Source organism: Apium graveolens, chromosome 7, assembly GCF_009905375.1.
Source record: "Apium graveolens cultivar Ventura chromosome 7, ASM990537v1, whole genome shotgun sequence".
Taxonomy (NCBI): Eukaryota; Viridiplantae; Streptophyta; class Magnoliopsida; order Apiales; family Apiaceae; genus Apium; species Apium graveolens.
In genome coordinates this window covers 171755832-171827920 of record NC_133653.1, presented here as the reverse complement: position 1 = coordinate 171827920, position 72089 = coordinate 171755832, and the positions used below count along the sequence as shown (strand labels likewise).

At 35.9% G+C, this 72089-nt stretch overlaps 1 protein-coding gene and 2 non-coding genes across 3 annotated transcripts; 2 read left to right on the top strand and 1 right to left on the bottom strand.

Annotated features, from left to right (window-relative positions):
* The first annotated feature begins 4507 nt into the window (after positions 1-4507).
* LOC141675406 (small nucleolar RNA R71) lies at positions 4508-4614 on the top strand. The gene has a single exon (XR_012556062.1). It is a non-coding gene; the product is annotated as a small nucleolar RNA R71 (small nucleolar RNA).
* Positions 4615-36807: 32193 nt separating this feature from the next.
* Positions 36808-36879, bottom strand: TRNAD-GUC (transfer RNA aspartic acid (anticodon GUC)). The gene has a single exon. It is a non-coding gene; the product is annotated as a tRNA-Asp (tRNA).
* Positions 36880-37229: 350 nt separating this feature from the next.
* LOC141674183 (uncharacterized) lies at positions 37230-37592 on the top strand. Its single transcript, XM_074480905.1, has one exon. It carries the CDS (start codon positions 37230-37232, stop codon positions 37590-37592), a length of 363 nt encoding a protein of 120 aa, XP_074337006.1.
* Positions 37593-72089: the final 34497 nt, after the last annotated feature.

Sequence of the window (72089 nt, the reverse complement as noted above, 5' to 3'; positions counted from 1 at the left end):
TGGCACAAATAACTTAGGATGTAGCTTCCTATCGTGCCACCTCTTCACCTTTTCCTTATACATTTTGTTATTCTCGTACGCTTGAAGTCGAAATTCATCAAGTTCATTAAGCTTAAGCATTCTTTTCTTACCAGCTGCATCTAAATCCAGGTTCAATTTCTTCAATGCCCAGTAGGCCTTATGCTCAAGCTCCGCCGGTAGATGACATCCCTTACCGTACACCAACTGAAACGGTGACATCCCAAGTGGAGTTTTGTATGCTATTCTGTAAGCCCAAACAGCTTCATCGAGCTTTAAAGACCAATCCTTCCTTGACGGACAAACAACCTTCTCTAGAATACGCTTTATCTCTCTGTTAGACACTTCCGCTTGACCATTTGTTTGCGTATGATAGGCAGTAGCTACTCGATGATTCACATTATAACGCTGCATCATAGAAGTGAACTTACGGTTGCAAAAATGCGATCCTTCATCACTTATGATTACCCGAGGTGTTCCAAACCTTGTGAAAATTTGCTTATGAAGAAAATTTAGCACTGCCTTTGCATCATTTGTCGGTAAAGCTTTAACTTCGACCCATTTTGAGACATAATCGACTGCCAGCAAGATGTACTGATTATTGTAAGACGCGATAAAAGGCCCCATGAAATCGATTCCCCACACATCAAAGACCTCGACTTCAAGCATCACATTTAATGGCATCTCATCCTTCCTTGACAAATTTCCCACTCTTTGGCAACGATCACACCTTAAAACAAACTGATGAGCATCCTTGAACAAAGTAGGCCAGAAAAAACCTGCTTGCAGAATACGAGCTACCGTCTTCTCACCTCCATAGTGTCCACCATAAACCGTGGAATGGCAGTCTCGTAATATCCCCTCCGTCTCACAGAACGGGATACATCTCCTGATGATCTGGTCAGCTCCCTGTCTAAACAAATATGGTTCATCCCACATATACCATTTCACCTCATGCAGAAACTTCTTCTTTTGGGCGGATGTTAAATTAGGAGGCATTATGTTGCTGACGAGATAGTTTACAATATCTGTGAACCACGGTTCTTCCTCCTGAATTGCAAACAACTGCTCATCCGGAAAAGATTCATTGATTAACATCCTATCTTGTGAAGTAGAATCGGGATTCTCCAACCTAGAGAGATGGTCAGCTACTTGATTCTCAGTACCTTTTCTATCTTTGATCTCTAACTCAAATTCCTGAAGTAAAAGCACCCAACGAATGAGTCTCGGCTTCGAATCCTTCTTGGAAACTAGATAGCGAATAGCTGCATGATCAGTGAATACTGTTACTTTCGTACCAAGTAGATACGATCGAAATTTCTCAAAACCAAAGACTATAGCCAAAAGCTCCTTCTCAGTAGTGGTGTATTTCAATTGGGCACCATTTAAAGTCTTACTCGCATAGTAGACCACATGGAAGAGATTTTTCTTGCGCTGTCCCAGAACTGCACCTACCGCATAATCACTCGCATCACACATCATCTCAAACGGTTCTGTCCAATCTGGTGCTGTAATAACTGGTGCAGTGATCAAACTCTTCTTGAGAGTCTCGAATACTGCCAAACATTCATCATCAAATTTGAACGACACATCTTTCTCAAGCAAATTGCACAACGGCTTAGATATCTTTGAAAAGTCCTTGATGAATCGCCGATAAAAACCCGCATGACCAAGAAAACTACGGATTCCTTTCACAGAATTAGGTGAGGGAAGATTTTCAATGACTCCCACCTTGGCCTTGTCCACCTCCAGACCCTTGCTAGAGACCTTATGCCCAAGGATAATGCCTTCACGCACCATAAAATGACATTTCTCCCAATTAAGCACCAAATTAGTTTCCACACATCTTTTGAGTACGGCGCGCAGATTATTCAAACATTCATCATATGAGTGTCCAAAGACGGAGAAATCATCCATGAACACTTCGACGTTATTTCCAATCATGTCAGAGAATATAGCCATCATACATCTCTGAAAGGTGGCCGGTACGCCACATAACCCAAACGAAACTCTGCGAAAAGCAAATGTGCCAAATGGACAAGTGAAGGTAGTCTTTTTCTGATCCTCTGGTGCAATACAAATCTGATTATACCCGGAATAACCATCCAGAAGATAAAAATACTCATGTCCCGCCAATCTGTCAAGCATCTGATCAATAAATGGAAGGGGGAAGTGATCCTTCCTTGTGGCTTTGTTCAATTTTCTATAATCCATGCATACTCTCCATCCTGTAACTGTTCGAGTAGGGATGAGCTCATTCTTTTCATTTGCGACCACAGTGATACCTCCCTTCTTAGGTACACATTGTACGGGGCTCACCCACGAGCTATCAGAAATAGGATAAATGATGCCTGCATCTAGCCATTTCAGAATTTCTTTCTTCACCACCTCCTTCATGATGGGATTCAGTCTTCGCTGCTGTTCCACAGTTGGCTTACTACCTTCCTCTAGCAGAATTTTATGCATACAATATGAAGGACTTATTCCCTTGATGTCTGCTATGGTCCATCCTATAGCCGATTTGAATTCTCTCAAAATCCTTCAGAGCTTGTCTTCCTCACTACCTGAAAGGTCAGATGAAATAATAACAGATAACGTAGATGAATCACCTAAAAAAACATACCTCAAGTGTTCAGGTAATGGCTTGAGCTCCAAGGTAGGTGCTTCCTCTATTGATGGTTTGAGCTTCCCTTCAGCGTTCTTGAGGTCAGAAGTACCAAGAGATTCAAATGGTATGTCCAGCTTTCGCTTCCAGGGAGAAGCGTTCAGATATTGTAATTGCTCGTTGCTATCTTCATCATCGCTGTCAAAATCCCCCACTAAGGCCTTTTCCAATGCATCAGACATTAGCATGTGATCGAGTTCCGAAGTAACCGCAAAATCAATCACATCCACTTTTAAGCACTCCTCATCTTCTGTAGGGAATTTCATTGCCTTGAATACGTTGAAGGTCACATCCTGATCTTGGACCCGCATAGTAAGTTCCCCTTTTTGCACATCTATCAAGGTACGGCCAGTAGCTAAGAAAGGCCTCCCCAAGATTATGGGAATCTTCTTATCTTCCTCAAAATCCAGAATAACAAAATCTGCTGGAAAGAAGAGCTTATCCACCTTGACGAGCACATCCTTAACTATGCCCCTTGGGTAAGTAATAGAACGGTCAGCCAATTGTAGCGACATGTATGTGGGTTTTGGATCAGGCAGATCCAGCTTTTTAAAGATCGACAATGGCATCAGATTAATGCTTGCTCCCAAATCACAAAGGCACTTGTCAAAAGTTAGATTGCCAATGGTGCAAGGAATGGTGAAGCTTCCTGGATCTTTCAGTTTTGGTGGTAACTTTTGCTGCAGAACAGCGCTGCATTCTTCCGTGAGAGCAACGGTTTCAAGGTCATCCAGTTTCACCTTCCTTGAAAGAATAGTCTTCATAAACTTCGCATAACTAGGCATTTGTTCAAGAGCTTCAGCGAAAGGTATATTGATGTGAAGTTTCTTGAACACCTCCAGAAACTTCCCGAACTGTCTATCCAGCTTTTGTTGCTGCAATCTCTTAGGAAAAGGTGGTGGAGGATAGAGCTGTTTCTCCCCTGTATTAGCCTCAGGCAGAGTGTGTTCAACAGTAGTCTTCCTTGGTTCCGCCGCTTTCTCCTTTTGCTTAGATTCTTCATCTCTAACTTCAGCTTCGACTTCCTTTGCCTTTTCAGCATCAGCCACTTTTCCAGACCTTAAGGTAATAGCCTTGACTTGCTCTTTAGCTTCCTTCCTGCCTGGTACTTCCGTGTCACTGGGAAGAGTGCCAGGTTGACGATTGAGCACTGCATTGGCTAATTGACCGATTTGATTTTCCAAGGTCTTGATAGAAACCGCCTGACTCTTGCACAACAGCTTAAGTTCCTCAAAATCAGCACTAGTAGGTGCAGCTGCACTTCCCTGTTGAGGATATGATTGCCTTGTAGCATACTGCTGTGGTTGCTGGAATCCAGGTGGGTTAAACTGTTTACTCACTCCTTGCTGATATGGTGGCTGAATAGCATTCTGATTATTCCCCCAGCTGAAATTTGGATGAAATCTGTTGTTAGGATGATAGGTCGCTGGCACAGGCTGCTGTTGTCGCTGATAATTATTCACATACTGAACAGATTCGTTGACAAGAGAACACTGATCCGTAGCATGAGAACCTGCACAAAGCTCACAAACCATAGCTATTTGATTAACTCCATACGTAGCCAGAGAATCAACCTTCATTGATAGCGCTTGGAGCTGGGCTGCAATAGCGGTGGCTGCATCAACTTCCAGAATACCTGCTACCTTGCCTGACGTCATCCTCTGAGTTGGGTTTTGATGCTCATTTGCAGCCATCTTCTCGATAAGATTATACGCCTCAGTATAGCTTTTAGCCCATAAGGCTCCTCCAGCTGCTGCATCGAGCATGGGCCGAGATTGGGCCCCCAAACCATTATAGAAACCAGTGATCACCATCCAATCCGGCATTCCATGATGTGGACATTTTCTCAACATTTCCTTGTAGCGTTCCCAAGCCTCGCACATAGATTCTGTAGGTTGCTGCGAAAACTGAGTAAGAGCACTCCTCATAGCAGCAGTCTTTGCCATTGGATAAAACTTCACCAGAAACTTTTGCGCAAGATCTTGCCACGTAGTGATGGACCCAGCTGGTTCAGAATGTAACCAGTCTTTAGCCTCGTCCCTTAGTGAGAATGGGAAAAGCCTCAACTTGATAGCCTCATCAGTCACGCCATTATACTTTAAAGTGCTGCAGATCTCGACAAAATTCCTTATGTGCATGTTAGGGTCTTCAGTTGCCGCTCCTCCAAAAGAAACAGAATTATGCACCATCTGAATAGTGCCCGACTTGATTTCAAAGGTGTTAGCTTGAATAGCCGGATGAAGGATGCTTGACTGAATGTCATCAATTTTTGGCCGAAAAAAATCCATAAGAGCTGGATCAGCTTGAACAATACGATCTCCCATGTTTACTGGTTCTTTCTGCTCAGTTCCTGAATCCGAATCCTCAAAATCTAACTTCTCCGGAATATCAAGAACTTCGTCTGTCTCCTCAGCTGTATCTAAAGTCCTCTTGCGAGCACGAGAACGAGTTTGCATAAACGCTTGCTAAAGTACCTGAAACACAACCGAAAAGAGTACGTAACTACTACGTCCTAATCACTGAGTCCTAATGACCAACGATGGTAAGTACATAAACTAAACAAATACGCCGAGTCCCCGGCAGCGGCGCCAAAAACTTGTTAGGGCGAAAACACGCACTAATATTCACGCAAGTATACGCGTTCGCAAGTAATATAGAATACTTTTTAGTTCGTTCCCTCAGAGACTCAGACTAAATTATTGTCTAATTAAACTCACTCACCAATGTATGATTACTTCTCAATGTTAAGATAATAACACTTAAAATTGTTGATTAAATATTAACTATAATTAACTACTTAATTAACCACTTAACCAACACTTCAATTTATCAATAATAAAACACTCATGAGATCACAACTTCATTATTACTTCCTTCTATAGCCATTTTTATTACCTTTAGCATGTGACAGTGATGATATTAATCGAATAACACGAAACTGATAAAAGCCAACTTTCATTGTACTAATACCATTCTACCAAGCATCCACAATTAAGATAGAAGTCGAATAGTCATCAATTATGTTGAGTTCCTATATGTCTACAGAAATTGACAACACAACGATTTAAGCACAAGTTATTCCTTTTGATTATATAGGGCAAATAAAACTGTTAGAATTACCCCCTAATCATGCACAACGTACATGAACCTATGCTAGCATGGCAAGTTCTAAATCTCAAGATCCACCGTCGCTTCACAAGAGATTAACACCCTATCTTATATGTTCACGACGCACATAAGATGAATACGCACAACCAATACTAGATATCATACAATCATCACACACTAAAGTATTAAACAATTAACTAAAGAATTCCATAATAAATCCGTTGCAACCCCATGATCACGATTAGCCCATAATAAAACTCATCGCCATCATGGGTTTATATGAAATCATGATAAACAAACACAAGAAAATAATAACTAAACTAATTATATTAAAACAGAGTACGTCACAAGAGTAAATAAGTCAAAGCAAGAAAACTAGCATCCAATGTTACAACGAAACAAGAATCACAAGAATATATGCTCCCTCTTCGTTGCGGTGTGCTAAATCGGTCTTCTTCCTTATCTCCTTCGCTTCTTGCGTAAAACACAATCTAAAACATAATCCCCTTCATACTCTCTGTGAAAACGTCTCAAATCTACCTATATAATAGTCCCATAAAACTCAGATTACATAGAAGTTGGAAGCCAAACAGAAGTAGAAGTCTAAAATAATTTATCTTTTTCCCCGACCCTGCGCGGCCGCTCAGCATAGCTGCGCGGGCGCGCAGGTTGCTGCGCGGCCGCTCAGCATTGCTGCGCGGGCGCGCAGGCCTCTACTGGAAAAAATCCAGGTTTGCTCCGTTTCTTCGCCGTAATCTGCCCATTCCTTTCCTCTCGCAATGGTGAACACATGCCAAGGCTTATTCTTGATGATTCCTCCCCCGAAATGCAACTAATACCCTGAAATGCATAAACACTAGAAAAATGCATCAAATACACAAAATACTTGATTTCAAGACACCAATTTAAGCCATTTTAAGACGTTCTAAGTGGTATAAAATGCCACTTATCAAAAGGCGTCGCGATCTTCGAGAAATCCTGAAAAATCATTGATAATATCCCGCTAATCCCAAGAAACTTCTTACTTCTGTCTTTGTTTTTGGCCTTTCCCAATTCGTAATAGCTTCAATCTTTGCTGGGTCCACTTTGATTCCCTCGTTACTGACTATGTATCCTAAGAACTGAACTTTCTGTAGCCAAAATTCACACTTTGAGAATTTAGCATACAACTTTTCCTTCCTTAAAATTTGCAAAGATATCCTTAAATGCTCTTCATGGTCTTCCGCTGACTTTGAGTAAATCAAAATATCATATATAAACACAATGACAAACTTGTCCAAATATTCCTTGAAAATTGTGTTCATCAAGTCGATAAACACTGCTGGGGCATTGGTTAATCCAAAATACATCACTAAAAATTCATAATGACCATACCTTGTTTTGAAAGCTTTCTTCGATATATATCTTCAGGTTTAATTTTTAGTTGGTGATATCCGGATGTCAGATCAATCATAGAGAAGTACTTGGCTCCCTTCAACTGGTCAAACAGATCATCGATTCGAGGTAATGGATATTTATTCTTGATTGTAACCTTATTGAGCTCTCGATGGTCGATGCATAATCTCATGCTTTCGTCCTTCTTCTTAACAAATAATACCGGTGCACCCCCACGAGGACACACTGGGTCTAATCAATCCTTTATCTAACAACTCTTGCAACTGCTTCGCTAACTCCTTCATTTCAACGGACGCCATTCTGTACAGGGCCTTGGATACTGGTTCCGTTGCAGGTGCTAAGTCAATTGTAAACTCAATTTCCCTATCTGGAGGAAGTCCTGGTAACTCATCTGGGAACACGTCTAGAAATTCGTTCACTACTGGAATATCTTCAAGTTTTGCTGGCTCCTGATTTCTATCTATTACATAAGCAATAAAATGCTCACATACTTGTCGTAGTAACTTCTTAGCTTGAATCATCGTTAAGAACTTCTTTGTTTGCCTCTGACCTTTAAACGTCACTACTTTCTCGTCCGGCGTCTTCGAATTCACCCTCTTATTACGACAGTTTATCTGAGCATCATGCTTAGATAGCCAGTCCATTCCTAGAATAATGTTAACCTCTCCTAACTTAAATGGTATCAAATCCATATAAAATTTATTGCCAGAAATCTTAATCTCACAGTTCATACAGACTTGATTAACAGATACACGTTCTTGATTTGCTAATTCCAGAGTCATAATTTCATTTAACCATTCAACTGGAAAATTTAACTTATTAACAAAATCTTGAGAAATAAACGATCGAGTTGCTCTTGAATCTACTAGCACTTTGGAACATAAAGAATTCACAATAAGCATACCTGCCACAACATCAGTGTCCTGAATAGCGTCCTTCACAGACATGTCAAAAACTCTAGCTCTTAGAGGCTCATTCACTACTGGAGTAGATCCTATGATTCTCAATGCATTACTAACTGGTGCTGATGTCTTGCAATCTCTCTCTATGTGTCCTGGCTTTCCACACTTAAAGCATTTAAATCCAATTGTTGGAACTTTGCCTGCTAGATTCTAGGTAGGCTGGTCTTATTTACTGGCTCTCTGGCTGGCTGATTATGTCATTCCCTTTAATAGTGCCCTTTTTGGTTACACCTAAAACAAACCACATTCAACTTATTAAAAACTCCTACATGTTTCTTTCCGCATACCTGGCAATCTCGTAAAGCTAGCCTCTGCTGATTTGGCTGATTCTGTAATGACTCGTATATTCTTATATTTACTTAAAGTGTAATTAGGGAATTATCAAATGAATAATATATGTGTATAGCTTCTGTCAGCTATGTGTTGTTTCATTTTTATCTATGTGTGTGATTTATGGTATATAGGGTGGTTCGTGTAGTTAATTATTGAGTATATTGAATTGCTTTTACTTTTAAAAGGGGATTTAATGCAAATTTATTTGCATAAATACTCGGATTGTCTCTAAAATTGTTTTTATGGTTTTATAATTACTATATTGATTTTTGGGTTTTTATAAAATTTAGAAAGTAATATTTTATCAATTATTTAGCCCTATATGATTTCCTGATTACATTAAATTATAAAATCTGCATTTAATTCCAAAATTTTTCAAAAATTATGAAATTCATATTTATTTAAGTTGGGAATATTATGAGAATTTTAGCATTATTTTGGGAATTTTTGGGATTAATTTTATCCGCGCGTTGATTCGCTTATTTGAGAAAAACGGGTATAAATTGCATTTCAGAAATTGTTTTAAAATCTCGGAATTTATGTTTTTATAAACTTCGGGATATTTGTAACATTTTAAGACTATTTTCGTGATTTTATGAATTTGTTTTAAGTACAGCTCGGTTCGTTAATTATGAAATGCGGGTACGAGTTGTATTTCAAAAATGCTTTAAAAATTATGAAAATTTTATTTTATTAACTTCGGGATTTATAGAAATTTTTAAAAATTATTTTAGTAATTTTCGTGTTATTTTTCACCCACGCAATTATTCGTTAAAACGTAATTTGTGGGTCAGAGATAGGTTGTAGGCGTTTCATTTTATCCTTTTGGGACAAGTATCTGCATTTTGTATACCCATGGATTCTTGGCAGGCTGTAAATTGCTGCCAGATGAGAAGGGTTATATTCTTAGTAATAATAAAAAAAGAGGAGCACTTTGTCTCTCTCTTTATTCACTTCACCCCCTCGGTTTTTCTCTCTGTTCGCCGGTTCCGCGCCTGTCCCGGTAAGGTACCGTCGGAAAGAATCTCTCTGGTGGGTTCTGATTGTCTGGTTTCATTTTGTTTGATTGCTTATATACATATATGCATATGTATTTGTGTATACTGCAGTTGAGTGACGATATTGTGTGGTGCTGCCTTGATTTCCCGATTCTGTGTTCCTTGTTGCCATGCCTTGCTGCTGTTCTGTTATTCTCCGGTCGCCGCCGGATTCTTTTCCGGCGAGGTGGCCTGTGGCCGTATTACGGCTGTGGTTACTGTTATTTGGTTTTGCTATTTTCCGAATACCTATTTTGGTGATTTTTGATTTAACTTGATAATATAATTATGATGTTTGCTTCTGTGATTTCTCGAATTGTAATTTCTAAATTTTCCGAATAATTTCTAAAAATGTTAATCGGCGAAGTTCGCGACGGAAACCCGAAGTAACGGGTACCCACGAGTTTTGTCGCCGTCGGCGATGAGCCTCGGCGAGCCGATGGTGGACTATGATGACGTGGTTCTGAGTCCTAATGTAAATAAATAATAATAAATAAATTAGCTATAAAATTAATTTCAAAGCGAAAAGTAGAATATTATTATTATAATCATACCGGTGTTTAGATTGTTAATTGGACTGATTGTGGATTATTGATGTTGTGAATTTGGTTGTTGTGACGTCGAATTGCTTCGACGGGTTAGCCGTTAAATAAAGGAAGTGCTGCCCAATTTTTCAGAAAATTAATTCAAATATACGGGAGCGTATCTGATAATTGTTGGGACGTCAATCGAATATATGTATATATATATATATAAATATTTTATATGAAACTTGATTGTATGTTGTGGTGAACTATTTTGCTAAAACTAATAACCCTAATTTTGTAAAATGACGAGTATATGTATTTTTCCGAAAATGATCACCGAACTGATTTCTGAGAACGTGAACCCTAATTGTTGTGTGTGTTATTATAAAATGAATAATTATGAGTCCGGTTATGATATCGTCGGGTAGAATTAGTATTGAGGATATGTCAAGCATAACTGGTCGTCTAACGTAGAGTATTTTGATCCTGTAGGTTATAGTCGGGAAACTAAAAGTGGACATTGGACTAAATATAACCTAGTGGACAGTTGATGATCTCAGTAAAGGTTTTAACCGAAGAACCTGAGTGTTGAAGTCGAATCCAAGGTGATCTAGTGGTTAGACGTTAAAGCCTGAGTATCCGAGTCAGCTCAGTGTCAATCAGAAATAGTTGTAAAGCTCTGCAAGGCAAGTACCCCTGACCATTCTTTTATGGTTTAGTACGTATGAATAGATAAATGTTTTACTTTCGTAATGGAACAGAAATGTTTTAAGTTGCGTATCCCCTGTAGTTATAAATCACTGTTTTCAAATTGTTTTGGGGAAAAGTAACTTCGCAAGGTACATATCTCGAATGAAATGATTTGCGAACTGGATTATATATGTGTGTTAGTTATATAAATGATTTTGAAAATGAGGTAGGTACAAGTATTTTGAAAACTGGATAAAAACAATCAGATATGGGATACATTGGGGCCAGAGTAGGCCTATTGAGGTGGCATAAGAGGCTAATTCGGTTGCGCACAATATATAACCGATTAGTCCAGCAGGTCAGAGACCTAGCTAGTCTCTGAGTTCCGGAACAGGTATATAGGATGGCAGTGAGAGCCGTCCAGTGTTGATAGCCTGATCAGCTGTCTTCACATATTCGTAAGTATCTGATTTGGCTTTGCGATTCTCATAACGGAACAAGTGAGTTATATAGTGGATTTGGAAATGAAAATGGCATGCTAGAATTAAACTCTGGTATTTGTACACAGCACACTACTACGTTTGTTTTGTTGAAAGCATGCTAGTTTTGAGTATCCAGTTTATGAATGTTTTACAAGCGAGCTATAATCTCTGTTCCTATCACTATTTTATCATAAATTGCTTTACTTGTTATTCATATAGTGGTACTGCTGAGCAAATGATTGCTCACCCTTGCAGAATGTTTTATACATGTATTGCAGATGCCTAGGAGATTCTCCCGCGGTAGTCAGGGAAGAGTTCCAGTTCCCTTCGTGTCAGACTCCTCTGAGATGGTTGTGTTGGACCAAGGGTGGTCTGTTAAGTTGCTGTGTTAAATTAGCTGTGTCAGGATAATTGTTATAAGTTGGTTTGTGTTAGTTGTAACCTAAATCATAATTAAACCTGGCAAAGATCTTGGTAAAGGGGTCGTAGTTATATCCTATTATTGAATTGTCTATCTTATGGTTGTTGTTGATGACGTCAACTCCTGACCCCAGGGTTGAGGCCGTCACAGTTGGTATCAGAGCTACAGGTTTGAATCCCTGATTTAGGTTGAGAGTAGAGTCAAAAGAGTGCGGAAAGGTTTATATATAGATGTAAGTCAGCAACTCAATCAGAGGAGCGAGTCTAAGAGTTCAGTCAAGGATTTCTAAGGTGTAACCCTGACGTTTATTGAGGATTGACTGAAACTGCCCTAACCTAGAGTACGTTTCCTTCGCATATGAATTAATAGTAATGTTCGATAAAGATTTCTAGTTTTTCCCTCGAGAAATTGAGTCTGATTGCGAGGATTCAGCATTGAGCGGGCCCTTGTTGTGTCAGTTGAAGAGACACCAACGTTATTCCTCAATAACGCATTTCCTATGTCAAGGAGTGTTGTTGGATCAAGTGTGCGACGTTGGTAAGTTTAGATGGAATGAAAAAAGTCATCGGCTGCTATGACCACCCATTTTTATAATGAATGCGAATCAGAACAGGAGGTGGTATCTTTGAATTCTTATACCTCTTTCTTGAAATGTATTTTGTTTCCAGAGTCATTGTTTCTTATTCCATAAGTTGCTTATCCTTCCTGTGAGAAAGTTGTGAACCCGAAGTAAGCTACTTAGGGTTCTGTTGATCTCATTACAAATCAGATTCACCCCTTCCTATTTGTAAATTTTCTTTTAAACATTGTTTCTTTTCTCGGAAATTATATCAGCTGATTGGGGCAAATAATGCATATGAGTTGACCATTTGTCTGTGTGGCAAAAGGGTCTGGTGGGATGCCACCGAAGTATGTGTTGGGAGCTATGCGGTACTAAGACTGGCCATCTTATGTACTTGTATGGTTGCTCTCAGTCATACCTATGTTTTCTTCTCTTGTCCTCCCTGTATTATTGATTCTTTGATTCTGAGATTTCATTTGAAGTCCTGAGGCAATGAATTATCAGTAACTTTTGTAGTTGGACAGTCCTAGTATTGTAAGTAAGTGAAAGTTGATTGTCAAGAGAAATGGAAGTCTTATAGCAGGTGGTTATTCAGTAACTAGGGGAGCAGCAAGGGTTCAGAATCTAATAATAGGTTTATAGCCTCGGGAAAGGTAACTCAGTGATTGTTGAATCACTTGTGGGTGATAAAAAAAATCATCCTTAGAGGAATGGTTGGTTAAAATTTGGACTATGGTTCCTGGAAGAGTCTAGTGTTCCTTAAAATTGACTTGATTTATTAGTTTGTACCATGAAGGTGGGTGATATAGCCAGCCAAGTCGTGTGGTATAATAAAGTTGATGTGGTAATTGAGTAATGGCTGGAAGTTAGTCGGTTGTTGTTATATTGAGGAATCATGCGGCAGTGCTTAGTTTCCTTGTATTTTTCCTGAACTGTTATTGATTCTGCTACTGTCATTATTTCTATGATTGCTAGTCTATTAATCTAGATTTCTTTTGCAAATGGGCCCTGATATTAAGGACATGAGTATTTTATTGGGCAGCGTTTTCCTGATACAGGTGCACCGTTTAAACGGTGACATTTTGTTAAACATTTTATTATGTTTTGAATAAACCCATTTATATATCTCAGGAAGATGCCACCTAAGAAAGCTACCCAGTCTAAAGAAAATAGTAGTACTTTTGCGGAGGGTCCAACTATAAATGAAATTCTAGATTTGTTGCGCCAGCAGTAGCAACAACAGTTACAGTTAATCCAACAGGTTCAGCAGCAGCAACTACTGTTGCAGCAGCAACAGCAAGGAGTGAACCAAAGTGTTAGTTTTAAATCCTTCAGAGTGTTAAACCTTCTGAGTTTAAAGGTGAACCTAATCCAGTAGCTGTTGGAGTATGGTTAAAAGAAATGGAGGAAGTTTTCAACCTCGTGCATGTAAGTGATAATCTTAAGACCGATTATGTAAGTTATTTTTTGAAAAATGAAGTGAATTATTAGTAGGAATCAACCAGAGCGTTAGAAGGAGAAGGCCCTGTTTCATGGGCTAGGTTTACTGAGTTGTTTTTGGAAAGGTACTTCCCAGATTGTGTGCGGATTCAAATGGAAATCAAGTTTCTAGAACTGAAATAAGGTGAAAAAAGTGTGTTGGAGTATGAGGCCAAATTTACAAAATTGGCCCGATTAGTTCCTGAGTATGTAAGTGCAGAGATACAGAAAGTAAGGAGGTTCCAACAAGGGTTAAAGCCTGAAATTCATAGATGAGTTGTGATATTGCAACTCAATACATACTCCTCTATGGTTCAGGCCGCCTTGGTAATGGAAAGTGACCAGAAGTTGACTGTTAATGACGAAAGTGATAAGAAAAGGAAGTCGGAAGGTGTTGAGGATAGAGCAGACCAAGGAGAATCCATTCAAGGATTTGAGAATTGGTTTGGCCGGAACAGGAGTAAGAGATTCCGGAGATAGAGTTTATTTCAGGCTAGATCTAGTGCTACTTCAGTTGCTTCCACTCCAGCCCAGTTAGTCAAGTGAGCAGTATATTGCAAGTCCTGTGACAGAAGACGCAGTGGTGCGTGCAAAAAGAATGTGCAATGTTTCAAGTATGGATATAAGGGTCATTATGCATCGAAATATAATTCAGAAAATCCAGGAGTTATGTATCACAATTATGGAAAGAGTGGGCATATTGCAAGGAATTGTAGAACGGGTATTCAAGATACTACATCCCAAGGGCCAACATCCAGCTCAGCTAGAGATAGAACTTTCAAAAGAACCAAGAAATCAAGCGTTTAGAAGTTGGATGTAGTTGTAGTTGATCTGACACCCTCCGAGGTAGAGGGGTTTGATGTGATTTTAGGATCGAGTTGGTTGCCTGTATTATGACAAGGAGTGGTTTTAGAAGAAGCGAAGTGTAAAGTGTACCGAAGCCAATAGTAAGATAAGTTTCTGGATGCAAAAGCAGTATAAGGAATTCTTCCAATCATGCGAAAAAAAGAAATAATAAGCTAAGGATATAAGGTAGATTGACCATCTGTAAAGATACGAAGAAGAGAATACTTAAGCTGGAGGAATTTTGGGTAATAAATAAATGCCCTGGAGTCTCTAGAGGTCAGTGGAATGAAATAATTAGTGCGATAATTGTGAAAGTGATTGGAAGGGAAGTGAGTATACTAGATAGAGACCCCTGAGATGCACTAGTGATGTTATTAAAGAAAGAGGAATGAAAAGATTTTGTACTGATTATCGGGAGTTTAACAAGATGACGACTAAGAATAAGTAACTCTTAGTAAGAATTGATTACTTATGTTACTTAATTCAAGGAGTGTGTTATTCCTCGGGGATTGACTTAAGATCCAGTCTGAGGACATATCAAAGATTGCGATTAGAATGAGTTGTGAGCATTGCAAGTTCTGGTGATAAAATGTGAAGTAACAAGTGCATCGTTTGTTTTTAAGGAATCAAGGAACATGGTATATAAGGAGTACTTGGAAAAGCAAGTTGTATTTATTGATAACATCCTCAGCTATCTAAGGATTAAGAAAGTCTGTGTAGAACACCCCGGGATTTCCTTACAAAGATTAGAAGGGAATCAATTATACGCTACGTTTTAAAGTATGAATTTTGGTTGAAAATAACAAAAGATTTTGAGTATTTCACTAACAACCATCTAAGCAAAGCCCATGTAGTTGTTTATGTCTCGTGCAGAGAAAAAAATGATTAAATGTGGTTAAGATTGCTAAGGAATTAGTAAAGGAATTGGAAACTGTGGGAGTTAAAGTTGAGTATCTAAAGGTGATAAGAAGTGAGTATATGAGATTATTTTCCAGCCTTAACTGATGAAAACGAGTAGGAGGTGTTCGAATGTTTGGAAACTAAGTTAAAAATGAGCCCCGCCTATCATCCGTAGACGAAGGGTCAAAGTGAAAAGATGACTCAGAAAATACAAGATATGTTGCGAGTATATATTCTGGATCTAAAAAGGAAACTGAGGTAATCATTTACCATTGATTGAGCTTTTCTATATTTATAATTATCATGCTAGTAGGGGAATGTTACCTTGCTAAGACTTGTATGAACATAAGTGTGGATCCCTGCACTAGTGAGAGAAATTGGGAGTAAAGATGTTGTTAGGTTTTGCGTTAATTCAGCATACCGAGTACGTAGTGATGTTGACTTGGAAAGAGTTAAAGCAGCTCGTGATAGACAAAGAAAGAAAACAGACTTGCATTAAAAGAGTATGGATATAGAATTAGGATCATTGGTGTTGACAAAAGTTTCACCTTAAAAGAGATTTTCTAGAATTGAATAGAAGGGATAAGTTGAGTCCTCAATATAGTGAATCATTCGAGGTATTGATAAATATAGGTAAAGTTGCCCATGAGTTGACGTGGCTGCCGCAGTTGCAGTATATATATATATATATAATGTGTTCTACGTGTCAATATTAAGGCGACAAGTATCTGATTCAAACCAAGTCGTTGATTGAAAGCCAATGGGCTCTTATCCAAATTTATTCTGCGTGGAATGATCGATCCTAATCCTGGATCGTTAAGAACGAGTCCTTAAGAAAGAGTTTATATCCATATCGAATATTCTTTGAATAACTCCTCAAGTCAAAGGGTCTACTTGGAAGTTAGAGTCAGATATGCTTGACAAATATCCTCACTTGTTTAATTAGATCAGATTCTGGGGACATAATCTTTTTAAGGGGGAAGAATGTAACGACTCGTATATTCTTATATTTACTTAAAGTGTAATTAGGGAATTATTAAATGAATAATATATGTGTATAGCTTCTGTCAGCTATGTGTTGTTTCATTTTTATCTATGTGTGTGATTTATGGTATACAGGGTGGTTCGTGTAGTTAATTATTGAGTATATTGAATTGCTTTTACTTTCAAAAGGGGATTTATTGCAAATTTATTTGCATAAATACTTAGATTTCTCTAAAATTGTTTTTATGGTTTTATAATTACTATATTGATTTTTGGATTTTTATAAAATTTAGAAATCAATATTTCATCAATTATTTAGCCCTATATGATTTTCTGATTACATTAAATTGTAAAATCTGCATTTAATTCCAAAATTCTTCAAAAATTATGAAATTCATATTTATTTAAGTTGGGAATATTATGAGAATTTTAGCATTATTTTGGGAATTTTTGGGATTAATTTTACCCGCGCGTTGATTCGTTTATTTGAGAAAAGCGGGTATAAATTGCATTTCAGAAATTATTTTAAAATCTCGGAATTTATGTTTTTATAAACTTCGGGATATTTGTAACATTTTAAGACTATTTTCGTGATTTTCTAAATTTATATTAAGTATAGCTCGGTTTGTTAATTATGAAATGCAGGTACGAGTTGTATTTCAAAAATGCTTTAAAAATTATGAAAATTTTATTTTATTAACTTCAGGATTTTTAGAAATTTTTAAAAATTATTTTAGTAATTTTTGTGTTATTTTTCACCCACGCAATTATTCGTTAAAACGTAAGTTGTGGGTTAGAGATAGGCTGTAGGCGTTTCATTTTATCCTTTTGGGGCAAGTGTCTGTATTTTGTATACCCATGGATTCGTGGCAGGCTGTAAATTGCTGCCAGATGATAAGGGTTATATTCTTAATAATAATAAAAAGAAAGAGAGGAGCACTCTGTCTCTCTCTTTATTCCCTTAACCCCCTCGGTTTTTCTCTCTGTTCGCCGGTTCCGCCCCTGTCCTGGTAAGGTACCGCCGGAAAGAATCTCTCTGGTGGGTTCTGATTGTCTGTGTTCCTTGTTGCCATGCTTTGCTGCTGTTCTGTTATTCTCCGGCCGCCGCCAGATTATTTTCCGGCGCGGTGGCCTGTGGCCGTATTACGGCTGCGGTTACTGTTATTTGGTTTTGATGTTGTCCGAATACCTATTCGGTGATTTTTGATTTAATTTGATAATATAATTATGATGTTTGCTTCTGTGATTTCTCGAATTGTAATTTCTAAATTTTCCGAATAATTTCTGAAAATGTTAATCGGCGAAGTTCGCAACGGAAACCCGAAGTAACGGGTACCCGCGAGTTTTATCGCCGTCAGCGATGAGCCTCGGCGAGCCGACGGTGGACTATGATGACATGGTTCTGAGTCCTAATGTAAATAAATAATAATAAATAAATTAGCTATAAAATTAATTTCAAAGTGAAAAGTAGAATATTATTATTATAATCGTACCGGTGTTTAGATTGTGTATTGGACTGATTGTGGATTATTGATGTTGTGAATTTGGTTGTTGTGACGTCAAATTGCTTCGACGGGTTAGCCAGTAAATAAAGGAAGCGCTGCCCGATTTTTCAAAAAATTAATTCAAAAATACGGGAGCGTATCCGATAATTGTCGGGACATCGATCGAACATATGTATATATACATAAATATTTTATATGAAAATTGATTGTATGTTGTGGTGAACTGTTTTTTTAAAACTAATAACCCTAATATTGTAAAATGACGAGTATATGTATTTTTCCGAAAATGAACACCGAACTGATTTCTGAGAATGTGAACCCTAATTGTTGTGTGTGTTATTATAAAATGAATAATTACGAGTTGGGTTATGATATCGTCGGGTAGAATTAGTATTGAGGAATGTCAAGCATACCTGGTCGTCTAACATAGAGTATTTCGACGCTGTAGGTTATAGTCGGGAAACTAAAAGTGGACGTTGGACTAAAGATAACCTAATGGACAATTGACGAGCTCAATAAAGGTTTTAACCGAAGAACCTGAGTGTTGAAGTCGAATCCAAGGTGATCTAGTGGTTAGACGTTAAAGCCTGAGCGTCCGAGTCAGCTCAGAGTCAATCAGAAATAGTTGTAAAGCTCTGCAAGGCAGGTACCCCTGACCATTCTTTTATGGTTCAGTACGTATGAATAGCTAAATGTTTTACTTTCGTAATGGAACAGAAACGTTTTAAGTTGCGTATCCCCTATAGTTATAAATCACTGTTTTCAGATTGTTTTGGGGAATAGTAACTTCGCAAGGTACCTATCTCGAATGAAATGATTTGCGAACTGGATTTTATATGTGTGCTGGTAAAATAAATGATTTTGAAAATGAGATAGGTACAAGTGTTTTGAAAACTGGATAAAACGATCAGATATGGGATACATTGGGGCCAGAGTAGGCCTATTGAGGTGGCGTAAGAGGCTAATTCGGTTGCGCGTAATATATAACCGATTAGTCCAGCAGGTTAGAGACGTAGCTAGTCTCTGAGTTCCGGAACAGGTATATAGGATGGCAGTGAGAGCCATCCAGTGTTAATAGCCTGATCAGCTGTCTTCACATATCCGTAAGTATCTGATTTGGCTTTGTGATTCTCATAACAGAACAAGTGAGTTATATAGTGGATTTGGAAATAAAAATGGCATGCTAGAATTAAACTCTGGTATTTGTACACAGCACACTACTACGTTTGTTTTGTTGAAAGCATGCTAGTTTTGAGTATCCAGTTTATGAATGTTTTACATATTTTACAAGCGAGCTATAATCTCTGTTCCATCACTATTTTATCATAAATTGCTTTACTTGTTATTAATATAGTGGTACTGTTGAGAAAATGATTGATCACCTTTGCAGAATGTTTTATATATGTATTGCAGATGCCTAGGAGATTCTCCCGCGATAGTCAGGGAAGAGTTCCAGTTCCCTTCGTGTCAGACTCCTCTGAGATGGTTGTGTTGGACCACGGGTGGTCTGTTGAGTTGTTGTGTTAAGTTAGCTGCGTCTGGATGATTGTTGTAAGTTGGTTTATGTTAGTTGTAACCTAAATCATTCTTAAACCTGGAAAAGATCTTGGTAAAGGGGTCGTAGTTGTATTCTATTATTGAATTGTCTATCTTATGGTTATTGTTGATGACATCAACTCCTGACCCTAGGGTTGAGGCCGTCACAGATTCCCAGTGGCTGGACAGTTGCCTTTCCCTCCGTCGCTTGCATGTTACTTTCTAAAATTGAAATTTCTCCCTGGCTGAAACTTGCCTTACTTCTGATTAAAATTTGGAATTTTCCCTGCTTGTGAGTATCCTTTATTTCCTTCAAACTTCTTCTTCTTACTCTCCTTCTCTTTTTGTGACATTTCACTCTCCGTCTCCGCAATCATAGCATTCTATACAACTCCTGCATACATGTCCAATTCAAAGATGGCTACCTTCCCTCTTATCCATGGCTTAGACCTTGCAGGAATCTATTAGCTTTCTTCCTATCAGTAACCTGGATAATTGCTCAAACTTACTTTCATAGTCCACTACTGATATACTTCCCTGTTATAACTCCAGAAACTTCAATTCCATTTGATCCTGAACAAACTGAGGAAAATACTTCTCTAGAAACAATTCCTTGAATCTTTCCCAAGTAATAACATTAGTCTCTTCTAATGTCTTAACAGTTTCCCACCAGTAGGTGGCTTCATTCATCAAATAGTAACTTGCAAACTCAACTTTCTGTTCCTCTCTCACCTTAACCAAGCAAATGACTTCTCTATCTCCTTTAACCAAACTCTTGCTTTAATCGGATCAAGAGAACCTTTAAATTCTAGTGGATTCACTACCTGAAAAGTCTTAAAAGTTACCTGGGGATTGTTATGTCTCTGCTGCTGTTGAGTTATGTTGACTATTTTTTGAGCCAAGATATGAAAAATCTGGGCTACTGTTGGGTCTATGGGACCTGGATTTGCATACTGGTTATTGTTGTCTTGGTTGTTGGATTCTTAATTCTGGTTGGTAGAACGGGTATTTCTTCTGGGAGGCATTTTCTGTAAAGAATCAAACAACTTATTTAGCCTTTGAATCAAATTTTTTTTATGAAAAGTTTTTGTAAAACATAAATATATCTTTTTGAAAACATTTGTGATAGTTGAACTAAGTAAATTGCATGCTTCTTTACAGAATGTACACAATTAAGGGGATAAGGTACATGGTATCACAAGAGTTTATAAATGGTGCAATAAGTAAAGTAAGGTAAAACAGGTGCAGTAATGTAAATGACAATGCTGTAAAAGAAAAGGTACTGATATATATATATATATATATATATATATATATATCAAAGTTTGGAAGTACAAGCGTGAAAATGCTTTAACAAAAGCAAAAAGGTATAACAAGCCTACACACTAATAGCAAGTCTAGTCTATAAATATAAACCAAACATCTGTTGATACACACTACACACTAATGTACATATAACAGCTACCATAGCATATCTGTCTCTAGCTCCAGGGAAACTCTGGTCGACCAAGCCTCGCAAGATCCTCTAACACCTCTCTGGCCCATCCCATAAGAGCACATGGGCCTGCATATTCGCAAGTAGCTCCAAGAAATCTAGCCTTAAGAACCCTCCGGGTCACATAAAACTCCTCTCGAAGCTCTCTCGCACTCCTATCAACATCTATGGTCCTCACAATGTGATGTAGTTCCTGAATCTGTGCCAACAGGGCCTTTCGCTCTAAAAGAAGAGCCTCATATCGATAATATGGAATAGGGAGTGGAGTAAACTAGAAAGATGAACCCGCAACTGAATGCCCAGTGGGGTCCTCGGATAGGTGGCCTCATAGCAGGAGGTGGAATAGCTCGCGGTGGTGTAGCCGTCACAACATGAGGTAGTATAGCTAACACCACTGGAAGAGCAGGACATGGATCATATGACGGTCCTTCAACTGAAGGCTCAGAATGATCAGCTGATACTGGAATAAAGGAATCCGCCATCGTTGCTATCTGGAAATCACATCACAAGATAAGAATCTCGAATCACAACACGAACCATACTAACACCTACTATACAGTCACACTCAACCTCTTGACATTATATCTTTCTATTTCTAACTTCTAATCCTAACCCTCTACCAATTCTCGATAATCTACGCTTGTGTCAGTGACTTATAACCTGTAGCTCTGATACCAAACCTGTGACACCCTCCAAACCCGGGTCAGAAGTTTGGGGTTCACAACACATACACACAATATCTATATATATAAATATATACCTTCTTATGATAATAATAATATGAAGTGACCCTATTTACCTTCCTCCACGGATCAAAACAGGTTAAAGTATGTACACAAGCCACAACCTTACTTATATTACAAACATTCCAAAACTCATTCAGTTTAACTTACATCTGAACAATAAACATTCTTAAAAACTTTCAAACTTAAACTATTACAAAAGTCTCCAGCTAGCTTATTCCGTCTTAACCTGGAATCCTAGCTCGCACACTTTATTGGGATTCTCGCTACCAACAGGTTCCTTTTTAACTGGAAAATAATATAAACAGATTCGCACAAATGAGCTAACTAGCTCAGCAAGTCACTGTGACAATACTGAGATAAAACCATGATTAAATGAAATAATTTAGGTTATCAAGTTTATTTATCAGCAATGATTAGAATTGGATATTCAATTTTTATTTTAAAAACCAAGGTTAGGCTGCTGATCAGTCACGCACTAACCCCCAGCAAGGCACACAACTCTGCTCTATATACTGGATCCAAGGCACACATGGGCCTAATACGACCACGAATCTGGTCTGACCGTGAATCTAGTCCACAATTATAAAATAATCCAATTCTATAACAATAACAGAATAAATAATGTAAAATAATAAACAGAATCATAAACAACATTGGTCTTTAAGCATAAGGTGATTTGCAATCATTACAAGGGTACAACAAGGTAAGTACAAAGATTGGCTATCACCCAGTAAAAGAATAAGATAAGGTATTTATAAGGATTAGTTTTCTGATATATAAGGTATGAAGGTTTGTATATTAATCAGTTTCGGTTCAGTGATCGGTATATAGTTTGTATGTATTTGTGGAGTAGTATCGTATATCTATGGTCTGTATCTAGGTATTCAACAATCAATGGTTTACAAAGAATAAGGCTTACGGCTCAAAGATCAATAACTGGAGTCAGGGTTTAGGGTTAAATGCTTTAAACCACTTACAATATAAATAGAACCAATCAATTACTTGCAACATATCTTGAGAAGGTTCAGAATACTTGCCTTATCTCGATTCGCTAACACTTTACTGGCTCTCGTTTATCGACTCTTAATCATTGACAATATGCTTCCCATTTCTATGCCTCGCTTCCTCTGCTAGATATCACAAGTATCTATCAATACTCTTTCTCACTTTATTCTATTCATTACAAGCTTCTATCTACCATTCATTTCACCCAAATCCGACTTACGGATTGAAAGTTATGATTAAAATAGTTAAACAATACACATATAAGCATATCGTACACCAATCGGGTCACATATAGCACATAGCACATAAGATATTCGATAAAAATACTCTTTCAAAGAAGATTTGGGGTAAAAATGATTTTTCAGAAATTTAATACGAATTTTTAAACATTTTTCGGAATTAAAAAGGGTCGTTGATGAAGGGTTTCGAGCACATAATGTAACGACCGAGAAATTACGCTTGTATTATATTATAATAACGATAAATTATGTGTATTATTATGTGATTAAGTGTGTTGAGTCATTAAACCCTAATTGTTATGTGCTACGTGTTGTCTGTTTTGATCCGAACGTGTTTTGGATATTTATTGAATGTTTTATCGTAAGTTATATATTTTATATCAAAACCCGTATAGCTCAAACAGTGTTTTAAAAGCCCGTATTTCAAACAAAATCATTGGCCCTATTTTGCCAAAAACAACCTATACCATATCGCTATTTTGAACCCCTTGACGTTTTACAAATTTACCTTTTTCGCGAAAAACGACTTTTCCGGACCCCTTCGGGTACCAAAAACCCCACAAAAATCACATTTTTATTTTTATATGATCATGAAATTATCATACATCATTTTTCTTTGCATTTTTGTAATTTCACAATTTTTGAGAATTTTTGACAATTATTTTGTATTTATTGGATATTTAAAAATTCATTATTAATACCCAAAAATTATAAAAATTGGGGCCAAATATTTTTATTAAATGTGTAATTAGACCCTTAATATTATTTAGGGGTATTATTTTCATAAATATAAATACCTGAATTGTCATTAATTATTTAGTTAATTATAATTAAAAATCAGAAAATCAAGAAAATATTTGTGGGGGTGAAGAACAACTGCAGAGATTCAATCACAGATTTCATAGTGTTTATGTTCACCAAATCGATCATGTGAGTAACCAAAACAAAGCTCTTGATCTCAACTTTCTATTCATACCATAAATTTAATATTTTGTTGTTTAGATTTTTAATTCATATTTTAGGGTTCTTGGACTGAAATTGGGGGTTTTTGATTGTGGGATTCTGGGTTGATTTTGATGCTTGGTATAGTTGTATATACTTGTTTACAGTTGATTGGTGCTATTTATTTGAACAAACGATTGTTCTAGGTATTAGTTCTTAGTTTCAAGTTTATACAATTTTATTTTAGTTCGTTTTTTATTTTGTACGAATCTGAGGTTGTTTTAATTAAAGGGGTTAGATTGTAGAGTTAATAAGCTTTATTTTAAGCTATTATGTGTAATTTTTGGTGTACGAAATCGATACTTTGAGTTTTGGCCGGAAATTGTTATGGTTTGTTCGGAGAAATTGTTCCCGGAGTTATTAGACGAAGTTGTTGGCGTGATTGTATTCCTGGAGTGATTTGGAGTAAAAACCCTGTTAAAATCGATTCGAACGGTGGTGTTTTGACCCCGACTTGAGTTCGCCGGACTTGGATGCTACAGCTCGTCGGAGTTGCTCTGTTTCGGCCGGAGAAGATGATTGGTGCAACTGAGATGGAAGAGGATGGTGGAATAGTGTTCCTGGAAGCCTGGGGAATAAAAGCCCTCATTTGATTTCGTTGTTTCATTGCTGTTTCAGCCGGATTAACTCGCCGGAAAACCCACCGGCGTCGTTATCGGTGGGGCTGTTCGTCGTGACCCGAAAAGCCGGGTTTCAACCCATTTTTCTGAAATTGTTGACCCGGTTTTGATCTTCTAAACTTCAATTCAGAATCCTAAAACCTGTTTCTGTAATTTTACATAATTACTTTTATATTTATAAATCAGAAAATTAAATTGTAAATTCTAAAAATCTAATAAAAATTAGATTTAAATTCTGAAAATTATTAATAATACTTTCTAAATTATTTTATTAATTTAGAAATTTAAATTTAATTATTTAATTAATTATTTAATTATTTATCTAATTATTTATTAGTTATCTAATTAGTTAATAATTAGGTAATTAATTAATAATTAGGAAGTTAATTAATAAATAAGGATTAAAAATAAGTGATTAATATAAATAATAATTCGTTAATTAGTTGAATATTGCGAGTAACTCGTATTTGTACGAGTAGTGTTTCAGTAAGTCAAAATTAGTATTCGAGCGATAATTTATTTGAAGAATATCGTAATGATTATTCGTATCGAATAATTAAATACAGATAATTAATTAATTAACTGTATAAGTTATAATGATAATAATAGTTTGATAGTTATACGAGGATCGTGAGTAGCTCGTATTTATACGAGTAGTTGCTCGTTGAGTTAGATTATGATTCGAGTACTATTTATATATTCGATAATTAGCGTATCAGATAATTGTATCGATTAATTATTTATAAATAATCGATCTAATCGAGTAAGTGAAAATAATTTGTAAATAATTATAATAAATTGTAATTAATCCTAATAATTAGGGATTAATTAATTTAAAATACAATAATTATTAATTAATTATTTAAAATATAATATAATTATAATTAAGTATTTATAATTAACTATTTATAATTAACTATAAATTAATTAAATCTTGTTTAATTCATAATAATTAAACCGTTAGTCCAATTTGAGCGAAACGAAGACCACTAGACTCAAAAAAATGAAACGAATCCAATAAAAATAATTGTAAATCGTAATTTCTTCCGAAAGAGAGTGGTCTTGTGGTAGTTAATTGTTTATAGGCCCTATTAGGGGTAGAATCGAGTCAAATAAATCCCGAAAAATTGTAATAAAATTAGATAGGGTTAGTTAATACAGGTATTAGTCTAGTATCAATTCTAAAAATATTTACAAGTCCAAAAAAATTAATTATGTGTCTTATGTGCTATGTGCTTTACGTGATTATATGAACCATATGTGCTATATAATTATATGTGTATATGTGAGTCAGATAAAAATGCATGGGTAGATTGATAGGATTGCGTAGTATCAATTCGAGATACGCGTATGTAGTAAGTTATCTAAATGACTATCTTTCTATGATTGATCCAGTATCAGCAAGGCCGATCAAGCAGGAGACCGAAGGCGGTGAGTGAACCAGGTTAAGTACGCGCAAGGCAAGTTTTTCCCTATTCTAAATTCAGAATAGTGAATTATACCTCACGCCTGTTGGCATTCCAGCCTTCCTTCGCTTTTCCACATCAGTTATACTTTGATAATTCTTGTTCATATACACTATTACGCAATTATTGATTCTTGTTTCTATTTCATTTCGATTCTTGATTTCTCTCAATTTATTGAATCCCCTATTCATATCCCAATACTTTTACCCTTGTTACATATACTCTGATATATCCTAATATTGGGATACATCAAAAGCATTTCGATTGTTCCGGATGCTAAACCTTGGACTGGATGGTTACGATACGGGCTGGGTTTTACTCAAACCTTTAATTAATATGCCATAGTTGCCTGAGTACTCCTTATGTTGGTTGGGTCTATGCAGTTGGGTATAGATCCGTACTGTATCCTGACTGATCAGCAGGTTATAGTGCATATGTTGGTTCTTGTTTCCAGTCTTGTTCATTTGGCACTCGCCAGTGTTGGAAAATTATTATCCTATACAGATACAGATGGTTGTTCAAACCAGTAGTTTATCGGTTCATTTATTCTTCTCTCTTTATACTATATATATATTGTTGCAGGCTTGTTGAGCAATTTTGGCTCATTTCCTTTTATTGTTATTCCTATTGTTTTACAGTTAAGGTAGAGAATGAAACCCATCAGAACCCGCGTAGTCAAGAAGCGAGTCAAGCAGCGGGATCCTCTTATACCAAGAGTGTTCATCCCTATCCCCGAAGAGAGCATTGAGCTACCAAATCAGGTATAACAGGATAAGTAGTAATGTTGGTTTGAATAAAAGTTATGTGGTGAGAATGTAGATAGAATAAAGTTTTGTAACAAAGAGAGTTCTTGATATATATTGTTTTTATTTGGGTTTGTAATAAAGTTAGTGTGTCGTTCTTGTTTTCAACTCTTAACCTTAAAAGATCCTGAATAACAGTAGTTTGGGGTAATTATTATATTTATATTCCGCTTGTGCAGGTTTAGTTTGTAGTTGTTATTAATAATGCCCCAAATCTATACCCCGGATTTGGAGGGTGTTATAGTTGGCATTAGAGCATAGGTTTTGACCCTTGAAAATAAGAACATTAGGGTTAAGATAAGATATGAAGGTCATATAGGATAGAAGTAAGAATGGTAGGGTTGTTTGTTTATGTGATTAGGATTATGAGATCTAGAATTGTGATTTGATTGTTCTTGTGCTATTATTGTTATGTATGTTAGACGACTTCTTCGTCATCATCTACGGAGCGGACTGAGTCAGACCCAGTAGTAGCACCAGTACTAACCCCAGCATCAGTGCAGATTTTTCCTCCATTACCACCACCTCCACCATTGCCACCTGGACCATCACCAGAGATACCCTCTCCTCCAGAGGTACCAGACTTTGTTGATTATTTCCCTTATTTTGAGCCGGAGATACCTGACTTTCCACCTTTGGAGTTTTCGATGTTTGATGTTCCTGATATGGTTGACATTCCACAGTGGGAGGACTTAGAGCCACAGGTTCCTGTGCCACAGTTTGAGATTCCAGAGATTCCACCGATGGAGCCAGAGTTAGAGCGACCGGTATATGCACCCATGGAGAAGCCTATTTTGTTTCCTGCACCGCTAGCTGTTTATGCCCCTGTGCCCGGAGTGTACCAGTTCCCGCAACCAGAGTTTATGGATGAGGTAGTAGTGGATGAGCCAGTACCATTGCTTTCTCGAGGTTCCTGCACAGATCTTCGTGAGTATCACATAGTTACATATCAGCGGTACCAGTCAGAGAGAGAGGAGAAGGTTAGATGGCAGGATTAGTGTAAAAAGATCTTTGGGTTGTTTGAGACACATGAGGACGGTCCAGTGCGAGCACTTCACCCAAACTACATCTTGAGAGAGAGACTACGTCAGATCCACAGGGTTGGTTCTCAAGAGCTTACTAACTTGAGGCAGCATGACATTAGTATCGAGGCAGCGTATCGGAGGGCGATGAGACTTACAGAGGCAGTGTTAGAGGCTTTGCAGGAGGAGCTGAGCCATGTGCCACCAGGATTATGATCTTAGCAGATGGAGGAGTGTTGTATCTTGTATATATCTGTAGATAGAGGCAGCGTAGTATGTATGACTAGTTTGTATGAGTGTAGCTACTAGTTTTGACTGATAGCAGTAGTAGTACGACTGACATATCATAGACTTTTGTACCAAGAATTGACACCCGCAGCTGGTGTCCTACCTATATATATAAGATGAACATTTTCATTTTTTTTTTTATTTTTCCAGTCATTTAATCATTTACATTTATTTTACTGTTTTACCGTTGCATATTTTAAAATGTTGTTTTATTTATAATCATGTTGTACCCTTTATGTTTTCACAATTTTAAAATTATTTCAAATGATTTATTTAGACATTGTACTATTTTTACTCATTTATTTAGATATTTAATAAATTGTTTTCTTTCCCCATATCAACTGTTTTAACGTTGTTTTAATATTATAAAGACTGTTTCTATCCCACAACACCTGTTTAGTATATTGTTATTAAAAGAACCCATTGTTTTATTATGAGAAATATGACACCTAAAAGAAAAGCACGACCCGACTCGTCTAACGGAAATACCGAGGGCCAAAATGATAATAACCAGATGGATCAGATGTTTCATCTCATGCAACAACAGATGTTGATGATGCAACAACAGATGCAGCAGCAACAACAGCAGTTTCAACAACAAATGCTACAACAAGCCGCTCATCCAGGACATCAAGTACCACCAACAGCACCTGTAGTTACTTTCAAGAAATTTCAGTCGGTAAAGCCTCCAGCATTTGCCGATCCACAGATCCTATAAAGGCGAGAGCTTGGCTGAAGGAGATAGAAAAGGCTTTTACGTTGGTTCAAGTTGAGGAAGAACAGAAGACGGATTTTGCTAGCTACTTTCTAAAAGGCGAAACCAATTACTGGTGGGAATAGAAGAAAGCTTTGGAAGGGGAAGGTGTGGTGACCTGGGATAGATTCACTGATCTTTTCCTGGAGAAATATTTTCCTCGTTTCATGAAGAACCAGATGGAAATAAAGTTCTTGGAGCTGAAGCAAGACAACTTATCGGTCGCGGATTATAAGACCAAGTTCAGTGAATTGGCCAGATTTGTTCCTGAGCAAGTGGACACGGATGAAAAACGGGCCAAGAGATTCCAGCAGGGACTGAAGCCATGGATTCGTAGCAGGGTAGTTGTATTTGAGCTGATGACTTATACGGCTGTTGTTTAGAAGGCCATAATCATTGAAGGTGAGAGTGAAGCAGCTCAGAAAGAGAAGGGACCAGGAAATTCCCATAACCGTTTCAACAGAAGGCCGGGATTTCAAGCCCGGATAAAGGCAAACTTCAGAAGACCAGAACAAAACAACTAGAGGACGGATAATCGACTTCCCACCCCAACTCAGCAAAGACTTATCCGACCGCCTATACCTGATTGCAGAACATGTGGTAAAAAGCATACTGGGATTTGCAACAAGCCAAATGTCACGTGTTTCAAGTGCAAGCAAAGAGAACACTACTCTGGAGAATGTACGATGGGAAGAACGGAGGTCACTTATTTCCAGTGTGGAAGAAAATGACATATTGCCAAGGACTGCAGAGGAGATGCAATGGCCACTAGTATTCCAAGGGTTTTAGCATTACCTCCACCTCCACTACCACCACAAAATCAGCCCAGGGCAAGGACTTTCAACATGTCAATGAAGGAAGCTGTACAGAGTCCGAATGTGGTTGCAGGTACGCTCCCTGTGAATTTCATAAATGCTCTAGTATTAATTGATTCAGGAGCTACTAGATCTTTTATTTCTGAAGATTTTATCTCTAAAATAGATTATGAGATTCACTGGTTAGATGAAGTACTAGTCATAAAATTAGCAAATGATGATCAGGTTATGGTAGATCGAGTATGCCCAGATTGTGATATTGAGATAGGGAGATGTCATTTCTCAGTTGACTTGATACCTTTCAGGTTAGGGGAATTTGATGTTATTTTAGGAGTGGATTGGCTAGCTAGTAATAATGCTCAGACTGATTGTGCAAGTAAGAAAGTGAAATTGCGGACTGAAGAAAATACAACGGTAATATTTAAAGGTGAAAAGCATAAGCAAAGATTCTTAACAATGATGCAGACGAAACGATTGCTACGCCAAGGATGTCAAGCTTATTTAGCCTACGTGTTGGATACTGACAAAGAAAGCCCGAAGATTGAAGATATTCCTGTAGCTTGTGAGTTTCCCGATGTCTTTCCAGACGAAATTCCAGGACTTCCACCAGATCGAGAAATCGAGTTCACTATTGATTTGGCGTCAGGGACTGAACCAATATTGAAAGCTCCATATTGAATGGCACCTGTTGAAATGAAGGAATTAGCAAAGCAATTGCAAGAACTTCTCGACAAAGGAATTATAAGGCCAAGTGTATCCCCATGGGGCGCACCAGTATTGTTCGTGAAAAAGAATGACGATAGCATGCGACTATGTATTGATTATCGTGAGCTAAACAAGTTAACTATTAAGAATAAATATCATTTGCCTCGCATCGACGACTTATTTGATCAACTGAAAGGAGCAGCATGGTTTTCGAAAATCGACTTACGATCAGGTTATCATCAGTTAAAGATGAAGGCAGAAGATATTCCAAAGACTACGTTCAGAACGAGCTATGGACATTATGAATTTCTCGTGATGGCTTTTGGACTGACGAATGCACCTGCAGCATTTATGGATTTGATGAATCGAGTATTCAAGAAGTACCTGGATAAGTTTATCATTGTATTTATTGATGACATCTTTGATTTATTCAAAGACGGAAGAAGAACATGCAGCGCACTTAAGAACGACACTAGAGATATTATGAAAGGAGCAGCTTTATGCGAAATTTTTGAAATGTGAATTTTGGTTGAAGGAAGTGCAGGTTTTAGGACACATTATTAGTATTGAAGGAATTCAAGTGGACCTAGCGAAGATTGAAGCTATTCTAAATTGGGAAAGACCAAAGACGCCAAAGGAAGTCAGAAGTTTCTTGGGATTAGCCGGTTATTACAGAAGATTCGTTAAAGATTTTGCGAAGATAGCCACACCATTGACGAAGTTGACACAAAAAAATGAAAGTTCGAATGGAATGAGAAATGCGAAGCAAGTTTCCAAGAATTAAAGAATCGACTAGTAACCACACATGTACTTCTTTTACCTGATGATCAATGAGACTTTATCATATACAGCGATGCTTCATATCAAGGACTTGGATGTGTTCTGATGCAGCATGGCAATGTGATCGCATATGCTTCCAGACAAATAAAGCCGCATGAACAGAAATATCCAACGCACGATCTCAAACTAGAAGCAATTGTGTTCGCACTGAAGCTTTGGAGATACTATCTATACGGCGAAAAATGTGAGATTTATACGAATCATAAAAGCTTGAAGTATATTTTCACACAGAAGGAACTTAACATGCGACAGCGATGTTGGCTAGAGTTAATCAAGGATTACAACGTCTCAATCAATTATCATCCAGGAAAGGCCAATGTAATAGCAGACGCGTTAAGTCGAAAGGAACGATTAAATCTGTTAACATCTTCAGAAGACTTAATCAAGGAATTCGATAAATTGGAAATTGAAGTTCGTGTTCCAGAAAGCTCTACTGAAATGATTTACGCTATGACTTTTCAACCAGAACTGTTGGAGAAAATAAGAAGGTGTCAGGAAGAAGTAATGGACCAGGAAATCAAAAATTTGACAAGAGAAGAGATTACCAGTCAGAAGGATACTAAAGGAATTTTTCGAGTTGCTTCGAGGATCTGGATACCTAATGTACCGGAATTAAAAGCAGAAATTTTACAAGACGCTCATAGTTCAAGATATTCGATTCATCCCGGAAGCACAAAAATGTATAGAGACCTGAAGGAAAACTTTTGGTCGCCAAATATGAAGAAAGAGATAGCAGAATGGGTCAGCAAGTGTTATACGTGCCAAAGAGTGAAAGCTGAACATCAACACCCGAGCGGACTATTACAACCACTAGATATTCCAGAATGGAAATGGGAGCACTTAGCCATGGATTTTGTAGTGGGACTTCCAAGGATGAAAGCAAATCATGATGTAATTTGGGTTATCATTGATCGATTAACGAAGTTGGCACATTTTCTTCCGATCAACGAAAGGTTTTCACTGAAAAAGTTAGTGCACTTATATCTTAAGGAAATCGTAATGCGTCATGGAGTACCCGTATCGATTATATCGGATCGAGATCCCCGTTTCAATTCAAGATTTTGGAGACAATTCCAAGAATGTCTAGGAACCAAGTTGAACATGAGTACTGCTTATCATCCAAAAACGGACGAGCAAAGTGAAAGGAAAATCCAAACAATTGAAGATATGCTACGTGTATGCGCAATAGACTTTGAAGGCAATTGAGACGAGCTATCAAGCGAGTATCGGGATTCCACCTTATGAAGCTTTATATGGGAAAAAGTGCAGATCACCTACATGTTGGGATGAAATTGGAGAACGCAAGATTCTAGGTCCATAACTGATTCAGCAGACCAAGGAAAAAGTAAAACTTATCCGCAAGCGACTTGAAGCAGCGCAAAATCGACAGCGTAAATATGCAGATCAATCCAGAAAAGATATGGACTATCAGGAAGGGGAACATGTACTGCTAAAGGTATCACCATGAAAGGGACTAACTAGGTTTGGCAACAAAGGAAAATTGAAACCTCGCTACGCCGGACCATTTGAAATTTTGAAGAAAGTTGGAAAGGTTGCGTACGAGTTAGCCTTACCATCCCACATGCAGCATATTCATAACGTATTTCATGTATCTATGCTTAAGAAGTACAATCCTGATATAAGGCATGTAATAGAATATGAGCCGATAGAATTTTAGGCAGATTTGTCATATGTAGAGCAGCCGATAAGAATTCTAGATCGGCAAGAGAGGGTATTAAGGAATAAGTCTGTACCATTAGTGAGAGTTTTGTGGAAAAACCCAGTGGTTGAAGAATCAACCTGGGAGCTCGAGAGTGATATGTTAGAAAAATATCCTCAGTTATTTACATAGTGTGATTTTGAGGACAGAATCCTGTTAAGGGGGGAGAATGTAACGACCGAGAAATTATGCTTGTATTATATTATAATAAAGATAAATTATGTGTATTATTATGTGATTAAGTGTGTTGAGTCATTAAACCCTAATTGTTATGTGCTACATGTTGTCTGTTTTGATCCTAACGTGTTTTGGATATTTATTGAATGTTTTATCGTAAGTTATATATTTTATATCAAAACCCGTACAGCTCAAACAGTGTTTTAAAAGCCCGTATTTCAAACAAAATCATTGGCCCTATTTTTCCAAAAACAACCTATACCATATCATTATTCTGAACCCCTAGACGTTTTACAAATTTACCTTTTTCGCGAAAAATGACTTTTCCGGACCCATTCGGGTACCAAAAACCCACATAAATCACATTTTTATTTTTATATGATCGTGAAATTATCAAACATCATTTTTCTTTGCATTTTTGTAATATTCACAATTTTTGGGAATTTTTGACAATTATTTTGTATTTATTGGATATTTAGAAATTCATTATTAATGCCCAAAAATTATAAAAATTGGGGCCAAATATTTTTATTAAATGTGTAATTAGACCCTTAATTTTATTTAGGGGTATTATTTTCATAAATATAAATACATGAATTGTCATTAATTATTTAGTTAATTATAATTAAAAATCATAAAATCAAGAAAATATTTGTGGGGGTGAAGAACAACTGCAGATATTCAATTATAAATTTCATAGTGTTTCTGTTCACCAAATCGATCATGTGAGTAACCAAAACAAAGCTCTTGATCTCTACTTTCTATTCATACCATCAATTTCATATTTTGTTGTTTAGATTTTTAATTCATATTTTAGGGTTCTTGGACTGAAATTGGGGGTTTTTGATTGTGGGATTCTAGGTTGATTTTGATGCTTGGTATAGTTGTATATACTTGTTTACAGTTGATTGGTGCTGTTTATTTGAACAAACGATTGTTCTAGGTATTAGTTCTTAGTTTCAAGTTTGTACAATTTTATTTTAGTTCATTTTTAATTTTGTGCGAATCTAAGGTTGTTTTAATTATAGGGGTTAGTTGTAGAGTTAATAAGCATTATTTTAAACTATTATGTGTAATTTTTGGTGTACGAAATCAATACTTTGAGCTTTGGCCGGAAATTGTTATGGTTTGATCGGAGAAATTGTTCTTGGAGTTATTAAACGAAGTTGTTGGCGTGGTTGTAATCCTGGAGTTATTTGGAGTAAAAACCCTTTTAAAATCGATTCGAACGGTGGTATTTTGACCCCGACTTGAGTTCGCCGGACTTGGATGCTGCAGCTCGTCGGAGTTGCTCTGTTTCGGCCGGAGAAGATGATCGGTGCAATTGAGATGGAAGAGGATGGTGGAATAGTGTTCCTGGAAGCCTGGGGAACAAAAGCCCTCATTCGATTTCGTTGTTTCATTGCTGTTTCAGTCGGATTAACTCGCCGGAAAACCCACCGGCGTCGTTGCCGGTGGGGCTGTTCGTCCTGACCCGAAAAGCCGGGTTTCAACCCGTTTTCCTGAAATTGTTGACCCGGTTTTGATCTTCTAAACTTCAATTCAGAATCCTAAAACCTGTTTCTGTAATTTTACTTAATTACTTTTATTTTTATAAATCAGAAAATTAAATTGTAAATTCTAAAAATCTAATAAAAATTAGATTTAAATTCTGAAAATTATTAATAATACTTTCTAAATTATTTTATTAATGTAGAAATTCGAATTTAATTATTTAATTAAATATTTAATTAATTATCTAATTATTTATTAGTTATCTAATTAGTTAATAATTAGGTAATTAATTAATAATTAGGAAGTTAATTAATAAATAAGGATTAAAAATAAGTGATTAATATAAATAATAATTTGTTCATTAGTTGAATATTGCGAGTAACTTGTATTTGTACGAGTAGTGTTTCGGTAAGTTGAATTAGTATTCGAGCGAGAATTTATTTGAAGAATATCGTAATGATTATTCGTATCGAATAATTAAATACAGATAATTAATTAATTAATTAATTGTATAAGTTATAATAATAATAGTTCGATAGTTATACGAGGATCGTGAGTAGCTCGTATTTATACGAGTAGTTGCTCGTTGAGTTAGATTATGATTCGAGTACTATTTATATATTCGATAATTAGCGTATCAATTAATTGTATCGATTAATTATTTGTAAATAATCGATCTAATCGAGTAAGTGAGAATAATTTGTAAATAATTGTAATAAATTGTAATTAATCCTAATAATTAGGGATTAATTATTTTAAAATACAATAATTATTAATTAATTATTGAGAATATAATTTAATTATAATTAACTATTTATAATTAACTATTTATAATTAACTATAAATTAATTAAATCTTGTTTAATTCATAATAATTAAATCGTTAGTCCAATTTGAGCGAAACGAAGACCACTAGACTCAGAAAAATGAAACGAATCCAATAAAAATAATTGTAAATCATAATTTCTTCCGAAAGAGAGTGGTCTTGTGGTAGTTAATTATTTATAGGCCCTATTAGGGGTAGAATGGAGTCAAATAAAACCCGAAAAATTGTAATAAAATCAGATAGGGTTAGTTAATACAGGTATGCGTCTAGTATCGATTTTAAAAATATTTATTAGTCCAAAAAAATTAATTATGTGCCTTATGTGCTATGTGCTTTACGTGATTATATGAACCATACGTGTTGTATAATTATATGTGTATATGCGAGTCAGATAGAAACGCATGGGTAAATTGATAGGATTGCGTAGTATCAATTCGAGATACGCGTATGTAGTAAGTTATCTAAATGACTTTTGATAGGTCCATATTATTGCATATTATTAATACCTATTTTATGTCCGTTTTCGTAATTTTATTAATAAATAAATTGTTTTACTTTATTTTCTAGGAAAATAAATAAAATCAGAATTTGAGTTGGAAAAGGAGCAAATAAGGAAGGAGGTGGACTATTCTAGAAGTCAAGGGAATTGGAAGATAAATAGAATCCTTATTGTAGAAGAAGAAGAATTTACTTTAAGAATCCTACTTGTATTCCAAGAACCCAACCCTCATATTTTCCCTATATATATGGGTCTCCCCTCTTATATTTTACACATTCAACATTCCAACACCCAAGACATTCAATTAGTTATTTGTTTTGTTCATCTTTTTATCATGTGTAGCTAAATTTGTTCCTTAGGATGAAGATGAAGTTAATTTAATTGCTTTGATATCTTCTCGTTCCTATTATTTGATTCTCATGATTTTTCTTGGTGCTTAATTGTTTAATTGACAAAGTGATTTTGATATATTATTGTTACCAGTTTTATTTTTCATAACTTATGTTTGCTCCATGAAGTTTTGATGGGTTATTGTTAGATAACAAGTTTCATAATATATGTTTGTCTCGTTAATTAAAATTTATTAGTGAAGAAAAGAGAATTGATTTTAGGGCGAGTTGATATTAATTATGATTGATAAACGGATTCAGATTCCTAGGTTTTCCATATTATTTGATCTATTTGCTAATTAGGTTAATGCAAACTCCTCTCAAATCTTATTGTCTAGTTCGCCTGATTTAAATGGTTAGGGTTTTGAAAATTCATAGTCTCTGTGGATCGACCTGTATTTGCTACAATTAACCGCTGTGCACTTGCAGTTATTTTACACATCAAGTTTTTGGCGCCGCTGCCGGGGATCGAACCCGGGTCACCCGCGTGACAGGCGGGAATACTTACCACTATACTACAATGACTTAGCTCAGACTCCATTAGGCTTAGACTTATTAAATTTGCTTTAAAAGAAGAGGCTAAACAATGGTTGTATAGTCTACCAGTTAATTCTATATCCACGTGGGATGGATTTGTGTCTATCTTTCTTAAAAAATATTTTCCAAACCATAAGGCAAACAGACTTAGGAATGAAATTAACCAATTTCAACAAAATCGAAATGAGTCTTTTTGGAAGTATTTTGATAGATTTAAAAAGCTTTTGTCTAAGTGTCCTCAACATGGTATAGAAAAATGGAGACTTTGTAAAATTCTTTATGAAGCATTAGACAGTCAAACCACTGCTTTGTTAGAGTCTATGTGCCAAGGTAAATTTATGGATAAAAATGAGGAAGAAGCTTGGCAATTTTTTGAGGAGTTAGCTGAAAAAATAATATTGTGGGAGTCAACTAGGGAACCTAATCCAGAACCTGAAAGATCTAAGGGCTTACATATAGTTGGTAATTCTATTGCAACCGAAGCTAAGTTAGCTACACTCACTAAACATCTAGAAGACTTAGAAACCAACAATGTGTCTTCTCAATTTTCTATATGTGCAAACTGTAGTTCTCCTAATCATGTGATAGATAATTGCCCTGAAATTGAACAATTCAATGCTATGTTTCAACCTAGAGTTAGGAATGATCCATATGCACACACATACAATCCTGGTTGGAAGAATCACCCAAGTTTCTCATGAAACCAAGGTCAATACAATCAGTTTAATAAAAATTCTCAACCTGCTTTTGAAAAGCCCAATTCTGGTCCATACCCAATGCAAAATATTGGTCATTATCCTAACTCAGTCCCCTTAAACCCTCCTGGTTTTAGTGAATCTGATAAGAAATTGAATTCTATTGAAAAAGTATGGAGGATTTACTTAAATCTCAACAATCTTTCATGCAAGCTATGACCCAAGATAGGCAGTTGCTAAATTCAAACACACAAGCCATATCTAAGCTAGAGGTCCAAGTTAGTCAATTGGAAAACACAATCAGTGAGAGAGAGAAAAATCGTTTCCCTGGTCAACCCGAGGTTAATCCTAAATTTTATCAAAACCAAAAGTCTCATGAAAATGTGAACTCTGTCATCTCTCTAAGGTCTGGAAATCAATTCAACAATCAAGCTGGTGTTAATACTCATCAGGAAGATAAACTAACATCTGAACCAAATCCTCTACTCTTGAATTCTAGTCTTCCACAATCTTCAAATCCTGAAACTTCTGAATCTAATGAGTCATCACCATCCAAAGAACCACCTTCAAAACCCCACTCTGATGCGTTTAGTGAAAAAGTATTTAAGCCAAGAGCTCCATTTCCTTAAAGACTTATCTCAAACAAACAATCTGCTCAGTTAGATAAAATTTTAGAAGTCTTTAAGAAAGTCCAGATCAACATTCCTCTTTTAGATGCAATTCAACAAGTTCCCTCTTATGCTAAGTATCTAAAAGATTTGTGTACTCATAAAAGAACCACTCATGTTCCTAAGAAAGCTTTCCTGACCTCTCATGTTAGTTCTATCTTGTCAAATCAAATTCCTGTGAAGTATAAGGATCCTGGTTGTCCTACCATCTCTTGTGTCATAGGAGATACCTTCATTGATAAAGCTTTACTCGATTTAGGAGCTAGTGTGAATCTTCTTCCATTATCTGTCTATCAAGCCTTGGGCTTAGGTGAACTTAAAAAGACCAATATTACTCTTCAATTAGCTGATCGTTCTGTTAAAACTCCTAAGGGTATAGTTGAAGATGTTTTGATAAAAATTGGTGATTTTGTCTTCCCCGTCGATTTTGTTGTCCTAGAGACCGAACCAGTCAAAAATCTGAAAAATCAAATTCCCATCATTTTAGGAAGGCCTTTTCTTGCCACCTCTAATACTTTGATTAACTGTAGAAATGGTTCGATAAAACTCACATTTGGAAACATGTCGATAGATCTGAATATCTTTAATGTAGGAAATCAACCTAATGAGCTTTTTGAACAACCTGTAGGAGTTAACTTGATAGATGAGGTTACGTCTTGGTCGAATCTTGAGGATATTGAAATTGAGTCTTTTCTTGAGGAAGATGTTTCGCGTGAGTATAAGAGCAATAGAGAACTTCATGAGTTATATAAGAATTTCACTTGTGATGAGATGTTTGAGGAATTGAATGCCATTTGTTCTAATCATGAAACCCAACTTCAGGCTAGTTATTTTGATCCTAAGACCGTTGTTAAGACTTCTGTTGGTGAGCCACCAACACTCGACTTTATTCTTTCATTTTCCACTCTTGAACAGTCTTTGGTAGTTAATAATAAAACTCATCATGTTCTTATTTCTAGTAGCAAAGTACATAACCAAGAATTTCAAGTCATTAATTTTCTTAAACAACATAAAGAAGCGTCTAATTGGTCTATGAGTTTTGAGAGTGCTATGAGTTTTATTTTGATGCATGATCTAATCTCTCTAATAGATAATGTTGATATTTTGGGTGGGTTTCACATGTGTATTGATTATGTTACGAAGGTAGTTTTCGCACGCTCTGGTATTGGTTAACAAACGTTCTGGTATGCATCTCTATAGTAAAGTGTAGGTATGGGGGAGTAACTATGTGTGTATGTGTGTTATAGGTAATTGTATTCCTCTGTCATGCCCTGATCAGGTATTCTCGTCCTTGTACTTTATCATTTTTCTCTCATTTATATTCACTGAGGACAATGCATGATTTAGGTATGGGGGAGGGGTTTAGTAGTACTTACATATATATAAAAAATCCAAAAAAATTGAAAAAAAATGAAAAAAATCAGAGATATTTTAGCTAAGTTGTTCAGTCCACTCTTGTTCTTTAATACTAGTTGGTGTTAGCAGTTTTTCAAAACTTATATATATATATATAATGCCTTGAGATGATTTGAACGTAGTTGAGTAAGGTTGTCTTCATGAAACTTGTGTCGAACGAATTTTTGCTTAAGAGTCCAAGACGACACATTTGCACAAGGTCTTTATAGGAAAGATTGTTTAGGGAAGTTTTCGATATCTGAGACAGAGCCCACATGTTGAAGCAATGTCGAATCAAATTTTTGCGAAAAAAAGAAAAGCAAAAAAAAATAGATGCTTGAATAAACTACTTCAATACCCAATATTCCTCACAAATAAAAAAAAAGAGAAAAAAATTGAGATGATGGGCACAAGTAGTATAATTGACTAGTCTTGTTTTGTGGCCTTTGTTAATCAAGTAATTAAGTCCGTAGGGGTATTTCAAAACCTAGTGCCCTAAGACCATCTGGTTTGGGAGTCATTGGCCCAAAGCTCGCTATATGGGTAACATAGAAAGCCTAAGAAAATGGACATTGCATAGTCAGTTAAAAAAATAATATAAAAAAACCATGAATTTTGGCTAGATACTTATTTTGATAGAGATTGGGTCCGTTCAATATTGGTTGAAAAAGAGGAAATGTACTTACTCAATTGATTCTTCATAGACCTATTTTCATGACACACCTTGGGATTTTTTGTAAACGTTCAGAGTCGATATAAGTGGATTGTTGATACCTATATCTTGGCTATAATTAGAAGAGTCTTAAAGGCATGTATTTTCCTAAAAATTCTTGTGTTGATACCGATGAATGTTATTATTGATAGAGTTTGGACACTTTATAGAGTATTTCACAGATTTTATGGGTATATCTTCTGTAAACCCTTAGGAGACAACACTCCTCTTGTAGAGATCGTCTATGAGTTTAACGGGTTGGTAAACCTAAAATTTCCCGTCACGCCTACGAAAAGGAGCATATTACTTTTCTTAGTTAGCATTTTTCTTTTTGATTTTTCTCGAGGACGAGCAAAAGATAGGTATGAGGGCATTTGATAGGTCCATATTATTGCATATTATTAATACTTATTTTATGACCGTTTTCATAATTTTATTAATAAATAAATTGTTTTACTTTGTTTTGTAGGAAAATAAATAAAATCAGAATTTGAGTTGGAAAAGGAGCAAATAAGGAAGGAGGTGGACTATTCTAGAAGTCAAGGGAATTGGAAGATAAATAGAATCCTTATCGGAGAAGAGGAAGAATTTACTTTAAGAATCCTACTTGTATTCCAAGAACCCAACCCTCATATTTTCCCTATATATATGGGTCTCCCCTCTTGTATTTTACACATTCAACATTCCAACACCCAAGACATTCAATTAGTTATTTGTTTTGTTCATCTTTTTATCATGTGTAGCTAAATTTGTTCCTTAGGATGAAGATGAAGTTAATTTATTTGCTTTGATATCTTCTCATTCCTATTATTTGATTCTCATGATTTTTCTTGGTGCTTAATTGTTTAATTGACAAAGTGATTTTGATATACTATTGTTATCAGGTTTATTTTTTATAACTTATGCTTGCTCCATGAAGTTTTGATGGGTGATTGTTAGATAACAAGTTTCATAGTATATGCTTGTCTCGTTAATTAAAATTTATTAGTGAAGAAAAGAATTGATTTTAGGGTGAGTTGATATTAATTGTGATTGATTAACGGATTCAGATTCCTAGGTTTTCCATATTATTTGATCTATTTGCTAATTAGGTTAATTCAAACTCCTCTCAAATCTCAAATCTTACTGTCTAGTTCGCCTGATTTAAATTGTTAGGGTTTTGAAAATTCATAGTCTCTGTGGATCGACCTGTATTTGCTACAATTAACCGCTGTGCACTTGCAGTTATTTTACATATCAACTATCTTTCTATGATTGATCCAGTATCAGCAAGGTCGATCAAGCAGGAGACCGAAGGCGGTGAGTGGACCAGGTTAAGTACGTGCAAGGCAAGTTTTTCCCCTATTCTAAATTCAGAATAGTGAATTATACCCCATTTTCCACATCAGTTATACTTTGATAATTCTTGTTCATATACACTGTTACGCAATTATTGATTCTTGTTTCTATTTCATTTTGATTCTTGATTTCTCTCAATTTATTGAATCCCTTATTCATATCCCAATACTTTTACCCTTGTTACATATACTCTGATATATCCTGATGTTGGGATACATCAAAAGCATTCTGATTGTTCCGGATGCTAAACCTTGGACTGGATGGTTACGATACGGGCTGGGTTTTACCCAGACCTTTAATTAATAGGCCATAGTTTCTTGAGTACTCCTTATGTTGGTTGGTTCTATGCAGTTGGGTATAGATCTGCACTGTATCCTGACTGATCAGCAGGTTATAGTGCATATGTTGGTTCTTGTTTACAGTCTTGTTCATTTAGCACTCGCCGGTGTTGGCAAATTATTATCCTATACAGATACAGATGGTTGTTCAAACCAGCAGTTTATCGGTTCATTTATTCTTCTCTCTTTATACTATATATATTGTTGCAGGCTTGTTGAGCAATTTTGGCTCATTCCCTTTTATTGTTATTCCTATCATTTTACAGTTAAGGTAGAGAATGAAACCCATCGGAACGTAGTCAAGAAGCGAGTCAAGCAGCGGGACCCTCTTATACCAAGAGTGTTCATCCCTATCCCCGAAGAGAGCTTTGAGCTACCAGATCAGGTGTAACAGGATAAGTAGTAATGTTGGTTTGAATAAAAGTTGTGTGGTGAGAATGTAGATAGAATAAAGTTTTGTAACAAAGAGAGTTCTTAAGACAGATTTTTTTTTTTTGGGTTTGTAATAAAGTTAGTGTGTCGTTCTTCTTTTCAACTCTTAACCTTAAAAGATCCTGAATAGCAATAGTTCGGGGTAATTATTATTTTTATATTCCGCTTGTGCAGGTTTAGTTTATAGTTGTTATTAATAATGCCCCAAATCTATACCCCGGATTTGGAGGATGTTATACATAAATGCAACAGAAACAATAATTAAAAACGTGAAAAACCAGAATTTTCGAAACCCACCGCAGGATCTATGCTAAAAACAGATATTTAATTCATAGATCAGATTGTTTACCATAAGAAGCTTTACAAATTGGTTGAATAATGGAGATCCAAAGATTGTTCAGTCAACATGCATCCCGCTCTCGCGATCTGCGCTATATCGGTATCCACACGAATGCTTGAACTCAAGGATTGGATGTGCACCAACACAAATTCATTTCTTCTTGCTCTCTTCATCTTCTCTCTTGGTGGCTTGAGTTTTAGTAAAAGTCTGGCATACAAAATCAGCCACACAAGAGATATTATATAGAGAGTAGAAAAATAATTATAACTCTTAACTAATTAAGAGTTATTATTAATTCGAAATTCCTATTTGTATAATAATTAAGTCACACTTAATTATTTAACAACTGAATTTCATAACTGATATTAGTAAATTCGAATATAATTATTTATCTGGATGAAAAAAAACTTTCACGTCCGGTTTTGAAGGGGGGATATCCTATAGAGGATCATATCCCAATTTTTCTTTTGCTAGGCCCATAGCTAAAAAACCCACTTTCTTACGATTACGAGGTTTGTTCGAATATGAAATCCAATCTTGGAAATACAACATCCCACTTTTTTTTATTAATTAAGTCATACTTAATTAATATTATAAATAATTCGAACTACTTTAATTTAATTTAAATCCAATTTAAATTAAATAATCCTTCAAGCATTCTTTGTGTGTGACCCTATAGGTTATTATTATGTTGCAAACGAATTTTAAATCTAATATAAAATTGTAAACAATGAGAGACATCTAGTAATACATCATTGCTACCCAAGTAATAATAATTGAATCAGTGATCGATTAAAAATTTCATGAATAATATACAATGTAATATAATTCCTTTAACCACATATTATAGATTAAACTAGAGACATGTAATGTGCCATCTTCATCAGTATTTAATCCAGGTTATCTTGATCAATGAGTAGACTATCATATCAAATCAATATTTGAGCTTGGCCACGCCTTTTATAGTCTAGCTCACGCAAGAGGCCAATAATATCACTCCTAAAATAGGAGGGTTAAATCCCATCTAGATCATTCATATTTCTCATACGATTCATAATATACCCAATGTCCACTTTTATCATTACCCAGTCAAGGATAACTTTTAATGGAATCAATGTATATTAATTCTCATATAGAAATATAATGACTTCAGGTCTAAGGACCATTACATCATTATCACTGTGAGAATTACTTATGACATAACAGACATGTAGAATTTCACATCGGGTCTGCCCAACACCATTACATATGCCTGTGTTTTTTACTTTAGTATCACTATACCTATGATCAGTGAGATGTGATCATCAATTGACAAACACACCAGTCTTAATGCATTATTATTGTCACTAAATAATAATACTTGACTAGGGACCTTTATGAATATTGATACTATTCTCATAATCTCATTTCTAAGTCACGTACTTAGAGATATAAAATTACATATCATATTCCAAGGACATTTATTAATCTAACATTTATAACGCAGTAAATTAAGAATTAATAAATTTTAATGGGAATAATCGACAGAACATAAACATTAATAATCCAAATGTCTAAAATTAAAAATCATAGTGTTGTCTCTAGGGCACAAACACTAACAGTTAAATCATTCATAACCAATTAACAGGGTTCGAATACCTGAATCTGACTTTAAAATCATTTTGTAATGATTATCGAGCCTTGAAAACAATTTAAAATAATATTTTAAAGCTCGAAACTAGTTTTCAGAATTTTTAAATCAAAGAAATAATTAAATATAATTAAATAATCAATTAAAATCAATTAATAATTCATTAAATCAATTAATCAATTAATATTCGAATTAATTAACCAATTAAATAATTAATTATCATATAAAATTAATTAATTAAATAATTCAGATTTATTTTTTGAGTTAAAAATAATTTTTTAGAATTAAAATAATGATTTTTGGAATTTTTAATAATTAAAAATGAATTTCTGAAATTAAAATAAATAGAAAATATGATTTTTAAATAATATTAAAACAGGAATCCTATTTTTGCAAGTTTTTGAAACTATAGGGACTAAACTTCACCATCTTCAAAACCTTAGGGACTAAACTGTAAAAAGTACAGGGGTTCGCCGGAAAACGTTCTGTCTCGCCGAAGAAGACGATTCTGGTACCCTCACACCACCATCTCCTCCAGAATCAAACTACAAAATACAAGGAATGTAACCATGCAATTGAAATTAACAGATAACCCCTGAGTTGGCCGGAAAAACTCGAAGAAAACACGCCGGACGGCGAGTTCTTCCTTTCTCCGGTCACGCCAACTCCGAGTTGACGAGACCACCACAAATCGATTCTTCTTTCAAGATCTACACGTTCATACCAACCAATCAATCTAATAACCCCTAGATCAAAAACCCCCCAAATTCAATTGAAAACATTCATACGAATTATGAACCCTAATTTCTTAATTCGAAGATTAATCTCAATTTTGAACATGTTATTGAACTCCAAATGACTATTATGACATACCAAAATGATCATAATCAAATTATCTACAACATGCAATCATAAAATCATACAAACAATATCAGACTCAAAAATTCATTATTAAATCCAAAATAATTTGAAATTAATAAAAATTATAGAAAATACCTATTGATTCTGCAGGTATATGGATTACAGATTCCGAAAGTACTCGTCAAGACCTTTGATTTGGTTACTTGAACTCTAAAATGCGATATCAATAACACCTCCAAATATAGGTTTGATTCTCAAGAACTATTATAAATATATTGATTTTCTCTGAAAATTAACTGTTTTTACTGTTTGCAAATGATTATCTGTACAAAATAAAATACGGTAAGGGCTATTTATATTTACAAAATATTGGTACCCCGTTGGATCATATCGGATATAAAATATAATATTTATTTGATAAAACAGATCCAATTCGGTACCGGTTTTAGGATAATTACCCAAAACTAACCCGAGAAGATAATATCATAGTTTAATCAAAATATCCCTTTTCTCGAAGGTACGAATTTTATCGATTTACATAAACGAATATTGTATCGAAAATTTTGCATTGGGACCCGCACAGGGAAAAACCGTACTCCAGATTGAAAAAGTCAAAACATGAAAAATGCTCGGAATATTCCAATTAGGATGGAAAGGAGTTTTTCTGAGACTTCCGGGTTGTAAAAACGTAAAAACGATTAAAGTTGATTGGTTCCCGATTATACAAAATAGTTTATAATTACTCGAAAAAATAATTTATTAAATCCATAAATCCTTTATAAAATCATGTAGCAACATAAAAATTAATAGAAAAATATCACAATTATCTATACTTTATTTTAGACATATAAAAATTAAAATACTCAAATATTATTACATTTAAACATACAAACACATATACCACTTAACAGATAATTCACCAAAAATTCATATAATAAACACATAATATTTATTTATTGATAAAAATAATTACACAATATATCCCCGATATTACAATATTTATTCCTTCTTATCGACAGAGAGTAGTATACTATACGAGAAAGGTTGTGGTGCAAGCGTAGGATTCTAGTAACGATGATGTCGAGAATGGAATCCCAAATTTGATTTTCAATGTTAAGGGAGTTTCAATGGTGATTGTTAATAAGATTGAGAAAGAGCATGGGTCCATAGAAGATGGATGGTATAGAAAAAATATTCAGGCACGTGAAATACGATGCAATAATACTTGATATTGATTTATGTATATATATACTTCGTTCTCCTATGATAAACCTCTATAGTACATAGGTAGATTCCAAGCCAGATATTTTGTGACCATATTTTTTTATATAATTTTCTTAAATTTTTTCTTTTTATCTTCTTTTCATTTCGTGTAAACTGAGAAGAACAACCCTTCCAGAAGGGGAGGTATTGTCGAATGACTATCTATCTGTGTGATAGAAGTCTAATAGGATACCATATATTTTTAAATTGCTTGTCAAGTACTAAAGGCTAGCCCCCTTCTGTACTAACTATGCGATGTAGCAACTGTTCATGATCATAGTGATCTCTCAATAAATTATTTTACTTCTATATGATTGATCAAGCTTTCAAAGATAGAAGAAGCTAAGAAAGTAGTAGTATAACTGTGTTGTCTACAAATTAAAACGCGTTCATGATACTAAGGTTGACGCAATAATTAAAAGCTTATAGAATGCTAGCAAGTAAAAGTATATCCAGAATAGTATTATGTACGGAATATAGTAACGATTACAGACTGGAAAAAAGGGGGTATTGAAAAGCAAAAGCTATAGCGCTAGAAGCTATGATGAGAGTCTATGCGATAAACTTAAAAAGAATTTGGAATGATCACTTAACATGTAACGAGTTTTCTTACGACAATAGGTTTTATGTCAATATCAGGATGACACCTTGGTAATCGCGTAAACATAGCCGTCGTAATGCCCATTTTTATACAACTGCTTGTTCTTAGTGTTCAGGATAGAGAGCTAACTGTTGAATCTGTTACTTTGCCATGTTTAGCTAGATTGTGTCGTAAGCTTCATTTTGATATGTGGTTTGCTTGAATTCGATGTACGGTTTAGAAGAAACGACCGTTTTAAGTAACGGCGTTTCGTGAACGAACCATTTCCCCTCGCCTTACTTTGAAACCTTGGTTAAGGTCCTTAAGTGACTATTTGAAATAAGAAACAATTATGTAAGGTTAAAGGGTCAGTTGGTAGAGTATTCGCAAAATCGTCGCCTTAAAATTCGTAACGGTTAATTTATTAAAAATGGTGGAGCCGAGGGTACTGGAGCGACTTTTGTGAATCATTTAGCGCAAAAGCGAACATTAGGGTCTAATTGGTTAAAGACTAGTTTCTTAAGCGACCGTGGTTTAATTCCAACTTATATGTTGTTTATAGGTTACCAGACTTGCCCCAGGCCTTTTACCACCCCCAGTCGCTCAGGAAAGTTTTCTACCCGTATAAATGTTGTTGTGATGTATATATGTATATGCATTATCTTGCGATAAGTGCTTGATTGTTATTAGCAAATCTTACGATATATTGGAGCATATTGATATGATATATATGCATGTCTGTTTCGTAATCTTGATACCTTGTTATCAATTCAATTGATTATAAATTGCATAATACCTATGCTAGAGATAAGCAGTAGTTGCGTATACCTTTAGTATAGGGGACCCAAAGGTGAACATTTTTCTCAACCGGGACTCGATGTTCCTAAGTATAATATATGTATATTTATATATATATATATATAGTTTTATATAACTATTAATCGGATAAGGTATATCCGATAGTTTTGAATAATAATCAAACTTAATTTCGATTATTCAAATAAAGATCGTACTTTCCTATAAGTATATCTTTTGTTATTTATTATTCATTTCAAGTATGAGTTTTAAAACTTCTACTTCAATTATTTTTATAAAGATTATCCTTAGGGGAATATTATTTAAATAATAATATTCAGATTTTTTCTAATATATCGGGACTGATTTATTTTATTAAATCATCATTACTCTAAATATTTTTTAAAATGTTTTCGAGTCTTCAAAATGATTTTAAAAGTTAGAGCGGATCCCAAAACTCGTTTTCAAAGTTTAAGATCTTCCTTTTAAAGGGGACTTTGATACTCGCTCAAAAATCTGAGGGATCCGGCTCTGTGGTATATTTTATATTTGCAACGAGGTTGCTGTTTTGAGAAAACAATTTGATTACTTTCCCAATATTCGGGAAGTAAGTCCATCTAATTGAGTCGGCATAAGCGATAGGCCGGGTACGGTCTATGAAGGTGTAAGCGGCTGGGTGACAGTTCATCCACGCGTGAGTGGCCGGGTAACGGTCTAGCGCGAGGTCCTAATACGGCCAGGGTGATGACCGGCGAGGAATTCATCCATCTACAGTAGAAAATGTTACTTATTGGTATCTTCGCCTGATCAGCAAGATATCAGGTTTATGCCAAAATTCTCTTCTTTCCAAATTCATTGGATATGACAGCTCTGTTTATACATGTCATGACAGAGGTTTTCAGGGAATGTATGATATATATAGGTGTATATGTATATCGGTACTTAATGAAGTATCTCGTAACTTCATTTCTTTTGAATGATATTTCAAAGATTGAATTTATTCAAGTCTTATTTTGTAGTCTCATCTATGTGATGAACTTTTGAAACTGATCATACCTTGAACGGTGATAGTTCAAGTCATATTCGGGAAAAGATATAAGTATATTGGAGTATCTAGTAACTTCATCTTTTCAACTTATATCTAGTAAATGATTATCTTATGCATGACAAATATTTTCAGAAAAATGTTGAGACAAGGTTAGATATATGAGATCACCTTGCAATGATATTTTTATACAGTTATAAACTGGAATTCTGTGTATATTATGCATGGAAGAGGACTTCCAAGATTTTGAAAAGTACATATACATATATACTGAATATTTTGCGACTTGGTCGCGTTAAGATATCAAACTTGGTTCATATTTGCTTGACCAAGACTTTCATGAGTATTATGATAGGAATGCTCATATATTGTTACAACAGATAGACAAAATGAACAGGACTAAGATCCTAATTCGCAAGCGGATAGGAAACGTTCCGCAGTTTCCTGTAGGTGTGGATGACGTTGTAGCTGAGGTAGGAACTACCAATAGGCTAGGTTTTCAACTGTTGATGAACCAGACTTATGTATATTTATGAATTGTAATAATGGCAAAGAATCTGTAAATTTATTCAAAATCCCTTTCGAGGTGTAATGACTTATAATTGTGGAATGAAATGACTTGTGTTATTTTGGTATTCATCTCTGAGACTATAACTTGTGGTGTGTGTGTATATTATGGGGCCACATCATGTAGTAATTGGTTGTTTATTTAGATTAAGTGTTGTTAAGGGAAATGGAACTTGTGACAACTCAAATCCCCGACCCCGGATATGGGGGTGTTATAAAAATGGTATCAGAGCTAAGTGTTATGTACCTCAGAGATGATGCGTCGTTAAAATGAAAAGTTCACTAAAATAATAAGAACTCTTGCCAAGTTCATAGCTGGACTACCTAACGTAGTACTGACTGTTAAAACCTTATGGGAACCCTTATAAATATCATGATTGTAACATAGATCGATATGGCGGGGCACCGAACCCTGAGGTTGAGGAGCAACAACGCGATGTTATTTTATTACATATTGGAGATCAGATCATGGATCCGATGGAGTACCCTAATTGTAATAACCCCAATTTTTGGGAAATTTTGAAACCCTCATGAATAGTGTTTTTGCTGAATGAGAAAACTTTTCATGCCACACTATGTAGGGGTTCTGATATGGATATTCTGAGATTTTATTAGTACTTTATATGGGATATAAGTGTATGTAAAGATCGTCAGAATCCAAATCCGAACACTTTGATTTTTCCCGGAAATCCAATAGATACGGAAAGAATTGAGTATAAGGTAACAGGATAAAAAGGATTTAAATTAAAGGATTATAAGAGAGGATCATAAAAGGAATACAATATATTGAGAAAGGTTAAGGGAACCTAAGTAATAAGATCCCGGGTATGATCCCTCAAACGATAAACGAAAACGAAAGTTAAGCGAACCGTATAACAGATCAGCGGTCATTAGGAAAACAATTAGGAAGTTAATCAAAGGGATTAGAGAGGATGATGTCACCCAACCAATGAGAAGAGGACAAGGAGGGGAGGATGACATCATGAGGATGACACAAGCATGACATGGGAAGGAGATGTGGTGACTTTTTAACCACACAAACTCAAGGGCAACAAGGTAATTAACTAAAAACAAATCAAAATCTCATCCACCAAGCCAATCATTTCATTTTTCATCAAACAAAACACAAAAATCTCTTTCTTCCCAAGCTAGCTCTCGGCCCATTTCTTAAAAATTGAAGATCCAAGCTCCACCACTTACTATTTAGCAAGGTAATTATCTAAGCTTCCCCATGGATAGTTACATACTTCCTATAAGTTTAAGCTTCTAATTCCAAGCCAATCTTTTTCTATAAATCATGAAAGAAGATGGTGAATAGTGTTTTTCAAGAACTAAAATTTGTGTTCTTGAAGTTTTGTTTAGATTAAGCTTGGATAAGGATTTTAAGGGTGATTCCAAGCCATTCTCTTGATTCTCCACTCTCCAAGGAAGGTATAAACTACAAACCCTAGCTTTAGTTTTGAGTAATTAGGATTGAATGTGTTGATATAGCATATGTGAAGCATGATGCTTGATTGGTTGAAGTTTGGTTGAGTTTGTAGAGATTAGTTGGTTTTGTTGCATTGTTGGAGTTGTAAATCTTGGTAATTAGTTAAAGAACCTAAGTAAAGCTTTTAGTTCATGTGGGGAATAAGTATAAATGGTTAATGTGGATTTGTTGGGGCTGTTATGATGTGGTTTGGAGGGATATTGGTTGTATGATTGATTTGGGGTTGATTTGTGGTTGGTTTTGAATGGTTTAAAATTGGGAAAACGCGTAAACATAGCCGTCGTAACGTCCGATTTTCTTTAGACTGTTTTTGTGCATAACATTAGGACCCGAGAACCCCCTGCTAGATTTTGACCATTTCCATGTTTAGATAGTTCATATTACGAGCTTCGTTTTGATATGTAGTTCGTTCGATTCCGATGCACGGTTTAGGAGAAACGACCGTTTCAAGTAACGGCGTTTCGCGAACGAAACTTTTCCCCTCGCCTTACTTTGAAACATAGGTTAAAGACCAAAAAGGGTTAATTAATGTATGAAACAATTATGGTAAGAGTGTTAGGCAGTTGGTAAGACACTCGCGAAGGAATCGCCTTAAAACTCGTAAAGGTTAAATTATTAAAAATGGTGGAGCCGAGGGTACTCGAGTGACTTAAGAGAATCAGTAAGCGCAAAACGAGCGTTAGAGTCTGAGTTGGTTAGAGTATAGATTTACAAGTGACTTTGGTTTAATTCCAACTTACTTGTTGTTTATAGGTTACCAGACTCGTCCCGAGCCATTCGTAACCCCCAGTCGCTCAGGCAAGTTTTCTACCCGATATACTGTTGTTGTGATGTAAATATATGTATATGCATTATCTTGTGATAGTGCATGATTGTTATTAGCAAATTTTGTGATATATTGGAGCATGCTGATATGGTATATATGCATGTCTGTTTCGTAATCTGGTTATCTATCTGTTGATTTCAATGCTTATAGTTGCATAATACCTATGCTAGAAATAAGCAAGTAGTTGCGTATACCCTTAGTATAGGGGATAAAAGGTGAACATATTTCTAAACCGGGAGTCGATGTTCCCGAGTATATTATATATATATTTATATATATATGGATATAGTTTTTAAAACTATGGATCGAATAAGGTTTATTCGATACCTTTATTTTACTTAATTGAATATTAATTTGAGTATTCATTCGAGGGCTTATGACTCAGTTTATTTTATTATTTGAATATTATTTGAATATTCATTCGAGGGCTTATGACTCAGTTTATATTATTATTGAATATTACTTGGATATTCATTTGAGGATGTATGACTCCTTTATTTTATGAATATTATTTATAGTATTCATTCGAGGTATTATGACTCCGCTTATTACTTAATAATATTCTTTATTGTATTAAAGAATAAGGTGTCGATAATCAAACTTACTTTTGATTATTCAAATAAAGATATTACTTTCGTATAAGTATATCTTTGATTATTTGCTATTCATTTCAAGTATAAGTTTTAATACTTCTACTTCAATTATTTTATAAAGATTATTCTTTATGGGAATATTATTTAAATAATAATATTCAGACATTTTCTAAATATTCTGGGGACTGATTTACTTCATTAAATCAGCTTCACTCCAAACATTCTTAAAAATGTTTTGCGAGTCTTCAAAATGATTTTTTTAAAAGTTAGAGCGGATCCCAAAACTCATTTTTTTTAAGATCCTCCTTTCGAAGGGGATTTAAATACTCGCTCAAAACCTGAGGGATCTGGCTCTGTGGTGTGTTTTATATTCGCAACAAGGTTGCTGTTTTGATAAATGAATTGATTACTTACCCAACACTCGGGAAGTAAAATTCTTGGAACAAGTTAATCCATTAACAGGCATCGCCTGGGAAATATTGGTGAGTTCTCCTTTCCAAATAGATACGACTTCTTGGTGGAGCCGTATCAACAAGTTTCTACTTGGGGAAAGTGGGGACAAGCTTTACGTTTCAGAGTCATGGATTTCATCTGAACTAGGAGTGGCGTAAGTGGCCGAGTAGCGCCGGCCCAGCCTTATTATATTGGCCCAAATGGCCTGGAAGTTCCGCTAAGGCGGTCCATTCCTTAGGAGTTCAGTGTTCGGTTGACAAGTAAATCCGACAGGTTCTCCTCTACATGTAGAAAATGGTGGGGTTGTACTACTACGACTGATCATCGTAAGTGGTCTTCCTGGCGCGGCAAACTCCCGTAATGAGTTCATCATCCAATTGGATAATTTCTGCAACACTACCCAGAGCACTTCGATAGAAAGGCTACGGTTGGGCGATTGTTGAGTGTTGGCAGGGTCAAGTTTTCAAAATGATGTTTACATCAAATGAAGTATCTCGTAACTTCATTTTATTTTGATAATATTTTAAAGATTTAATCTATTCAAATCTTGCCTTATAGTCTCATCTATGTGATGAACTTTTGAAGCTAATTATAACTTGAACGGTGGTAGTTCAAGTAGTATTTGGGAAAGATATAAGTATATTGGGGTATCTTGTAACTTCATCTTTTAAACTTATATCTAATTAATAATTGTCTTATGAATGACAAAGATTTTCAGAAAAACGTTGAGACAAGGTTAGATATATGAGATCACCTTGCAACGATATTTTTTTTATACAGTTATACACTGGGACTTTGTGTATATTGTGCATGGAAGAGGACTTCCAATATTTTGAAAAGTATGTATGTATATATATATACTGAATATTTTGCGACTTCATCGCATTAAGATATCAACTTGGTTCATTTCTTTTGACCAAGACTTTCATGAGTACTATGAGAAGGCTCATATATTGTTAATCATTATACATATTATTTTGGTGGGCTTGCTGCTCACCCTTGCTTTCTTCTTTCATCACACAACATCAGATAGACAAGATGAACCGGACCAAGCTCCCGATTCGCAAGAGGTTAGGAGACGTTCCGCAGTTTTCTAGAAGCACTGATGCCGCCATAGCTGAGGTAGGAACTACCAATAGGCTAGGCTTTCAACTTTTGATGTATCAGATTATGTATATTTATGAATTGTAATAATGGCAAAGAAATGAAAATTTATTCAGAAACCTATTTAAGGTGTATTGGCATATAATTGTGGAATAAAACGACTTGTGATTATTTTTGGATATTCATCTCTGAGACTATAACTTGTGGTGTATGTGTTTATTGTGGGGTCACAGTACAGAGTAGTTGATTATTTATTAAGATTGGGTGTTGTTAAGGGAAATGGAACTCGTGACAACCCGGATCCCCGACCCCGGATTTGGGGGTGTTACAGAAATGGTATCAGAGCTAAGCGTTATAAACCTCAGAGATGATGTGACGTTAAGATAATAAGTTCACTAAGATAATAAGAACTCTTGCCAAGTTCATAGTCGGGCTACTTAACGTAGCACTGACAGTTAAAACCCTTATGGGAACCCTTATAAATATCGTGATAGAAGCGTAGTTCGTTATCGTAGATGGTAGCGGGACTCCGAACCCTGAGGTTGAGGAGCAACAGCGCGATGATGTTTATTACTAATTGGAGATCGGATTGTGGATCCGATAGAGTGTCCTAATGCAGGACCAAATGATGTTGATATTGAGAATGTAGCGGTTGAGGATGTTGTCCTAGAAGGGATAGTTGCTGAGAAGGATCCCATGGAGGATCCTGAAAAGAATGAATAAAGGACCACTGATGAATTGATGACCATGGTTAGGTCGACTACCAGAGGTAGGATTGGTCGGTCACTACCAGAGGTTCGTTCAAGTTTGTAAAGATAGTAGCCCCTTTAACGCGGCTTACTCATAAGACTGAGAAGTTCGAATAGGCAGAGAAATGCGAGAACAGCTTTTAAGAACTGAAGCAAAGGTTGGTGACGGCCCCTATGTTGGCGTTGCCGGAGGAAAAAAGGAGATTTTGTGATTTGTAAGTGATGCTTCGCATAAGGAATTAGGGTGCTTCTTATATAGCACAGCAAGATAATCGCGTCTGCGTCAAGACAATTAAGGGAATTTAAAATTCGATATCCCCACCCATGAGCTTGGGCTCGTGGCAATAGTTTTGCCCTAAAGATTTGAGGCACTACTTGTATGGAGAGAAGTGTGAGATTCACAAACCATAGGAGCTCTAGTACATTCTTACGTAGAAAGAGCTCAACATACGCCAGAGGAGGCGGTTAGAGCTAATCAAGAATTATGATTGGGAGATTCTTTATCATTCGGGGAAAGCCAATATGGTGGCTGATGCCCTTAGTAAAAAGGAGAGACTCAAGATGATAATGTCTTTTGGAGAGTTTATAAGAGATTTTGAGAAAATGGAAATAGTAGTGAAGGTAACCGGAGCCGGTACCGAAAAGCTGTTTGAGATAGCAATACAGCCCGAATTATTGGAAAAGAACATATTGTGCCAGTAAAAGTGATGAATGAAGGCAGAGAGCCTACAAATAGGTATGAGATTAATACCGAGAGAGATGATAAGGGAATAATGAGGTATTCCTATAGAATTTGGGTTCCAAATGTTTAAGAGCTTAAAGATGAAATCTTAGATGAAAGCTAGTTGAGGAATAAGAGTTAGAGCAAACCCTGAACGTGATAGTCAGGGAGGTTGCCACCAAGACAAAAGGAACCCATAACATGATGAAGTGGAAAATGAGGATTTAAATTATGTAAGATGACCCCAATTATGGGGAGTAGGAAGAAATATTTAGACTGAGGAAACAAAAGTCGAGTAAGGACAGGAGACCCGAGATGGTACCCCTATACGGCAATTCATGGACCTGTCTAAAGAGAACTTAGACTATTATCCCCAACCACCACCCTGAGGAGACAGTGCGGTGGGAAATTCTTTCATGACCTTTAAGTCGCTAAGCTCTCAGAGTTCCAAGGAACAAGCTGACCCAATCGAGGCAAGAGCCTGGCTAAAGGAAATAGATGAATCATTTGAGATTCTAAATGATTGACGAACCACAAAAGACTGTTTTGTCACTTACCCTCCTAAGAGAGAGACCACCCGCTGGTGAAAGGCCAAGGAAGGCACGGAGCAAGAGATTATAATAAACTGATTTAAGTTCAGTCAATTGTTTTCAGGAAAGTACTTCCCAAGGTTATGGAGATAGTGTAAAAGCTTAAGAGCCAGAACAAAGGCAGACGAGTATGATGAATTATGAATCTAAGTTATAAAAGTTATCAAGATTCGTTCTGAAGACACGAATCCAGAATAACGGGATGTTTGAAATCAATGCTTATGTTGTGTTGGTTCATGAAATAACGATAAGAGAAAGGAATATAAAGGCAAGAGAGTTTGAGGAATGATAAGGGAGTTGGGTATGAGGAAACCCTAAAGACTCGTAGAAATAGAAATAGAAAAGTATGTAATCGTCCGGATGAGAGTGATTCACCATGAGTTAAATTGATGGTTGAAGGTATAAGAGATACATATATTTTATCCCCTGTAAGTTGGGAAGATTCGAGGAAACCTTGAGATAATTCGAAGGATAAATAATGAGACGCGGATAGACTGAGGAGACAAGAAAGTAAGAAATTAAGAAAATTGGGTGAAGGAAGTGACCTTCAAGAAGGTAAAGTGTAAGACCGGTGGCATGATACCCAGAAAGGGAGACGCCAAATATGAAAGGTATCCCAACATTGAGATGACTGCTGAGATAAACAACAAAAGTAAATAAGGAATTATTAAGAAGAAGTTCACGTTGAACATGACCAATATCTTCCAGAACATCCATGTTATCATTACCAAATCAGGAAAGAAAAGCGGATGACCATTGTTATCTTTTGGAGGCCATATGGATTGACCTCAATTTGAATAAGGATGTTATTATGAAGTTAGGTATAGACTATCGAGGTGGGAATGATTGAATAAGACACCCTTATCAGGGATATATGACTTGATTTATCCATGGAAGGATGCAGGTAACTTTTAAAGGTGGAATTAAGGATAGAACATCGGTAACTTAAAATGAATCCTAGGGGAATGCATAAAGGTTGGAATTTCACCCTTAATAGGGACAGTATGAGTTTTGACAGTATGATTTGGAAAGGGTTAATGTAACAACAACCTTTAAGAATCAGTGGAGAAATTTTTCAGAAGTATATAGACAATGGTTCTAGTAATAGTAAATGGTATTTTAATATGCCCTGTATCTAGGGAATACAGGAGGAACGATTGAAGGATAACCGTAGAGGTTTTACAAGGAGAAAGGTAATATTCAAAATTTTCAAGAATAGAATGTTGATAAAGGAAATATGACATAATTATAATGTTGCCAAGTGGGGCACGTGTTAAACCACGAGAAAGTATGGATCGAACCAGTAATGGTCGAAATTATTCAGGGCAATTAGGACTTAAGATAAAAGATGTTCTAATTATGATTGAGAGTCAGTCATGACAGTGATTAACCTCTAAAGACTGAGGCAATAACTTATGGAAAAATGGTGATTTTTTTTTACTCATCAGATTTTAAGGAAAGCATTTTCACATAAGCTGTGATTGAAATAAGGTAGAAAATTTATTTGGAGATGGTTAAAGTGACATTGACTGTAAGGAAATTTTACTATCAGGAAAGGCCAAAGAGGTGGCCGACACTTTAAAGGTAAGAGGATAATTATAGGCGCTTGTGCCAAAAGAATACAGTGATGATGGTTAAAACTGTGAAGGTTGTATTATGGTTTGGAAGATTGACATTCCTTCTGATGACTGTGCAATACCCAACCGTAATAGTAGTTGGTAAAGGTTTAATTCGTGTAATCGTCATGAATGGGCTATCTATCTTAGAAGGTCCTATCTTGAGATAAGCCAGGACCATGTTTCAAAAAGGACTAGACGAACCTTTGAGTAAGTCTTCTATTTAAGGCATATGATTTAGAATGGTATTAACCTACTATCGTTACTTTGATTGAAACTCTTCTGCAATTTTATCTGCTTCATGTCATGTATGTATGTCAGGATCAGGAGTGTTCTTCATGAATCATGAATGGTGATTATGTTACCTCCTTAGAAGAATTCGATACGATATGTATGGACTCCGTATAGTTAGCTATTAAGACTTCAAGGAAAATGAATGACTACAGTAGGTCAGTGGTGGACTATAGTAAGGCAGCAATGATTCTGCGAGTAATGAGCTGATTACAACCGTGAGAGTTGTATTGGAATGGTTGTTGAGATTGAGTACCACTAATCGGGTCGTGGTAGTGTATAAGTTATCATTGATAGACTAATTAAGTAGAGTGTCTACCTATTGAATATTTATTCTTTCTTATCAATAGAGAGTCGTATTACTATATGAGGAAGGTTGCGGTACAAGCATAGAATTTTAGTAACGGTGATGTCTGGAATGAAAACCCAGATTCGATTTTCGATATCGAAGGAGTTTCAAAGGTGATTTTGTACAAGCTCGATGAAGAGCATGGGTCCATAGAATGATGGACGGAATAGAAATATTTAGGCATGGGAAATACGATGCTATAATACTTGATGTTGATATAAATACATATGTTTTGTTCTCCTATGACAAACCTCTATAGTTCAGAGGTAGGTTCCAAGCCAGATATTTTGTGGCAGTATATTTTTCATATATACAATTCTCTTCAATTCGTTCTTTTCTCTTCTTTTCATTTCATGTAAGCTGAGAAGAACAACCCTTCCAGAAGGGGAGGTATTGCCGAATGACTATCTATCTGTGTGATAAAAGCCGAGTAGGATACCAGCTATTGTTTAATTGCTTGTCAAGTACTAAAGGCTGGCCACCTTCTGTACTAACTATGCGATATAACAAGTGTTCATGATCATAGTGATCTCTCAACAAATTCCTTTACTTCTATTTGATTGATCAAATTTTGGAAAATAGAAACAACTGAAAAAGGAGTAATAAAATTGTGATAGTATTCGGGATGGGAACACATTCGTGATACTAAGGTTGACGTGGTTATTAAAAGGTTAAAGAACGCTAACGAGCAAAAGTATAACCAGTATAATATTAGGAACGGAAGGTGATAGCGATTACGAACTGGAAAAGAATGGGTAATGAGAAGCAAAAGCTATAATGATTAGAAGCTATGATGAGAGTCTGTGTAATAGACTTGAAAGAATTTGGAATGATCACTTAACGCGGATTAAGTTATCTTACGACAATAGATCATATGTCATTATCGAGATGTCGCCTTATGAGATCCTTGAGGGAAGACAAGGTCGATCTCCCTTATGTTAGGATGAAGTTGTAGAGCGCAAGATGCTCAGACCAGTAGTGGTCCAAAGGACCAAGGATATAATAGATCTAATCAGAGGATGGCTGGTAGTAGCCCAAGATGGACATAAAAAGTATGTTGATTTGACACGAAAGGACAAGGAATGGGAAGTAGGGGACCTAGTGCTGTTATAGGTATTCCCTGATGAGATTCGGAAAGAAAGGAAAGCTAAGTCCACAAGGTGTCGGACCCTTGGATATGTTAAGAAGTATTGGGAGGTTAGCATATGAGCTAGCCTTACCCCCCGAACGTGTAGCAAGTCGTAACGTGTTTCACTTATCAATGTTAAGGAAGTGTAATTCAGATGCCAGATAAATAGGGGCATATGAGCGCATAGACATGCAACCAGACGTAACCTATATGGAGCAACCAGGAAGGGTTATAGAGTGAAAAGGAACAAGTGCTCAGGAGAAGGATTATCAAACTAGGCAGAGTTTGGTGGTAGAACCATAATGTGGGAAAATTACTTGAGAGTTAGAAAGTGCAATGCTAAGAGAGTATCCCTAGTCATTTTCTATCTGATTCCGGGACGGAATCCTTTTAAGGAGGGGAGACTGTAATAACCCCAATTTTTGGGAAATTTTGAAACCCTTATGAATAGTGTTTTTGCTGAATGAGAAAACTTTTCATGCCACACTATGTAGGGGTTCTGATATGGATATTCTGAGATTTTATTAGTACTTTATATGGGATATAAGTGTATGTAAAGATCGTCAGAATCCAAATCCGAACACTTTGATTTTTCCCGGAAATCCAATAGATACGGAAAGAATTGAGTATAAGGTAACAGGATAAAAAGGATTTAAATTAAAGGATTATAAGAGAGGATCATAAAAGGAATACAATATATTGAGAAAGGTTAAGGGAACCTAAGTAATAAGATCCCGGGTATGATCCCTCAAACGATAAACGAAAACGAAAGTTAAGCGAACCGTATAACAGATCAGCGGTCATTAGGCAAACAATTAGGAAGTTAATCAAAGGGATTAGAGAGGATGATGTCACCCAACCAATGAGAAGAGGACAAGGAGGGGAGGATGACATCATGAGGATGACACAAGCATGACATGGGAAGGAAGGAGATGTGGTGACTTTTTAACCACACAAACTCAAGGGCAACAAGGTAATTAACTAAAAACAAATCAAAATCTCATCCACCAAGCCAATCATTTCATTTTTCATCAAACAAAACACAAAAATCTCTTTCTTCCCAAGCTAGCTCTCGGCCCATTTCTTAAAAATTGAAGATCCAAGCTCCACCACTTACTATTTAGCAAGGTAATTATCTAAGCTTCCTCATGGATAGTTACATACTTCCTATAAGTTTAAGCTTCTAATTCCAAGCCAATCTTTTTCTATAAATCATGAAAGAAGATGGTGAATAGTGTTTTTCAAGAACTAAAATTTGTGTTCTTGAAGTTTTGTTTAGATTAAGCTTGGATAAGGACTTTAAGGGTGATTCCAAGCCATTCTCTTGATTCTCCACTCTCCAAGGAAGGTATAAACTACAAACCCTAGCTTTAGTTTTGAGTAATTAGGATTGAATGTGTTGATATAGCATATGTGAAGCATGATGCTTGATTGGTTGAAGTTTGGTTGAGTTTGTAGAGATTAGTTGGTTTTGTTGCATTGTTGGAGTTGTAAATCTTGGTAATTAGTTAAAGAACCTAAGTAAAGCTTTTAGTTCATGTGGGGAATAAGTATAAATGGTTAATGTTGATTTGTTGGGGCTGTTATGATGTGTTTTGGAGGGATATTGGTTGTATGATTGATTTGGGGTTGATTTGTGGTTGGTTTTGAATGGTTTAAAATTGGGAAAACGCGTAAACATAGCCGTCGTAACGTCCGATTTTCTTTAGACTGTTTTTGTGCATAACATTAGGACCCGAGAACCCCCTGCTAGATTTTGACCATTTCCATGTTTAGATAGTTCATATTACGAGCTTCGTTTTGATATGTAGTTCGTTCGATTCCGATGCACGGTTTAGGAGAAATGACCGTTTCAAGTAACGGCGTTTCGCGAACGAAACTTTTCCCCTCGCCTTACTTTGAAACATAGGTTAAAGACCAAAAAGGGTTAATTAATGTATGAAACAATTATGGTAAGAGTGTTAGGCAGTTGGTAAGACACTCGCGAAGGAATCTCCTTAAAACTCGTAAAGGTTAAATTATTAAAAATGGTGGAGCCGAGGGTACTCGAGTGACTTAAGAGAATCAGTAAGCGCAAAACGAGCGTTAGAGTCTGAGTTGGTTAGAGTATAGATTTACAAGTGACTTTGGTTTAATTCCAACTTACTTGTTGTTTATAGGTTACCAGACTCGTCCCGAGCCATTCGTAACCCCCAGTCGCTCAGGCAAGTTTTCTACCCGATATACTGTTGTTGTGATGTAAATATATGTATATGCATTATCTTGTGATAATGCATGATTGTTATTAGCAAATTTTGTGATATATTGGAGCATGCTGATATGGTATATATGCATGTCTGTTTCGTAATCTGGTTATCTATCTGTTGATTTCAATGCTTATAGTTGCATAATACCTATGCTAGAAATAAGCAAGTAGTTGCGTATACCCTTAGTATAGGGGATAAAAGGTGAACATATTTCTAAACCGGGAGGCGATGTTCCCGAGTATATTATATATATATATATTTATATATATATGGATATAGTTTTTAAAACTATGGATCGAATAAGGTTTATTCGATACCTTTATTTTACTTAATTGAATATTAATTTGAGTATTCATTCGAGGGCTTATGACTCAGTTTATTTTATTATTTGAATATTATTTGAATATTCATTCGAGGGCTTATGACTCAGTTTATATTATTATTGAATATTACTTGGATATTCATTTGAGGATGTATGACTCCTTTATTTTATGAATATTATTTATAGTATTCATTCGAGATATTATGACTCCGCTTATTACTTAATAATATTCTTTATTGTATTAAAGAATAAGGTGTCGATAATCAAACTTACTTTTGATTATTCAAATAAAGATATTACTTTCGTATAAGTATATCTTTGATTATTTGCTATTCATTTCAAGTATAAGTTTTAATACTTCTACTTCAATTATTTTATAAAGATTATTCTTTATGGGAATATTATTTAAATAATAATATTCAGACATTTTCTAAATATTCTGGGGACTGATTTACTTCATTAAATCAGCTTCACTCCAAACATTCTTAAAAATGTTTTGCGAGTCTTCAAAATGATTTTTTTAAAAGTTAGAGCGGATCCCAAAACTCATTTTTTTTTAAGATCCTCCTTTCGAAGGGGATTTAAATACTCGCTCAAAACCTGAGGGATCCGGCTCTGTGGTGTGTTTTATATTCGCAACAAGGTTGCTGTTTTGATAAATGAATTGATTACTTACCCAACACTCGGGAAGTAAAATTCTTGGAACAAGTTAATCCATTAACAGGCATCGCCTGGGAAATATTGGTGAGTTCTCCTTTCCAAATAGATACGACTTCTTGGTGGAGCCGTATCAACAAGTTTCTACTTGGGGAAAGTGGTGACAAGCTTTACGTTTCAGAGTCATGGATTTCATCTGAACTAGGAGTGGCGTAAGTGGCCGAGTAGCGCCGGCCCAGCCTTATTATATTGTCCCAAATGGCCTGGAAGTTCCGCTAAGGCGGTCCATTCCTTAGGAGTTCAGTGTTCGGTTGACAAGTAAATCCGACAGGTTCTCCTCTACATGTAGAAAATGGTGGGGTTGTACTACTACGACTGATCATCGTAAGTGGTCTTCCTGGCGCGGCAAACTCCCGTAATGAGTTCATCATCCAATTGGATAATTTCTGCAACACTACCCAGAGCACTTCGATAGAAAGGCTACGGTTGGGCGATTGTTGAGTGTTGGCAGGGTCAAGTTTTCAAAATGATGTTTACATCAAATGAAGTATCTCGTAACTTCATTTTATTTTGATAATATTTTAAAGATTTAATCTATTCAAATCTTGCCTTATAGTCTCATCTATGTGATGAACTTTTGAAGCTAATTATAACTTGAACGGTGGTAGTTCAAGTAGTATTTGGGAAAGATATAAGTATATTGGGGTATCTTGTAACTTCATCTTTTAAACTTATATCTAATTAATAATTGTCTTATGAATGACAAAGATTTTCAGAAAAACGTTGAGACAAGGTTAGATATATGAGATCACCTTGCAACGATATTTTTTTATACAGTTATACACTGGGACTTTGTGTATATTGTGCATGGAAGAGGACTTCCAATATTTTGAAAAGTATGTATGTATATATATATACTGAATATTTTGCGACTTCATCGCATTAAGATATCAACTTGGTTCATTTCTTTTGACCAAGACTTTCATGAGTACTATGAGAAGGCTCATATATTGTTAATCATTATACATATTATTTTGGTGGGCTTGCTGCTCACCCTTGCTTTCTTCTTTCATCACACAACATCAGATAGACAAGATGAACCGGACCAAGCTCCCGATTCGCAAGAGGTTAGGAGACGTTCCGCAGTTTTCTAGAAGCACTGATGCCGCCATAGCTGAGGTAGGAACTACCAATAGGCTAGGCTTTCAACTTTTGATGTATCAGATTATGTATATTTATGAATTGTAATAATGGCAAAGAAATGTAAATTTATTCAGAAACCTGTTTAAGGTGTATTGGCATATAATTGTGGAATAAAACGACTTGTGATTATTTTTGGATATTCATCTCTGAGACTATAACTTGTGGTGTATGTGTTTATTGTGGGGTCACAGTACAGAGTAGTTGATTATTTATTAAGATTGGGTGTTGTTAAGGGAAATGGAACTCGTGACAACCCGGATCCCCGACCCCGGATTTGGGGGTGTTACACTAATAAGGGACCGGATGATGTTCATACTGAGAATGTAGCGGTTGAGGATGTTGTCCCAGAAAGGATTGTTGCTGAGGAGGATCTCGTGGAGGATCCTGACAAGAAAATAAAAGGACCACTGAGGAATTGATGACCATGGCCAGGGCGACTACCAGAGGTAGGATTGGCCGGTTACTACCGGAGGTTCGTTCAGGTTTGCAAAGATAGTAGCCCCTTTAGCGCAGCTTACTTGTAAGACTGAGAAGTTCGAATAGACAGAAAAATGCGAGAACAACTTTCAAGAACTGAAGCAAACATTGGTGACTGCCCTTATTTTGGCGTTGCCAGATGGAAAATGAGATTTTGTGATTTGTATTGCTGCTTCACACAAGGAATTAGGGTGCATTCTTATACATCAAGACAAGGTAATCGCGTACGCGTCAAGACAATTAAGGGAATATGAAATTCGATATCCCACCCATGATCTTGGGCTCACGATAATAGTTTTTTTCCCTAAAGATTGGAGGCACTACTTGTATGGAGAAAAGTACGAGATTTACACAAACCATAAGAGCTCAAGTATATTTCTATGCAGAAAGAGCTCAACATATGCCAGAGTATGTGGTTAGAGCTAATCAAGGATTACGATTATGAGAATCTTTATCATCCAGGGAAAGCCAATATGGGGCTAACGCCCTTAGTAGAAAGGAGAGACTCAAGATGATAATGTCTTTGGGAGAGTTGATAAGAGATTTTGAGAAAATGGAAATAGAAGTGAAGGTAACCAGAGCCGGTACTGAAAAGATGTTTGAGATTGTATTGCAGCCCGAATTATTGGAAAAGATCATATGATGCCAAGAAAAAGTGATGAATGAAGGCAGAGAGCCAACGAATAGAGAAGAGATTAATACCGAGAAAGATGATAAGGGAATAATGAGGTATTCCTACAGAATTTGGGTTCCAAATGTTTAAAAACTTAAGGACGAGATCTTAGATGAAAGCCATAGTTCGAGGAATAAGATTTAGGGCAAACCCTGAATATGATAGTCAGGGAGGTCGCCATCAAGAAAGAAGGAACCCATAACATAATGAGATGGAAAACAAGGATTTTAACGTATAAGATAACCCCGATTATGGGAGAAGGATGAAACATTTCATATTGAGAAAACAGAAGTCGAGCAAGATAGGGAGAACCAGGACGGTATTCCTATGAGGAAATTCATGGACCTTCCTAAACAAAACTTATACTTTTATCCCCAACCACCACCCTGAGGAAACAATATGGTGGGAAATTCTTTCAGGACCTTTAAGTCACTAAGATCTCAGAGTTCCAAGGAACAAGTTGACCCAGTCGAGGCAAGAGCCTGGATAAAGGAAATAGAGGAATCATTTAAGATTCTAAATGATAGACGAAGCGCAAAAGACTATTTTTGCCACTAACCTTCCTAAGAGAGAGGCCACCCGCTGGTGGAAGGCTAAGGGACATAGAGAGATAGTGTAGAAGTTTTAAAACCAGGCCAGAGGCGGAAAAGTATGATGAATCATGAATCTAGGTTGTGAAAGTCATCAAGGTTCGTATGAAGGACACGAATCCAGATTGACGGGATGTTTGAAATCAATGCTTATGTTGTGTTGGTTCATGAAATGGTTGTAATAGAAACGAAAATAAAAGACTGAAAGGGGAAGGAGTATAAAAGGATATAAAGGAAATAGAGTTGAGAAGTGATAAGGGAGTTAGGTATGTGAAACCCTAAGAAACCCTAGCAATAAATATAGAGAAGTGTGTCATCATCAGCGCGATGGTGACTGATCATGAGATAAAGTCAAGGGTTGAAGGTGTAAGCAATACATATAATTAATCCCCTTTAAGTTGAGAGTATTCGATGAAACTTTGAGATAGAACGATGGATTAATAAGGAAAAATGGATGGACTGAGGAGACAGGATAACAAGAAATTAGGAAAATTGGATGAAGGAAGTGACCTTCAAGAATGTGAAGTGTATGTAAGACCCGTGACTTGATGCCCAAAAGGGAGACACTAAGTATAGAAGATATCTCAACATTGAGATGACTGTTGAGATAAACGACAAAAGTAAATGAGGATTTAGTAAAAAGAAGTTCACGTTGAACATGGCCAATATCTTCCAGAACATCCAGGTTATCATTACCAAATCAGGCAAGAAAAGCGGATAACCGTTGTTATCTTTTGGAGGCAATATGGATTGATCGCAGTTTGAATAATGATGCTATTGTGAAATTAGTTATAGACTATCGAGGTGGGAATGATTGAATAAGATACCCTTATCAGGGATGTATGACTTGATTTATCCCTGGAAGGATGTAAGTACCTTTTCAAAGGTGGAATTAAGGATATAACCTCGATAAATTGAGATGAACCATGGGGGAAATGCATAAAGGTTGGCATTTCACCCTTAATTGGGACATTATGAGTTTGGGTGGTATGGAATGAAGGATTAAGGCAACAACAACCTTTAAAGATAAGTGGAAGAAGTTTTCAGAACTATATAGACAATGGTTCTAGTATTAGTCAATGGTATCTTGATATGCCATGTACCTAGGGAGTACAGGATGAAGGATTTAAGGATAACCTTAGGGTTTACAAGGAGAAAGGTAATATTCAAAGTTCTCAAGAATAGAAATTTTGATAAAGGAAATATGACGTAATAATAATAATGCCAAGTGGGGCACATGTTAAACCATGAGAAAGTATAGATTGAACCAATGAAGGTCAAGATTGGTAAAAACAAGAAGGACCCAAGATAAGAGATGTCATAAGTATGATCGAGAGTCAGTCGTGACAATGTTAACCTCTAAAGACCGAGGCAACAACTTATGGAAAAATGGTGATTTTTTTTTCTTTCTCACCAAAGATTAAGGAAGAGCATTTGCACACAAGCGGTGATTGGAAATGAGGTAGAAAATTTAGATAGAGATCGTTCAAAAGACATTGATTATAAGGAACTATTACTATCAGGAAAGGCCAATGAGGTGGCCGACACTCTAAGTGTAAGAGAGCAATTATAGGCGCTCGTGCCAGGGGAATACAGTGATGATGGTTAAAGCCGTGAAGGTTGTATTATGGTGTGAAAGATTGACATTCCTTCTGATGATTGTGCAAAACTCAACCGTAATAGTAGTTTGGTAAAGATTTAATTCATATAATTGCCGTGAGCGGGCTATCTATCTTAGAAGGTCCTATCTTGAGATAAGCCAGGACCATATTACGAAAGGACTAAATGAACCTTTGAGCTTCATGTCTCCTAATATAGACATATGATTATTGATGATATTAACCTGCTATCGTTGCTTGGATTGAATCTCTTCTGCAATTTTAGCTTCTTTGAGTCTTATAGACGTCAAGTCCGGAGATGTCCTTCATGGATCACAAATGGTTAATATGCTACCTCCTTAAAAGATTTTAATACGGCAGGTATGGACTCCGTATGATTAGCTATTAAGATTCCAAGGAAAATGAATGACTACAGTAGGTCAGCGGTGGACCATAGTAATACAGCAATGATTCTGCGAGTAATGAGCCGATTACAACCGTGAGAGTTGTATTGGAATGGATGTTGAGATTGAGTACAACTAATCGGGTCGTGGTGATGTATAAGTTATTAATGATTGACCAACTAAACCGAACATTTACCTATGATATATTTATTCCTTCTTATCATAAAGAGTAGTATTACTATACGAAGAAGGTTGCGGTATAGAAATAGATTCTAGTAACGATGAGGTCTAGAATGAAATCCCAGATTCGATTTTCGCTGTCGAGGGAGTTTCAAGGGTGATTGTGTATAAGCTCGAGCAAGAGCATGGGTCCATAGAATGATGGATGGAATAGCAAAAATATTTAGGCATGTGAAATGCGATGCTATAATACTTAATGTTGATATATATACATATATGTTTTGTTCTCCTCTGACAAACCTCTAAAGTTTAAAGGTAGATTCCAAGCCAGATATTTTGTGGCAGTATTTTTTTTATATAATGCTCTTAAATTCGTTCTTTTCTCTCCTTTTCATTTCATATAAGCTGAGAAGAACAACCCTTCCAGAAGGGGAGGTATTGTCGAATGACTATCTATCTATGTGATAGAAGCCTAGTAGGATACCACATGTTGTTTAATTGCTTGTCAAGTACTAGAGGCTGGCCACCTTCTGTACTAACTATGCGATATAACAAGTGTTCATGATCATAGTGATCTCTCAAAAAATTCTTTTACTTCTATATGATTGATCGAGCTTCCAAAGATAGAAGCAGCTAGAAAAGGAGTACTCTAAGTGCGTTATATCCGAATTCGAAACATGTTCCTGGTACTAAGGTCGACGAAATTAATAGAAGGTTATAGAATTCTAGAGAGTAACAATATAGCCAGAATGGTATTATGAAGGGAAGATAGTAACGCTTACCGACTAGAAAAGAGTGGGTATTGAGAAGCAAAAGCTATAGTGCTAGAAGCTATGATGAGAGTCTGTGCAATAGACTTGAAAGAAATTTAAAATGATCACTTAACACAGATTGAGTTTTCTTACGATAATAGATCGTATGTCAGTATCGAGATGTCACCTTATGAGATCCTTGAGGGAAGATAATGTCGATCTCCCTTATGTTAGGATGAAGTTGGAGAGCGCAAGATGCTCAGACCCGAATTGGTCCAAAGGACCAAAGATATAGTGGATCTAATCAGAGAACGACTGGAAGAAACCCCGGGATGGATGGAATAAGTATGCTGATTTGACTCGAAAGGACCAAGAGTATGAAATAGGGGACCTAGTGTTGTTAAAGGTATCCCCTTGGAAACCCTTGGAAAGGATTGATGAGGTTCGGAAAGAAAGGAAAGCTAAGTCCACATTTTGTCGGACCCCTGGATAAATTAAGACATATTGAGAAGTTAGCATATGAGCTAGACCTACCCCCGAACCTATAGCAAGTTCATAACGTGTTCCACGTATCAATGTTAAGGAAGTATAATCCGAATGTCAGACATATAGGGGAATACGAGCGCATAGACATGCAACCAGGCTTGACCTATATGGAGCAACCGGTGAGGGTTATGAATAAAAAAAAAGGAACAAGTGCTTAGGAAGATGGTTATCAAACTAGTCAGAGTTTGGTGGTAGAACCACAATGTGGGAAAAATTGACTTGAGTTAGAAAGTGCGATGCTAGAAAAGTATCCCCAACCATTTGTTTTCTATCTGATTCCGGGACGGAATCCTTTTAAGGAGGGGAGACTGTAATAACCCCAAAAATTTTGGACTTTTTGTAAACCTTATGAATAGTGATTTTGCTGATTATGTTGAGTAAGAAAACTTTTCATGCCACACTATGTAGCAGTTCTTTTATTGATATTCTGAGATCTTATTAGTACTCTATATGATATATAAGTGTATGTAAAGATCGCCAGAATCCAAATTCGAACACTTTGATTTTTCCCGAAAATCCACCAGATACTGAAAGAATTGAGTATAAGGTAACATGATTAAAAGGATTTAAATTCAAGGATTATAAGAGAGGATCATAAAAGGAATATAAAATATTGAGAAAGGTTTAGGGGAACCCAAGTAATAAGATCCCGGATATGATCCCTCAAACGGTAAACGAGTCGTAAAACAATTAAACGACAAGTAATGCAAGAGAGATTAGTGCAAGGATTAAGGATGATGATCAAGCAATTCAGCAAGGATTATCATAAAAGATGCTTCCACCACCAAGTAATGACAAGTGGCAAATGATGAAGTCACCAAGGTGATGTCATGCTTAATCACACTCCACTCACTTTAATCATCCAATTAACCACCCAAATATCTCATTCAACTTCCATTTTCCACCACAAACACAATCAAAAAATAAAAACACTCTCCCAAGAACATTGCTCTCGGCTTTCTTCATTCCAAGGAAGAAAAATTTCAAGTATTCAAGCTTCACTTCATAAACAAATCCAAGGTAAATTCCTTAGCTTCTTGATGATTAGATAAACATATCCTAGGAGTTTAAGCATCCAATTCTTCATGAATCTCTTCCAATAAATCAATTAAGAAGATGGTGAATAGTAACTTTCAAGAAATAACTTTAGTTTTCTTGATTTTTGATGAAAGTTTAAGGTTATACAAGCAAGGATCAAGGTTCTTTTAGGCATTCAAAGCTCTTGTATTGTGTAGGGAAGCTTCAAGAAGGTATAAAACTTCAAACCCTAACTTTACTTTGAGTATTAGGAATGGTTTTGATTGTTATAGTAAATGAGAAACATGATTCTTGTGTGTTTAAAGTTTGGATTGGATTTGTAGTGATTTGAATGATGGAATCTTGTTTATAGTTAATGAAACTTAAGTATAGTTAGTAGCTCATGTTTGTGGTTGAATGAATTGGAAAATCTTGAGGTTTAGGACTGATGTAGTAAGGTTTGGGTGAAATTTGGTTGTGATGGTGGTTGTAAGTTAAATTGTGGTTGTTTGGAGTGGTTTAAAACTTGGTAATCGCGTAAACATAGCTGTCATAATGCTCGTTTTCATACAACTGCTTGTTCTTAGTGTTTGGGACAGAGAGCTAACTGTTGAATCTGTGACTTTGCCATATTTAGCTAGATTGTGTCGTAAATTTTGTTTTGATATGTGGTGCGCTTGAATCTGATGTACGGTTTAGGAGAAACGGCCGTTTTAAGTAACGGCATTTTGCGAACAAACCATTTCCCCTCGCCTTACTTTGAAACCTTGGTTAGGGTCCTTAAATGACTATTTGAAATAAGAAACAATTATGTAAGGTTAAAGGGGTCAGTTGGTAGAGTATTCGCAAAAGCATCGCCTTAAAATTCGTAACAGTTAATTTATTAAAAATGGTGGAGCCGAGGGTACTCGAGCGACTTATGTGAATCGTTTAGCGCAAAAGCGAACGTTAGGGTCTAATTGGTTAAAGACTAGTTTCTTAAGCGACTGTGGTTTAATTCCAACTTATATGTTGTATATAGGTTACCGGACTCGCCCCAGGCCTTTTACCACCCCTAGTCGCTCAGGCAAGTTTTCTACCCGTATAACTGTTGTTGTGATGTAAATATGTATATGCATTATCTTGCGATAAGTGCATCATTGTTATTAGAAAATCTTGCGATATATTGGAACATGTTTATATGATATATATGCATGCCTATTTCATAATCTTGATACCTTGTTATCAATTCAATTGATTATAAACTGCATAATACCTATGCTAGAGATAAGCAGTAGTTGCGTATACTCTAAGTATAGGGGACCCAAATGTGAACATTTTTCTAAACTGGGAGTCGATGTTCCCGAGTATAACATATGTATATTTATATATATATATATATAGTTTTCTATAACTATTAATCAGATAAGGTATATCTGATAGTTTTGAATAATAATCAAACTTATTTTCGATTATTCAAATAAAGATCGTACTTTCGTATTAGTATATCTTTTGTTATTTATTATTCATTTCAAGTATGAGTTTTAAAACTTCTACTTCAATTATTTTTATAAAGATTATCCTTAGGGGAATATTATTTAAATAATAATATTCAGATATTTTCTAATATATCGGGAATGATTTATTTTATTAAATCATCATTACTCTAAACATTCTTTAAAATGTTTTCGAGTCTTCAAAATGATTTTAAAAGTTAGAGCAGATCTCAAAACTCGTTTTCAAAGTTTAAGATCTTCCTTTTGAAGGGGACTTGAATACTCGCTCGAAAATCTGAGGGATCCGACTCCGAGGTATATTTTATATTCGCAACGAGGTTGCTGTTTTGAGAAAACAATTTGATTACTTGCCTAATGTTTGGGAAGTAAGTCTATCTAATTGAGTCGGCATAAGTGAGATGCTGGTGTACGGTCTATGAAGGTGTAAGAGGCTGGGTGACAGTCCATCCACGCGTGAGTGGCCGGGTA

Excerpts from the sequence above, each read along its gene's own strand:
- LOC141674183 (XM_074480905.1), top strand. The coding sequence starts at position 37,230 with ATGGATAAAAATGAGGAAGAAGCTTGGCAATTTTTTGAGGAGTTAGCT.